General features: G+C 46.4%; 1 protein-coding gene across 1 annotated transcript; it reads left to right on the plus strand.

Annotated features, from left to right (window-relative positions):
- The first annotated feature begins 39238 nt into the window (after nucleotides 1-39238).
- Nucleotides 39239-57716, plus strand: LOC116967564 (trypsin-like). The gene is made up of 5 exons (XM_033014182.1): nucleotides 39239-39338; nucleotides 41570-41678; nucleotides 56017-56207; nucleotides 56569-56705; nucleotides 57567-57716. Exons 1-5 carry the CDS (start codon nucleotides 39239-39241, stop codon nucleotides 57714-57716), a joined length of 687 nt encoding a protein of 228 aa, XP_032870073.1.
- Nucleotides 57717-72089: the final 14373 nt, after the last annotated feature.

The following is a 72089-nucleotide window of genomic DNA, read 5'->3' on the forward strand; positions in this document are numbered from 1 at the left end:
GTTTAATGCCTTTGCCATTTCCATGTTCCCCACCAACAACTCTCCAGTCTCACCCTCCAATGGACCAACGTTCACCTTAGCCACCCTTTTTCTTTTTATATAGCTATAAAAACTCTTACTATTAGTTTTTATGTTGTTCGCTAAATTCCTTTCATAGTCTATTTTCCCCGTCTTAATTAATCTCTTAGTTATTTTTTGCTGACCTTTAAATGCTTCCCAATCCTCTGCCCTCCCACTATCTCTGGCTACCTTATATGCCCTTGCCTTCAGCCGAATACTATCCTTTATAGTTTTACTGAGCCATGGCTGACTGTTCTTACCCTTACCCCTTTTTTTCTTCATAGGAATAAATTTTTCTTGAAGGTTATACAGTAGATCCTTAAACGTACACCACTGCTCATGTACCGTCTTATTCTTGAGTCTGCTATCCCAGTCAACTTTGATCAGCTCAGTCCTCATACCTTCATAATCCCCCTTATTTAGACTAAGCACCCTAGCCTGAGTTTCAACCTGCTCCCCTTCTATTTGAATATGGAATTCGACCATATTGTGGTCACTTGTTCCCAACGAGTCCCTAACTATGACATTTTTAATTAATCCTGCTTCATTACACAGGACCAGATCCAAGATTGCCTCCCCCCTTGTCGGTTCTGCGACATACTGTTCTAGGAACCCGTCTCTAATACATTCTATCAAATCTTCCTCTAGTCTACCCTGCCCAGTTTGGTTTGCCCAATTAATATGAAAATTTAAGTCCCCCATGATTACAGCAGTTCCCTTTTTACATGCGTCAACTATTTGCAGATTTATGTTCTGACTAACAGCGTCACATCTATTTGGAGGTCTATAAATTACACCCACTAGTGTTTTTTTCCCCTTGTTATTCTCTATCTGTACCCAAGCTGTTTCACTATCCTGATCCTTCAACGCAATATCCTTCCTCTCTATTGCCGTTATTCCCTCCCTTATTAAAAGGGCCACCCTCCTCCCTTTCTTTCCTGTCTATCTTTTCTAATTGTCGAGTACCCCTCTATATTTAACTCCCAGTCCTGATCCCCTTGCAGCCATGTCTCCGTAATGGCCACGATATCATAACTATATATACTTAATTGCACCGTTAATTCATTTATCTTATTTCGAATACTCCGTGCATTTAGATAAAGCACTTTCAGATGATTTTTACTACCCTTCCTTTCCGTTTTTGCCCCTATTACATCTAGAGCTTTATCTTCACACATTCTGGATCCTCCTGTCACATTTTGATTTTCCGCTTCCCCACTGATACCCTGCTCTATTTCCTCTACCCCTGCCGTTATTACCCCCCTTGATACCTCCCCCCCGCTACTTAGTTTAAAGACCTCTCTACTGCCCTAGTTATATGATTTGCCAGGACCCCAGTCCCAGCACCGTTCAGGTGAAGTCCGTCCTTACAGAACAGATCCCCCCTGTCCCAGTACTGGTGCCAGTGGCCCAAGAAACCAAACCCATTTTTCCCACACCAGTCTTTGAGCCACGCATTCAGCTTTTTAATTTTACGTACCCTCGCCGATTTGGCCCGTGGCTCAGGTAGCAATCCGGAGATCAGTACCCTCGAGGTTCTGCTTTTTATTTATTCCCTAACTGCTCAAACTCCTTCAGCAGATCCTCCTTCCTCGTCCTTCCTATGTCATTGGTCCCCACATGGACCACGACCACTGGATCCTCCCCCTCCCTCTGCAAATTTCTCTCCAGCATCGCAGAGATATCCTTAACCCTAGCACCGGGTAGGCAACACAGCCTTCGGGACATGTTCTGCTGGCCGCAGAGAACCTTATCTACCCCCCGAATAATACTATCCCCTATCACAACGGCATTTCTTCTAACTCCCCCCTCTTGAATGGCCCCCTGATCCACGGTGCTGCAGCCAGGTTGCTCATCCCTCCCACAGCCCCTGATCCCGTCCTCACATTGAGTAAGAGCCTCGGTCATGCTCGTCAGGGACAAGGGCTGTGGCTCCTGCCGCATCTCCTCCTGGTTCCCCTTACCTGCCTCGCTTATGGCCACACCTTCCTTTCCTTGCTCACTAACTACTGAATTAGTTAAACTGGTCGGTGTGACCATCCCCTGGCACAAAACATCCAGGTAATACTCCCCCTCCCTGATGTTCCGCAGCGTATGAAGTTGGGTCTCCAGCTCATCAATGCGGAGCTCGAGTTCCGCTAGCCTCAAACACTTACTGCAGCTGTAGGGATCTTCTACATCAATGGTGTCGACACATTCCCACATCTCACAGTATTGGCACATCTCCTGGCCGCCCATTACACTATCAAGCTGCATCAGGCTAAACAGCATCCTTTCCCGGTCTATGACTGACCCCTCGTGGTAATCCTGTATTTCGTGTCTATCTCTACCTTTATAACTACAAATGATTCAGTTGTCCGGGAGAAACAGGATGGAGCGGAGCTTTGGATGTGGTGCCCGCTATTCTAGCTGGGATATTGGCAATAGGGAGATCACATTTTTACAACAAATAACGGAAAGTTAAAACCGGGGCAAAATTATACATCGTTTCGGAATAATTTATTTTCATCGTCTGAGGCAGTTATCAACAACCACCAGAGGGTATTTCACAGCCTTCTTCAACTCCTGTCGAAATTTAGCCTGGGTCACTGCGTAAATAAAGGAATTCGTGCAGAAGCTGAGGGTCGAGAGCATGTTGGCGCTTTCTTGGAGAATGTAACGTGGGTTTCTGAAACTGAAACCGGAGATATAAGAACCGCCTTTAATCCGAACGAGCATAAAATTAATGACATACGTAACCCACAAGAGCAGGAAACTGGTGGAGATGCTGAAAAGTAAAATGATGGATTTTCTCCGGTTCTCCATTTCTTCATCTTTCCCATCCCCACCCTCCTTGTTACCACGAAGTGCGTTGCGGATTCTGTTGGACACATATATGTGTCTGATAGTCAGAACATTGAACAAAAATATCAGAAGGAAAGGAACAGAAGGTGTTAAAATGCGATCCAGCCAATCGTATGCTTTCCAGACAGGTTCAGTGAAGAAGCTTAACTTAATGTCACAAAACCAGGGCACTGCGTCCACTGTATACAATGGTTGGTATGTAAAGTAGAAAGGGGCATTTTTCACACCGCTCAGGACACACACAGCAGCTATCACCACAGTCGCGGTTTTCTTGGTGCAGTAACTATCTTTTAGCTGCCGGCAGCAAATGGCCGCAAATCGATCGAAGGTGAAAGCAACCGTCAGCCACACCGATGAATCCCTGCTTGTATAAATCATGACCGTGCTGAAACTACAGGCGGGAGTGGTGGAGAACGAACTGTTAATAAAGTAGATGCCGGTGATTCGATTCAGTATCACGGCGGAGACGATAACCAGTAGATCCGCCACCGCCATGGCCACGAGGTAATAAGTAACGCACTTGGATAGCCCACACCTCGCTCGCGATAGGATCACAACGGCCGCTATGTTCGCTGTTAAGAGAAACAACGGTAAGGGTAAAGGAGTAACGATAAAAATAATGCTTGATGTAGTAAAATAGTAAGATTAAACGAGAACTTACCAGTTTGAAGTTTGAACTTTATTTTATGACGAGTTATGATGAGCGATTACGTGAATAACAGCCCGCCAGTGCGCATGCGCGTCAATCTTCAAAGCAGCTGTGTGAAATCACAGATAACAGTAATTGAAGCGACATAGTAAGATTAGAGACAGCTAAAACTACCAGATGACCTTTATGATACGAGGGTTGGGAACGGAGGGCACGTAATCGCTCATCGTAACTCCACATAAAATAAAGATCAAACTTCAAACTGGTAAGGTCTCGTTTAATCATACTATTTTACATCGGAGTCACGTGAGTGATTCCGTAAAGATTTCAAAGCTCTGTGATTTCATGCCGTGGAAAAGTCCAACATAACCACAATTGCAGCAATTGACCACAGATGAGGGGAACATTGATAATGCATGCAGACATGACATGGATTTAAAACATGCTGATGCTATTTAATGAACAAATACTAATAATAGTAACCCCTCTCATCCGGGAGGAACTATAAAATATAACCCAAAATAGAGTTGGTAAATACCCCCGGTCTGGCTATGGGTTATTATAAAATGTTTGGAAAGCTCGTTCGTTAGACCATCCTGCAGTCGTTAGGATGTGGTCCAGCGGACCGTACATAACCCTTGCTGCTGATGATGTAGCAGCCCTGGTGAAGTGAGATTAGAAGATAGTATCTACTCCTTCATAAGCCAAACCACGTTTCAACCACCTGAAGATGGACTGAACTCATACCTTCTTATGAGGTTCTCCGTAACTAACAAACACTGCTAGCATCAGAACCTCTAAGGTTCTAGGTGAACTTGACGTATTGTTGTAAATGTGCGGCCACACATAACGGAAGGTCCATGGGGTATGCCATGAGAACTAGCTTGAGACCTGACGCCCCTAAACGTAAAATATTATATTGTTTGCAGGTGTAACCATCCTGTCCAATCGCTATTTATGTAGTGAGTGAACCCGTTGCGCCGTGACCAGCGCCCTGAGGATAACTACCTTATGAAAGCCAGGCCAAAGATAATGATGTAGCTGGAGCCCCCTGATATCCCATCCTTCTGTGTGCTTAGCCGGGGAGAACTTGTGTAAATTATATCCTTTATTAACCGGATATCAGCGTGTGAGACACAACGGAGTGGGTCCCGCTCTCTGCAGCAAATCTTATGAGAAGGCACGTTGGGCTCAGTTATTGGCTTAATACTTAATTTATTTTCAAGGACCCATTTGAAATGAACTCCAAGACGCCAGTAATCCGTGCCGTATTATATGTAACATAGTATTTAAACAAAACGCTTCCCATCTCCAGAAGAGGAAATGTACTGATTTGTTGGTGCCATCTCTGTACTCTGCAGCGTGCACATACATGGCTCGGTCTCACAATCCGAGCCACAGGAGCAGTCTTCTCGGAGTCTGCAAGTCAATGAATTGATTTATCATGCAAGGGCTGTTTTCCCGAGTCACAGGCTGAACCAGCAAAGTTTCATGTGTAGAATAACTATATTAGGTTCTATTACATTCCCAACATAAACGGGAACCATGGCTGCATAGGCCAGTCAGACAGTCCGAAATCCCTGAAGAGGGACCTTGCTGAATTTATTGCAATACCCGACTAATGAGGCAAAATGGAGGACAGACATAAAATACAATTCCTCCCCCGTGTAGCGAGAATGTATCTCTCGCCACAGTGAACCACATATTTTTGCAACCGGTGAATGAGCCTGGGTACAAACATTTCGATATTCGGTGTTTCAGCGAGCCATAATATCATAAATTCCTTTGTGATCCAACATACATTCTGCGTTGTCATTGATTTTACGTGATGATACACCAGTGTCAAATGAGGTTAGGTAAATATGACAGGATACTTTGACTGGGTTGCACCTACGTGACTAACATTTGCCACCACCACAGTGTATCAACTTGGAATTGAACATTCAAATTATGCATATTCGCACAATAACCCTTTAACTCATAGAATGCACATAGTGTCTATAGGTAGTTGATACCAGCAACTGGAGAATTGGTAACTCATGCAAATCCCATCTGCCTCCATGACTAGAGATGGCATTCGTAATTATCCATCTTTGAGCACAAGCATCAGTTTGTAATATACCTGAAGGTTTAGTGACCAAAACCTACTGGAGCAATGCTGAATACTAGTCTTGCACCATTGTGACTTAGGTAGCTTCAGCTGGTAATAGCATCGGGCTGTTAACAATGACATACATGCCACCTGAGAGGTTACTACTTTGCACGTTGTAAGTTCTGATAATGCAAAGACCCAATTTGCACAGCTGAAACACAGCTGCTATATTGCCAATTACACTTGATGAATAGAAGGCTGTTTCATAACAACAAGGTTGTTACCGGCTTATTTGTTTCCAATCTCTTGCCCCAGGGCGGAGTCACGGACAAATTGATAATTAAAGATAAATCCCAATAATCAATAACGCTAGTTGGTATCAACTTAAATTTAATTGGATGGATGAGGAATCTCAATTTCTCAACTATAGTTTGCGGCTGACACAGTTGATTTGAGCAAAATACAGCGTTTAAAATATCATCCAGATAAGCCAGAACAAGTGATTTTTGAGCTTTTGGCAGTCCAAGCACGGGTTTAGTAATTTGGTAAATAACCTGGGAGCTGAAATTAGCCCATTTTGCAACCCTTTAACTGTTATCATTGCCCCTTCCGGATACATTTCAAATGTGTCCAGTGATCTATGAGGATGGAAATCAGCTGTTTAACAGTAACGAAGTTCCAAATTCTGAAAAGTCTATGTCGCACATGCGAGTTAAATTAAAGTTGACCCGACATGCTCCATCGTTCACAATGAACAGACCACGCCTGTCATAATTTCGTGCCTACCTCGAACGACAACTCTGACCATATTCCCGAGCCTGTCTCGAACGGTAATTCTGGCCGTAATACTGAGCCTGCCTCGAAAGACAACGCTGGCCATAATAATGGGCCTGCCTTGAAAGACAACTCCGGCCATAATTCTGAGCCTGCCTCGAAAGGCAACTCTGGCCATATTTCCGAGCTTTTCTCGGAAGGCAATCCTGGACGTAATACTGAGACTGCCTCGAAACACAGCTCTGGCCCCAATTCCAAGCCAAGCTTGGAATCCTTGTATACTGTGCCAAATAAACCAATCACATGTTATCATTTAGTTTATAAACGGATCTGAATCTCATGTTATCATTGTCCTTTGTACAAAAAACAAGTGTAAATATTACCGACTTGTAAATGGTCCAGATACCCCATGTTTCGGAAGAACTAGACCCACCTACCTCCATGGTTACCGGTGGTCTTATGGTAAGCCCAAAGGCCCCTGATGTGGATTCTATTTCCGTCCTTGTTTGGAGAGTAGGACTGGTAGGATGCGTGGATTCCATATTTCCTGAGACCGGCTTGGGCCTTGGCCTGAAATACCTCTACCCTGCTTTCAAGATGCCACCAGCTTCAGTGAACTGCTTACTGCCGATGAGGCGTGGGGTGTGTCGTCGCCGAAACGATGAAGCTTTGTTTGTCGTTGATACCTTGATTAGGCCGACAGCTTTTGTTTCCTCATCCAGGTGTAACCGTTGGATACGTCTTACGTGAAGAGAAGATTCGGCGACTGGTTTCATTTCCCGGATTCATGCCTCCAATGTCACCCGTGATAGCGCTGTTCACTGCCGGCGCTTGTAGCGTGAGGGGAACTCTGGCCCCTTCCGGGTTTGGAGTCAACTTTTCCGGCAGTAACCCCTTCGTTTGCGAGTATTTCCTTGGAGCCATATGCATGGCTGATCATCCAACTCAGTATCCTGTAACTACCTTCTGTCCATACCCCCTGATCCCTTTAGCCACAAGGGCCACATCTAACTCCCTCTTAAATATAGCTAATGAACTGGCCTCAACTACCTTCTGTGGCAGAAAATTCCAGAGGTTCACGACTCTCTGTGTGAAAAGGTTTTCCAATCATCTCCTTTCTAAATCGCTTAACCCTTATTCTTAAACTGTGGCCCCTGGTTCTGGAATCCCCAACATCGGGAACATGTTTCCTGCCTCTAGCGTGTCCAAACCCTTAATAATCTATATGTTATAAGATTCCCTCTCATTCATCTAAATTCCAGAGTATTCAAGCCCAGCCGCTACATTCTATCAACATGCAACAGTCCCGCCTTCTCGGGAATTCACCTCGTGAATCGACGCTGCATTCCCTCAATAGAATGGATGTCCTTCCTCAAATTTGGAGACCAAAGCTGCACACAAGCCCTGTACAATGGCAACATGACCTAACCTGTCCAATTCACCCTGAATCCTCATAGCATGCTCCTCACAGTTCACACTGCCATCCAGCTTTGTGTCATCTGCAAATTTGCTAATGTTACTTTTTATCCCTTCATCTAAATCATTAAGATATATTGTAAATAGCTGCGGTCCCAGCACCGAGCCTTGCGGTACCCCACTGGTCACTGCCTGCCATTCTGAAATGGACCCACTAATCGCTACTCTTTGTTTCCTGTCTGTCAACCAATTGTCTTTCCATGTGAGTATCCTACCCCCATACCATGTACTCTAATTTTGCACACTAATTTCCCATGTGGGACCATATCAAAGGCTTTCTGAAAGTCCAGGCACACCACATCCACTGCCTCTCCCTCATCCATTTTCCTAGTTACATCCTGAAAAATTCCAGGAATGTAATAAAGCTTGATTTCCGCTTCGTAAATGCACGCTGACACGTATCGATCCTGTTACTGCTATCCTAAAACACCGCTAATTCATCTTTTATAATTGACTCCAGCATCTTCCCCACCACCGTTATCAGGCTAATAGGTCTATAATTCCCCGATTTTTCTCTCCCGCCTTTAATAAATGTGGGATTATATTCGCTACCCTCCAACCCACAGGTACTGATACTTAATCTATAGAACATTGGAAAATATCACCAATGCGTCCACGATTTTCTAGAACGACTTCCTTAAGTTCCCTGCGATGCAGACCGCCACGCCCTGGGGATTTATCAGCGTTAACAGTTCCATTAGTCCACCCAACACAATTTCCTGCCTAATGTGAATTTCCTTCTGTTACTCCGTCACCCTAGATCCTCTGGACACTAGTGCATCCGGGAGATTGTTTGTGGAGCGAAGACGGATCCAAAGTACTTGTTCAACTCGTCTGCCATTTCCTTGTTCCCCATAATAATTTCACCTGATTCAGTCTTCAAGGGTCTCGTCGTGGTGTCTCTGTGACAATCTGATGGAGGAGGTGGGATTCACTGGTCTGCGCCTTTCGAGAGAGGGCCAGCGTGGCTGCTTCTCGTCTGCGGTTGGCTGGGGCGATGCCAGCGAGGACAGGCAGTTGGTTTACTCGGGTGGCTCGTATGGATACGGAGACAGTCTGCAGGGCGCTGTTGAGGGCAGCATCCAGCTTCTTGGCGTGAAGGCTACGGCAACACGACCTAACGGCGCAGTACTCGGCGGCTGAGAACACCAGGGCCACTGTGGACATGCGCAGTGTCTTCGTTGTGGCTCCCCATGTGGTGCCGGCTGGGCAGCGTATCAGTGCGGCACGGGCGCTTGTGTTTGCACCTCCCAGGTGTTGTTAGAATGACAACGTTCTGTCGAGCTTCACACCGACGTACGTGGGGGCGGGCTGGAACCACCATGACGTTCATCTCGCGGGTCGGTTCCCTGTTGTTGAGGTGGAACATTGAAGATGTTGTCTTACCCATGCTGAGCTTGAGGAGCCAGTTCCTCAGTTATGAAGCCAGGATGGTCATGTCTTCAGAGAGGCCCTCTTCTGTTGCTTCCCAGAATGGCTTACTGAGTAGGATTGCCAGGACATCAGCATAGCCATACTTCTTTGACTGGGTTGCAGGCAGGTCATGGATGTAGATGTTGAACAGCATTGATGCCAGCACTTTGCCCTGTGAGACGCCGTTGTTAAGTTTCCTCACCCTGCTGCATTGCCCGTTGATGGTGTGTAGCCTGAAGCTGCGGTTGCTCAGCATCTCCATGATGACGCTCACCATGACCTGGTCCGCAGTTGACCTACCGCTTCGGAAGCCACCCTGTTCTTTCGGCAGCTGGGGGTCGATCACTGGATTGAGACGTGTGTGGAGGAGACGTTCCAGGAACGTGTATGGAACATATAGCAGTGAGATGGGTCGGTATCCCTGGGGATCTTCGCTGGGCTTGTTTGGCTTCGGCAGAGCGATCAACTTGGCACGGCGGCTGGTCTTTGGCTGCTTCAGGCAGCGGTAACACGTCACGGCAACCCTTTGCCACGCAAGCCCAAGAGCTGCTCTGCACAACACCGGCTGACGCTTCTAAGGCCTCTTGGTTCAAGACTGGGTGGAGAGACCAGTGGAAGTCAGCGGAACCATCTAGTCTACAATATTACATCAATGACCTCATGGACGTCCCTGGCCAAGACCTGCCCCGAAAGCAGTAAACAACCCTCAACCGCTTGAGGACAGGCATCGGACGCTATGGAGTTGCGATGAAGAGGTGGGGCCTCGTGGACAGTGAGCGCCTCCTGCGAGTGTGGGGACCCAACACAGACAGTGGAACACACCGTCACCAATTGCCCTAAACACCGGTCTCCGAATGGTGAACGAGGTCAGATTGACCTGCACGATGACAGGTTGGCCTGGCTCGCCTCAACGGAGCTGCAGGTCTAAAAGACATATGACAGAAGAAGTAGTCTTCGAAACTAGCATTCCAAATTTACTAAATCTAATAACACAATTTGGTCAATTTTCGGGATATAGAAGTAATTTGAATAAAAGTGAAATCATGCCAATAACGGAACTTAATTTACACCCACTACAACAATCCCCTTTTAAAATAATATATCAGTCGTACATTATTAATATTATCAATTGTGGATTGGTTCTGCTTCTAGTTTGTTTTTTTATTTGGAAGTAAGACGGAAAGAGGAAAAAAAACACAAATGTCAAGATAAAAAAAAGAATGGTATGATTTACTAAATACACATCTTTGGAGATAGGTTCGTGGATTATAAAGTATAACTTTTAATCTAATCCTGAGTTCAAGCTTCAGTTAGGTTCCCGTGCTGAACCGATCCACACATTCAAATAGTCAATGAATGGAGACTGTGAGGAAAGAGTTAACAGACATGGTTGATTGAGACTAGGGATAGAAATATAACTTAGAAAGAAATAAGATGTCAGCAGAAGCCAGACTGCTAGTAGAATAGAAAGTAACGATATAAAGAACAGAGAGAAATTCTAGATAAAAAGTAGCAACAGAAATACTTCAGTAGAAGTTTGGGTGGACGTTCCACGACGTTCTCGTGGGAATCTGGGTTTAATGTTATGATTGGAAGAAGCTCAATGGGTGTGAAAAATAGTGAAAAGAAATGTATAAAGATAGAAGACGTCCCGATCCTCGGTGTGCCTCTAGGGGACATCAGTGGAGAGGCACCTATTCTGCAGAATATGAAATTAATAAAAACACTTCTTTGTCTGAATTTGTCTCCAGAGCATTTGTGATTTTTGAATCTCACAACTTGGGGGCTCGTTTCCGAGATCCAATACTCTGGACAGCTGACGGGAGTAGACGGACGAAGGGAAGGTGCACCCTGCTGAGTTCAGCGGTCTCAGACTCCTTGCTTGCTGCCAGCTGTTTAAGCAGTAGTATCCGGACCACACAGAGACTCGACAAAGAAGTGGGAGTAGTTGGAAATCGCGAAAAATCAATCGAGCAATTCCAGTGCATGGAACCCAGGTAGGAAAATGACTATTAAGTACTTCCTGGGCTATTGAGAATGATGAACACGGTACGATGAATTCGGTATTAAGAATATAAGACCTTGTGGTTAGCGCCCTGAAGGATTCAGGGGGCTGCAAGGCAAACCCAGAAGGGAGGGGAAAAGGCTGTGGGCCAAATCCCCGCATTCTGCCCAATAGTCCGTTGGGGCAAATGCTGGACCCTGGAGGGCAGGAAATACCCAGGGGTTGGAAAAGCCAACAATGATAAGGTATAGTCAGTTGGGGAAATGCAGAACTGCATATGGACAGGAGATACCCACAGAAAATGTAGAGCCGGAGGGTCCAAAATACCCAAGGGAAAGAGAAGACAGGGGCCGGGGTGGACGAAGTTCACCCGGCCAACAGGACGGGGAGTCAAAGCGCAGAAGGGGAAGATAAGAAGTTCGGTAGAAATTAGACCCCTGAGGGAGGTACCTAGGAGAGGACCCTGAGGGAGAAGGGAGTTTGCCTCCTTGAAGATTCATTAGGTCTGACGAGAACAGTTAGATCAATTCCTGAGAGACAGGAAAATTCCTGAGACAGGACGAAAAGGGAGTTACTCCCGAAAGTAGCAGATAAGACGGCAGAGGCCGCGAAAGGGGGATGTTTGTAACAAATGGTTGAAATGAGCAAGTTGTAAAATTGAACACAGACGCCCCGCGGCGGAGGTGGGAATTCCCACTGTGTTTGGGCCGTAGGGGATTGCGAACAAGCTGCAAAAATGAACTCTTTGTATCCTGGTAACCTGAAAAAGAGAAGTTGTAAAAATCGTTTCTTGATGTTCTTTTAGATTTCTTGTCAGTAAAGTTAACTGGAAATAAGTTAATGGATGAAACATGACCAGCTTTTATGTTGTTTTATGGTAGACATACAAGTTGAGAAACACAGAGAGAGAGAGAGAGAGAGAGAGAGAGAGAGAGAGAGAGAGAGAGAGAGAGAGAGAGAGAGAGAGAGATAGAGAGAGAGAGAGAGAGAGAGAGAGAGAGAGAGAGAGAGAGAGAGAGAGAGAGAGAGAGAGAGAGACAGACACAGAGACAGAGAGAGAGAGATTTTATTTATTTAGCGAATGCAAAGTCCTTTAGCCAAGCACTTGCCTCTTGATCTGCTGTATGAAGGGTGACAAGTCCTCCTTTGAATCTTTGTTGAAGGCATGCTTCAATGATGTGTTGTAAGGGAGTGCCACAAGCACACCGTGGGGTTGGGCTGCTGCCCCATTTGTGAAGGCTGGCCAAGCAGGGGCCATGTCCAGTCCTGAATCTATTCAGCGTCGAGAGAGAGAGAGAGAGAGAGAGAGAGAGAGAGAGAGAGAGAGAGAGAGAGAGAGAGAGCGAGGATAGATAGACAAGAGAGAGGAGAGAGGAGATAGAGAGGAGAGGAGATAGAGAGAGAGAGAGAGAGAGAAGCGAGATTAGAGCTAGATATATGCTAGAGACTAGCGAGATCAAGACGAGATAGTAAGATATAGAGTCGCTCTCGCGCGCTCGAGAGAGAGAGAGAGAGACAGACACAGACACAGACACAGACACAGACAGAAAGAGAAAGGGAAAAGATGCCTTCTGGAGCTGTCCGCTGGCAACAGAGAGTAGAGACTTATTCGCCTTTGAGTGGGAAACCTAAAAACCGGGCGAAAGCAACAATTCCGGTGGGCGGTGCTCCCTCAAGGTTTTACAGAATCACCAAATTTATTCGGCCAAATTTTAGAGCAGGTATTGGAGGATTTCCCAGGACACGGGGAAACGCAACTATTACAGTATGTGGATTACCTCCTTTTGTCAGGAGAGAGAGAAGAGGAAGTAAGGGACGCCACAATAAGCCTGTTAAACTTCTTGGGAAGGAATGGGTTAAGAATGTCCCGCAACAAGCTTCAATTTGTGAAACGAGAGGTAAAATATCTGGGACATCTGATAAGTGGAGGAAAGCGACGAATAAACCCCGAAAGGATAGCTGGGATCACGGGAGTACCACTACCAAAGAATAAGAAAGAGAGCTGAAAATGCCTGGGATTGATAGGATACTGTCGACTGTGGATAGATGATTGCTCCAGACAAGTAAAATTTCTGTATGATAAATTGGGAGAAGAAAAAGACAAAGTTCAGTGGACCCCAGAACAGGAGTTGGAATTTGAGAAATTAAAGAACAGTTTGATTACTGCTCCCGTGTTGGCTCTGCCCTCAGTAGAACAATCTTTACACCTATTTGTAAATTCAGACAGGGGGTGGCACTAGGGGTACTCACACAGAAAAGAGGGGGAAATCGACAGCCAGTGGCCTTCCTCTCGAAAATATTAGATCCAGTCTCCAGGGGATGGCCGGGATGCATACATGCGGCAGCAGCTACCGCAATATTGGTGGAAGAGAGTAGGAAATTAACCTTTGGAGGCACTCTGGTTGTTTCTACACCACACACAGTAAGAACCATACTCACTCAGAAATCCAACAGATGGTTAACAGATTCTAGACTTTTGAAGTATGAGGCCATCCTGATGGAAAAAGACGATTTGATGATAATTACGGATAAGAACCTTAACCCGTCCCAATTCCTGTATCCAGCAGAGAAACAGGGTGACAAGGAAGAGGGCCCAGTACACTGCTGTAGTGAAATAATAGATTTACAGGTAAAAAGTAGAGAAGACTTAGAAGAGCAACCTCTGGTTGAGGGCAGCTGGTGGTTTATAGATGGATCCTCCAGGTGCATAGATGGAAAAAGACATAGTGGATACGGTATAGTGAACGGGGAAACTATGGAGGAAATTGAAAGCGGCAGGCTGCCTGGTAGTTGGTCAGCTCAATCTTGTGAATTATATGCATTAATGAGAGCTTTAGAATTATTGGAGGGGAAGGAAGGAACAGTATATACCGATTCAAAATACGCTTTTGGAGTAGTACACACCTTTGGGAAGATCTGGAAAGAGCGAGGAATGATAACAACTCGAGGTAAAGAATTAGCGCATGAGCAATTGGTAGGACAGACACTGGAAGCCTTGCAAAAACCAGAACGAATGGCCATAGCACATGTGGCAGGGCATCAGAAGGGTAACACCCTGGAGGCCAGAGGAAATAGGGCAGTGGATGAGGTTGTAAAAAGAGTAGCCACAGAACAGATGGTAGAAATGAAGTCACTAATACCTTTAAGGGAACCAGAGGAAAAGATACCTATCTTTAGTGAGAAAGTACAGGAAAACATGAAAGAAATGGGGGCTCAGCGTACTTCAAATGGGAAATGGTGGACACCAAATGGAAAGCAGCTATTGAACAAAGAAATAATGAGGGAGGTATTAGGGAGATTACATGGACAAAGCCATTGGGGAACACAAGCCCTCTGTGACACCCTCCTCAGAACCTACGCTTGCTATGGGATGTTTACCATGGCCAAACAAGTCATAAGGGGCTGTGTAATATGTCAGCGAATAAATAAGAAAATCATGAGAGCAGTCCCAGGAGGAGGACAACCATTAGCAGTTAGGCCCTTCCAAAGAATACAGATAGATTTTACCGAGCTGCCCCGGGTACGAACATGGAAGTACCTGTTAGTGGTAGTGGACCATTTCACCAGATGGGTAGAGGCATTCCCCACGGCAACTGCCACCTCACAGGCGGTAGCCAAGATATTATTAGAACAAATTATACCCAGATATGGGATTGTGGAAACAATAGACTCAGATAGAGGGACCCATTTTGCCTCCAAAAACACATGAAATGATATGTGAAGCACTGGGAATAGAATGGAAATTGCATACACCATGGCGTCCCCAGAGCTCAGGAAAGGTGGAAAGAATGAATGGCACCTTAAAGACTCAAATTACCAAGTTGATAGAGGAAACGAGACTCCCCTGGACTAAGTGCCTCCCGATAGCTCTGTTGAGAATCCGAACGGCACCTCGAAAAGACATAGGGATATCACCATATGAAATGTTATTCGGGCTCCCATACTTAGGGAAGATAGAAGGAGTCCCAACAATACAAGGGAACGATGTGTTCCTGAGGAACTATTTACTGGCAGTGTCCCAATCTCTTGCAGAACTAAAAATTAAATGATTGCTGGCCCAGAGCCCACCACTGGACTTCCCGCTTCACTCAGTCAAGGCTGGAGACTGGGTATTAATAAAAACGTGGAAAGAAGAAAAGCTGCAACCTAAGTGGACTGGTCCAAGTGGACTGGACCCTACCTGGTGTTACTAATCACCGAGACAGCAGTACGAACAAAAGAGAAAGGGTGGACACACGCAAGTCGAGTTAAGGGTCCTGTGAAGGCCCCACCAGACGATATCAGCCCGTGGACTGTGCGCAAAGGAGAGGAACCATTGACTTTAATATTTACCAAGAACCCGCAGGAAAAATGAAGATTTCGTGTTGGTGGGTCGTGTGTTGGGTGGTACCCAACTTGTAAGTAATGTAACATGCATTAAAATCACAATATCACATAATAGAAGGTCCACCACCATCCCATTTGATGTATGTAAAGGAAAATGGTGGTGCGGCTATAGAATGTATGTATGCACCCATCCATGTAAAGATTGGCACGTGGTGTTTACTTCATCAAAATATGGGTGGCATCGGACCACCTATCAAACTGATAGGTGGAGAGTATTAGATTAGATTAAACTTTATTAATCCCCTTATTCAGGGGAAATTCTGATGTCCTGAACCCGAACGAGAAATTGCCAGGACGCGTATATGTGAGCATACAGAGTGTCCAAATACAGGAAAGTGGTAGGTATTGGATATGTGCAGATACAACAGGGAAGGACGCATGTCTGAAGTTTGAGATAGAAGTAAAGTGAGATGGGAAGATGGGAAGGTACGAGGATAGGGAGAAGTGTTCAAGATAGATGGCAGTCAGAATAGGGATCCCGGGGCAACACCAGCACCACCAGTAGTCAGCAATGTCACCAGGGAAAATGAGTCTAAGGATCTGAAGATAATGATAGTAGCAGGAGAAACAGGATTAAGGCAGTTATATAAGAAAGGAATACCAACAGGGGGAAAAGGAGCCAACACCTGGCTTGCAACGAAGTATGCAACGAACCAATTGTTACGCCTGCGCTGGAGCTAGGCCTCAGCTGGTCCCTATACCATTTCCCCTGAATTGGGATAGAACACCTAGGGCTATGACATGTATATTACAGCTATTCACGAATCCGCTCTTACCAAAGAATGTGATATGCCAGAGTTATCATTACCTATTTCCGGCCAGCAACAACAATACGAAGGGCCGAAGGGAAGACCCTCGACCTCCTCCATTTACCATTCATTTTGGGGAGGAGGGGTTTGAGTGCTATACAAGAAATAACCCAGAGGGACAGGACATGGGGGAGGTGCTCAACTGCAATAAGACGTATAACATAACGGCTGAGGAACAGGGGCCACTGTTCAATAGCTCCTGGCTGAAAAAGCAGATAGTCAGTAGAGCCGATGCCTGGTGGTGGTGTGGGGAGAATACCCTGTGGCCCCGGTTACCAGGGTCATGGACGGGAACCTGTACCCTCATACAACTGAAGATGCCCTTCACCATAGCAGTAGAACATGCTGTAGAACTCGATAAAGGAAGCCGACGACAAAAGAGAAAGGTGAGAGGATCATTCGACACACACATCTATATAGATGTGATAGGGGTGCCAAGAGGGGTACCCGATTAATTTAAAGCCAGAAATCAGATAGCTGCGGGCTTTGAGTCCAAACTCTTCTGGTGGTCCACAGTTAATAAAAACGTGGACTGGATCAACTACTTATACTACAATCAACAACGCTTTATAAATTACACTCGAGATGCAGTTGAAGGATTAGCGGAACAACTGACAGATACCAGCCAAATGGCCTGGCAAAATCGCATGGCCTTGGACATGCTACTGGCTGAGAAGGGAGGGGTGTGTGTAATGTTTGGCGAACAATGTTGCACATTCAGCCCCAACAACACTGCTCCGGATGGGTCAGTGTCAAGAGCCCTAGCAGGTCTCACCTCTCTGTCTATCGAATTGGCTGAGAACTCTGGAGTAGACACCTCCTGGACCGGGTTTCTAGACTCCTGGTTTGGAAAATGGAAGCACATCTTTACATCTGCCCTAACATCAGTAATAGTCATGGTAGGGTTATTGTGTTTGTTCGGATGTTGTATCATTCCCTGCGTACGGGGATTGACACAGCGATGATAGAAACAGCCCTGACGAAGAACAGTCCTGCCACCATAATGGCCTTCAGAACACAGTATGAGCAACGAGAGGAGGATAGGGTGGTGGAGAATCTGCTGCTAGCATTAGAAAAGGAGGTGATAGTGCAAATCAAGGGTGCGTAGCAAAAAGAAAAGGATGGATTGTGAGGAAAGAGTTAACAGACATGGTTGATTTAGACTACGGATAGAAATATAACTTAGAAAGAAATAAGATGTCAGCAGAAGCCAGACTGCTAGTAGAATAGAAAGTAACGATATAAAGAACAGAGAGAAATTCTAGATAAAAAGTAGCAACAGAAATACTTCAGTAGAAGTTTGGGTGGACGTTCCACGACGTTCTCGTGGGAATCTGGGTTTTATGTTATGATTGGAAGAAGCTCAATGGGTGTGAAAATAGTGAAAATAAATGTATAAAGATAGAAGACATCCCGATCCTCGGTGTGCCTCTAGGGGACATCAGTGGAGAGGCACCTATTCTGCATAATATGAAATTAATAAAAACACTTCTTTGTCTGAATTTGTCTCAAGAGCATTTGTGATTTTTGAATCTCACAGAGACCATATTCTAACAAAAAGTTCTGTGGGATTCTCTGCCACAGAAGGTAGTTGAGGCCAGTTCATTGTCTATATTTAAGAGGGAGTTAGATGTGGCCCTTGTGGCTAAACGGATCAGGGGGTATGGAGAGACGGCAGGGATGGGATACTGAGTTGGATGAACAGCCATGGTTATATCGAATGGCTGTGCAGGCTCGAAGGGCCGAATGGCCTACTCCTTCACCTATTTTCTATGTTTCTATGTTTCTATGAAATGTTTATATTATCTGTTTACTTCTAAAAATATATAAAAATAAAGAAGAGGTCTTCAAGGGTCCAACTTTGGTCTTAACTATGTTTTTCGTCTTCACATACCAAAAGAACAATTTCCGATGTCAGATGCTTCCCGCTCTGCCCAATTTGGGCTATAAACAAAATCAGCGGAAATTGAAGGGGAGAGACTCCGGGTCAGTGATATCAGCGAAATGCAAGATATTGAAAAAACGGACAATATATTTTCTTGAATGTGGAAAAGACCATGCTGCGACCATGGAAGGATTATCCCGTTTTATCCTAACTTTAGACATTTGCAGGATATTGAAGTCCTGGAAAAGGTCCTAAATTTCGTCTTTGTATATTTAGATACAATTAACTGGGAGATAGCCAGTTCGTTTCTGGAATCAGTACTTATCTGAAATTGTGACGTATGGTTTCCCTTCCATCACAATGGCTCTCTTATGTGTCGCGCAGCGCACGAGTCTCTTCGATGTCCCGCAGCCCCGCTCTAGCCGCCCCTCCACCTTGTCGCAACAGGGACAGAGTCCCCCTACTATTAATCTTTCACACCATCAGCCACCGTATACAACACATAATCCTCCGATATTTTTCCCACCTGAAAACAGGATCCCACCACTAGCCACATCTTTTCATCTTCACCCTTACTGAATTCAGCAGAGACCGGACCATCCACATCTCCCTGGTTAATTCACCCCTTCCTCCCCAAATCACCGCCATCCAAAGGGACTTTTGCCTGCAACTGCAGAAGGTGCAACAGCTGTCCCTCGACTCCGTCCAAGAATCCCGACATTCCTTTCAGGTGAGACAGAGGCACACATGGACCTCATTGAATCTCATCTACCGGACTACTTTTCCAGTTGTGGATTCCAATATATCGGCGAGATTAAACGCACGCTTGACGTTCGTTTCGCTGAACACGTCTGTTCATTCCGCCAAGGCGATATCTACCGGTTACTGAACACTTTAACTCCACCTCCCATTCCAGCAGCGACCTTTCTATCGTGGGCCTCCCCCACTATCAAGTTGAGGCCCAACGGAAATTGTAGGACCAACACCTCGTATTTCGCTAGAACAGCTTACACCCCCAGCGGTATGAACATGCATTTGTCTAACTACAAGTAACTCTTGCTTTTCCTCTCTCTCCATTCCTCCCCATCCCAGTTATCCGACTAGTTTTTCTGTCCTCCTGATTAAATGTCACTGATAGTATGGCTCCTTCTCGACTTCGCCTCAGCTAACAAAGTATATTTTCTCGATTATCATCCCTTATTAAGGGGTTGGACAGGCTAGATGCATGAAGATAGATCCCGATGTTGGGGAAGTCCAGAACAAGGGGTCACAGTTTAAGGATAAGGGGGGAATCTTTTAGGAACGAGATGAGGAAAACATTTTTCACACATAGAGTGGTGAATCTCTGGAATTATCTGCCACAGATGGTAGTTGAGGCAAGTTCATTGGCTATATTTAAGAGGCAGTTAAATGTGGCCTTTGTGGCTAAAGGGATCAGGGGGTATGGAGATAAGGCAGGTACAGGATACTGAGTTGGATGATCAGCCATGATCATATTGAATGGCGGTGCCGGCTCGAAGGTCCGAATGGCCTACTCCTGCACCTATTTTCTATGTGTCTACGTTTCTATGATCTGTATTTTTATACCTTACCTTTCCATATTTCTATGTATCCCTCTCCCCTAACTCACAGTCTGACGAAGAGTCTCGACCAGAAACGTCATCCATTATTTCTCTCCATATATGCTGCACGACCCGCTGAATGATTCCAGCATTTTGTGTCTGGCTTTAGTGTAAACTGGCATCTGCAGTCCATCCCTGCACAATTGCAAACTGTTTTGTTTTATTTTAAAGCAGGAAAGGGAGTAGAAAATGCCCCTTATCTCACAGAAATGTCACCTCATCTTCTGATCCGGCCACGTACCTCTCAAGCACGGGCACCGCCCCTGCTGCAATAATCGGCCGTCCAGTTTGTATGTACTAACTTGTTTCAATGGCAAAATACAATAGAATGCAATAAATTCACAAACGGGTTGTTTCAGATAATATTTGAATATACAGTGAAGTACAGTAACATCTCACAAAATATTAAATTAACTAAATTACACTTTCTGAAAATACATACCCAAGCAGGTAATGCCACATAGGAGGAATAATACAGCAGAAAACACCCAACTGTAAAACATCACAGCATTGAACATAGTTTTCGATGTAATATGTTCTGCAACTGCCCTGCACCATGAAATGGAATACATGATATCATATTTGTTATAACAAACTATTCTAAAACAGCGGAAGGGAATATTGTACAACATATAATCATTCATGTTAAACTCAAGGTGGAAGGTGAAGCCGCACACTGATATTTACGTCATCCTAATTCATCTACCAAAAGCCTAAACCGTCATCATTGAGCCGTCACAGGCCGGAGAGAGCAACAGCAGAACGTCACTGGGTATCAGCTCCATCACACACAGATCAACAAACACTGGAGGCTTGCAGACTGGATACGCGATTGCAGTGAATGATTAACAGGCTCAGATGTCGGCAATGCAATGAGGTTAAACATTAGGAGTCACAGTTATGGATACACTGACAATTAGGTAAACGATTTTGGACCCGTTCAATCGATTTAAACTTACGTGGAACACCAATAATCGCGAGAAAGGGGTAGTAAACGGCAAACAATAGCCCACTTGCTGGTCCGTGCATTTTCTTCAATGGGAGACCTGTATTCCCCAAACAGCCAGCATGTCGCACTTATAGTCTCCTCGAGAATCCCAGCTGAGTCAATTATCTTCATGTTACCCTCAGTTTGAACGACTACGAATGATGTCATTCAGATTCATGGCATTTATTTTTGTTTTTAACACTCCACTGCAACAGAATACAACTCCTAAATGGGAACAAATATAATACATTTGATAGTCGATAATGTCTGAACATCTCCCTGACAAAATAATATCTAGATGATTCATCCCTGCCCTGTTTGTTGTCCGATGTTACTTTACCAACAACGTTCGAGCATATCGTTACCAACAACATTCAATTTTGCTAAACGTACACTGTGACATTAATGTGACCAAGCAAGATTAATCCAGCCGTGTTCTTTGTAGTGAGTAAATGTTGTCGGAGCATTCAAAATATACCGCTCAGCTTCTGCCTCATCATTGCTGATGTTATTATGGACCTCTTTCTTGTCATTTCCCTTTGATGGTCGCTCTCTTTGTTATACCATCTGGGTTTATCTTTACAAAATACCGTTTCGTAATCGCCTCAATAAATCTGATTCAACAAATGGCTTGCTTGATTAAAGCAGAGCCGACCTTCCACTAAAGTTTAATGTTCCTCGTCCATCAGTCCCACCTGCCTGCGCTTGGTCCATATATTTCTAAAACGTTCCTATTAATTCACCTATCCAAATGTGTTTTCATTATTGTTACAGTACCTGCCTCAACCATCTCATCTGGCAGCTCATCTCGTACATTGTGTGAAAAGGATTGTGTCCCTGATAATTCGTTCCTCTTTTACATTAAGCTTATCTTTTCTGAGTTTTGTTTCCCCCAATGTGGATACAAGACACTGCGCTTTCACCTTCTCTAATTCACTTACAATTGTAGGTAACTTAGCAAGAGCAGCTCTTATTTTTCTGCGCTCCAAGGAAGTAAGACCAATTCTACCCAGGTATTTCCCAATATTTCAGTCCCTCAGGTGTTGGCAAAATATAATTCTTCAATGCTCACCAACATAATTGCTACATTAGGGTGGACCGACCTCAACCATATACTCCAATACGGCCTCACCAACGCCTTGGTGACATGACATACATATTGCCCTGACTGATGAAGGCCAATGCACCGAAACCCTTCATTACCAAACTGTGTACCGGTGGTACCAATTTCAAGGAAATATGTGCCTACGCTCCCAGAAGCCTCAGCGCTACAACATTCCGTAGTGTTCCGCCAAGGTCACTGTGACGTATGATGATGTAATACTCAATGTACATTCAGTCATCCATGTGGGCCTTCCTGAAGGCAAATTCTACATTTATATTTTAATTTTGCATCCATTGTCCCTGCTTAACCCCATTGGCCTTTTCACTTGTTTCCGTTCTCATTAACAATTGATCGAACTTGGTCGAATAAACGAAACATGATAAGCACAACACTGCAACGAGGTAACAGCTTCGTCTGTAACTGGCCACATTCGTCTGGCTTTGTATGTTAAAGAACATTTAGGCACGCATATCTTCACTGAAGGCAAATCAGAACATCGAGCACTGAGACCCGAGCAGTCCACGGAGCATGGAAAAATGGTCGCAGAGTAGAACGCAGGCAGCACGGACAAAGGAACACGGAGTACGGATCACAAAGCACGGAACACAGAGCATGGGGCGTAAAGCACATACATTGGCCTTTGTCGAGCTACCAGTCCAATCGGGAAGTGATGTCCTGTTTCAGAAAAGCATGGCGAATAAACCAAAGATGCATGCCGGTGAAGATGACGTCCGTGGTGGTGGGGAAGTTATCGGATAACATTATTTCTGGATACAAGGTTTAAGGTGAAGGGCAAAAGGTTGAATATGAATCTGAGGGGGAACTCTTTCACACAAAAGGTGAAGGGTGTATGGAACAAGCTACCAGAGGAGGTGGTTGAGGGTGGGACAAGCTAAAAAAACAGTTAACTATGTGCACTGTTGGCTACTAGTGCAACAGGGAGATTGTTTGTGGAGCGAAGACGGATCCAACGGACTTGTTCAACTGGACTGCCATTTCCTTGTTCCCCATAATAATTTCACCTGATTCAGTCTTCAAGTGTCTCGTCGTGGTGTCTCTGTGACAATCAGATGGAGGTGGTGGGATTCACTGGTCTGCGCCTTTCGAGAGAGGGCCAGCGTAGCTGCTTCTCGTCTGATGTTGGCTAGAGCGACGCCAGCGAGGACAGGCAGTTGGTTTACTGTGGTGGCTCGTTTGCATCCGAAGACGGTCCGCACGGCGCTATTGATGGCAGCATCTAGCTTCCTGGCGTGAGGGCTACGGCACCAGACCGGGGCGCAGTACTCGGCGGCAGAGAACACCAGGGCCACTGTGGACATGCGTAGTGTATTCGGCGTGGCTCCCGATGTGGTGCAGGCTAGGCGGCGGATCAGTGCGGCACGGGCGCTTGTCTTTATCTTGGCACCTTCCATGTGTTGTTTGAATGACAACGTTCTGTCGAGCTTCACACCGAGGAACGTGGGGACGGGCTGGGACCGTAACCGGGCATTATTCACCATGACGTTCATCTCGCGAGCCGCTTCTCTGTTGTTGAGGTGGAACATCGAAAGTGTTGTCTTACACATGCTGAGCTTGAGGCGCCAGTTCCTCAGGTATGAAGACAGGATGTTCATGTCTTCAGAGAGGCCCTCTTCTGCTGCTTCCCAGGATGGCTTACTGAGTAGGATGGCCAGGTCATCAGCCATACTTCTTTGACTGGGTTGCAGGCAGGTCATGGATGTAGATGTTGAACAGCATTGGTGCCGGCACGGAGCCCTGAGGAACGCCGTTCTTAAGTTTCCTCACCCTGCCGCATTGCCCGTTGCTGGTGTGTAGCCTGAAGCAGCGATTGCTCAGCATCTCCATGATGAAGCTCACCATGTGCTTGTCTGGGATGGTTTCCAGAAGCTTCATGTGTGGTCCACGCAGCCAGACAGTATCATATGCAGCTGTGAGGTCCAAGAAGACAGCGCCAGCCTTCTCCCCTGCCTGGAAGCTGTCCTCTATGTCTTGGCACAGGAGGGTCACCTGGTCCGCCGTTGACCTACCGCTTCGGAAGCCACCCTGTTCTTTAGGCAGCTGGGTGTCGATCACTGAATTGGGACGTGTGTGGAGGAGACGTTCCAATAGCTTGTATGGAACATATAGCATTGAGATGGGTCGGTATCCCTTGGGGTCGTCGCTGGGCTTGTTTGGCTTCGGCAGAGCAATCACCTTGGCACGGCGCCTAGTCTTTGGCTGCTTCAGGCTGCGGAAACACAAGTCACGGCAACCCTTTGCCACGCAAGCCCAAGAGCTGCTGTGCACAGCACCGGCTGACGTTTCTAACGCGGCCTGGGTCGAGACGAGATGGAGAGACCAGTGGAAGTCAGCGGAACTATCTAGTCTACAACATTACATCATTCACCCTATGGACGCCCCTGGTCAGGACCTGCCCCGAAAGCAGTGGACAACCATTAACCGCTTGAGGACAGTCATCGGACGCTATGGAGTTGCGATGAAGAGGTGGGGATTCGTGGACAGCGCCTCCTGCGAGTGTGGGGACCCAACACCGACAGTGGAACTCACCGTCACCAATTGCCCCAAACACCGGCCTCCGAATGGTGAACGAGGTCTGATTGACCTGGACGATGACAGGTTGGCCTGGCTCGCCTCAGCGGAGCTGCAGGTCTAATAGACATATGACAGAAGTAGAAGTCTTCGAAACTAGCATTCCAAATTCACTAAATCTAATACCTCAATTTGGTCAATTTTCGGGATATAGAAGTAATTTGAATAAAAGTGAAATCATGCCAATAACGGAACTTAATTTACACCCACTACAACAATCCCCTTTTAAAATAATATATCAGTCGTACATTATTAATATTATCAATTGTGGATTGGTTCTTCTTCTAGTTTGTTTTTTTGTTAGGAAGTAAGACGGAAAGAGGAAAAAAAAACACAAATGTCAAGATAAAAAAAAGAATGGAATGATTTACTAAAAACACATCTTTGGAGATAGGTTCGTGGATTATAAAGTATAACTTTGAATCTAATCCTGAGTTCAAGCTTCAGTTAGGTCCCCATGCTGAACCGATCCACCCCTTCAAATAGTCAATGAATGGAGACCATATTCTAACAAAAAGCTCTGTGGAATTCTCTGCCACAGAATGTAGTTGAGGCCAGTTCATTGTCTATATTTAAGAGGGAGTTAGATGTGGCCCTTGTGGCTAAAGGGATCAGGGGGTATGGAGAGAAGGCAGGGATGGGATACTGAGTTGGATGAACATCCATGATCATATCGAATGGCTGTGCAGGCTCGAATGGCCGAATGGCCTACTCCTGCACCTATTTTCTATGTTTCTATGAAATGTTTATAATATCTGTTTGCTTCTAATAAAAATATAAAAATAAAGAAGAAGTCTTCAAGGGTCCAACTTTGGTCTTAACTATGTTTTCCGTCTTCACATACCTAAAGAACAATTTCCGATGTCCGATGCTTCCCGCTCTGCCCAATTTGGGCTATAAACAAAATCAGCGGAAATTGAAGGGGAGAGACTCCGGATCAGTGATATCAGCGAAATGCAAGATATTGAAAAGACGGACAATATATGTTCTTGAATGTGGAGAAGACCATGCTGCGACCATGGAAGGATTGTTCCGTTTTATCCCAACTTTATAAATTTGCAGGATATTGAAATCCTGGAAAAGGTCCTAAATTTCGTCTTTGAATATTTAGTTACAATTAACTGGGAGATAGCCAGTTCGTTTCTGGAATCAGTACTTATCTGATATTGTGACGTATGGTTTCCCTTCCATCACATTGGCTCTCTTCTGTGTCGCGCAGCGCACGAGTCTCTTCGAAGTCCCGCAGCCACGCTCTAGCCGCCCTCCACCATGTCGCAACAGGGACAGAGTCACCCTACTCTTCATCTTTCACACCATCAGCCATCGTATACAACACATAATCCTCCGACATTCTTCCCACCTGCAACAGGATCCCACCACTAGCCACATCATATCATCTCCACCCCTACTGAAGTCAGCAGAGACCGGTCCTTCCACATCTCCCTGGTTAATTAATCCCATCCTCCCCAAATCACAGCCACCCAAAGGGACTTTTGCCTGCATCTGCACAAGATGCAACACCTGTCCCAATACCGCCTTCCACGACACCGTCCAAGGATTCCGATATTCCTTTCAGGTGAGGCAGAGGTGCACATGGACCTCCTTGAATCTCATCTACCGGAACACTTTTCCAGTTGTGGATTCAAATATATCGGCGACATTAAACGCACGCTTGCCGTTCGTTTCTCTGAACACGTATGCTCAATCCGCCAAGGCGCTATCTACCGGTTACTGAACCTTTTAACTCCACCTCCGATTCCCGCAGTGACCTTTCTATCTCGTGCCTCCTCCACTATCAACTTGAGGCCCAACGGAAATTGTAGGACCAGCTTACACCCCCAGCGGTATGAACATGCATTTGGCTAACTACAAGTAACTCTTGCTTTTCCTCTCTCTCCATTCCTCCCCATCCCAGTTATCCGACTAGTTTTTCTGTCCTCCTGATTAAATGTCACTGATGGTATGCCTCCTTCTCGACTTCGCCTCAGCTAACAAAGTACATTTCTTGATTAGCATCCCCTATTAAGGGGTTGGACAGGCTAGATGCTGGAAGATTGTTCCGATGTTGGGGAAGTCCAGAACAAGGGGTCACGGTTTAAGGATAAGGGGGAAATCGTTTAGGACCGAAATGAGGTAAACATTTTTCACACAGAGAGTGGTGAATCTCTGGAATTCTCTGCCGCAGAAGGTAGTTGAGGCCAGTTCATTGGCTATATTTAAGAAGGAGATAAGGCAGGTACAGGATACTGAGTTGGAAGATCAGCCATGATCATATTGAAAAGCGGTGCAGGCATGAAGGGCCGAATGGCCTACTCCTGCACTTATTTTCTATGTTTCTATGTTTCTATGATCTGTATATTTATACCTTACCTTTCCATATTTCTATATCTCCTTCTCCCCTGACTCGCAATCTGACGAAGAGTCTCGACCAGAAACGTCATCCATTACTTCTCTCCATATATGCTGCACGACCCGCTGAATGATTCCAGCATTGTGTGTCTGGCTTCAGTGTAAACTAGAATCTGCAGTCCATCCCTGCACAATTGCAAACTGTTTTGTTTTATTTTAAAGCAGGAAAGGGAGTATAAAATGCCCCTTATCTCACAGAAATGTCACCTCATCTTCTGATCCGGCCACGTACCTCTCAAGCACGGGCACCGCCCCTGCTGCAATAATCGGCCGTCCAGTTTTTATGTACTAACTTGTTGCAATGGCAAAATACAATAGAATGCAATAAATGCACAAAAAGAGTTGTTCCAGATAATGTTTAAATATACATTGAAGTACAGTAACATCTCACAAAACATTAAATTAACTAAATTACACTCTCAGAAAATACATACCCAAGCAGTTAATGCCAAATAGGAGGAATAATACAGCAGAAAACACCCAACTGGAGAACGTCACAGCATTGGACATAGTTTTCGATGTAATATATTCTGCAACTGCCCTGCACCATAAAATGGAAATTAATATCCACCCAAAGCCATTTATTGTACCTGCGGAATGATGTACCCGATTGCACCTCATCCTTTTACGGTAATAGTTCAGAATGATAATGGATGTATGATATCATATTTGTTATAACAAACCATTCTTAATCAGCGGGTGTGAATATTGTAGGACAAATAATCACTCATGTTAAACTTAAGTTGGAAGTTGGGGTCGCACACTGACATTCACGGCATCCTAATTCATCTACCAAAAGCCTAAACCGTCATAATTGTGCCGTCACAGGCCGGAGAGAGCAACAGCAGAATGTCACCGGGTATTAGCTACATCACACACAGATCAACAAACACTGGACGCTTGCAGACTGGATACGCGATTGCAGTGGATGACTAACAGGTCAGATGTCGGCAATGCAATGAAGTTAAACATTAGGAGTCACAGCTATGGATACACTGACATTTAGGTAAATGCTTTTGGATCCGTTCAACCGAAGTTAAACTTACGTGGAACACCAATAATTGCGAGAAAAGGGTAGTAAATGGCAAACAATCGCCCACTTGCTGGTCCGTGCATTTTCTTCAATGGGAGACCTGTATTCCCCAAACAGCCAGCATGTCGCACTTATATTCTCCTCTGGACTCCCAGGTGAGTAAATTATCTTCATGTTACCCACAGTTTGAACGACTGCGAATGATGCCATTCAGATTCATGGCATTGTTGGGTTTTTTAACACTCCACTGCAACAGAATACAGGTCCCAAATGGGAACAAATATAATAAATTTGATACTCGATCATGTCTGAACATCTCCCTGATAAATAATATCTAGATGTTTCATCCCTGCCCTGTTTGTTGTCCGATGTTACTTTACCACCAAAGTTCGAGCATATCGTTACCAACAACATTCAATTTTGCTAAACGTACACCGTGACATTAATGTGACCAAGCAAGATTAATCCAGCCATGTTCTTTGTGGTGAGTAAATAGTGTTGGATCATTCAAAATATACCGCTCAGCTTCTGCCTCATCATTGCTGATGTTATTATGGGCCTCTTTCTTGTCATTTCTCTTTGATGGTCGCTCTCTTTGTTATACCATCCGGGTTTATCTTTACAAAATACCGTTTCGTAATCGCCTCAATAAATCGGATTCAACAAATGGCTTGCTTGATTAAAGCAGAGCCGACCTTCCATTAAAGTTTAATGTTTCTCGTCCACCAGTCCCACCTGTCAGCGTTTGGTCCATATATTTCTAAAACGTTCCTATTAATTCACCTATCCAAATGTGTTTTCATTATTTTTACAGTAGCTGCCTCAACCATCTCATCTGGCAGCTCGTCTCGTACACCCACAACGCATTTTGTTTCCCTGATAATTCGTTCCTCTTTTACATTAAGCTTATCTTTTCTGTTTTTTGCTCCCCCCCCCCCCCCCCCCCCCCCCCCCCAATGTGGACACAAGACACTGCGCTTTCACCTTCTCTAATTCTCTTACAATTGTAGGTACCTTTGCAAGAGCAGCTCTTATTGTTCTGCGCTCCAAGGAAGTAAGTCCAAGTCTACCCAAGTATTTCCCAATATTCCAGTCCCTCAGGTCTTGGCAACATGTAATTCTTCAATGCTCACCAACATAATTGCTACATTAGGGTGGACCGACCTCAACCATATACTCCAATACGGCCTTACCAACGCGTTGTACAATGGTGCCATGACATACGCATTGCCCTGACTGATGAAGGCCAATGCACCGAAAGCCTTCATTACTAAACTGTGTACCGGTGGTACCAATTTCAAGGAAATATGTGCCTATGCTCCCAGAAGCCTCAGCGCTACAACATTCCGTAGTGTTGCGCCAAGGTCACGATGACGTATGATGATGTAATGCTCAATGTACATTCAGTCATCCATGTGGGCCTTCCTGAAGGCAAATTCTATATTTATATTTTAATTTTGCATCCATTGTCCCTGCTTAATCCCATTGACATTTTCACTTATTCCCGTTCTCATTAACAATTGATGTAATGACGCCACTTGGTCGAATAAACGAAACATGATAAGCAGAACTCTGCAACGAGGTAAGAGCTTCGTCTGGAACTGCCCACATTTGTCTGGCTTTGTATGTTAAAGAAATGTAGGCACGCATATCTTTACTGAAGGCAAATCAGAACATCGAGCACTGAGACCCGAGCACAGCACGCAGTCCACGGAGCATGGAAAATGGGCGCAGAGTAGAACGCAGGCAGCACGGAAAAATGAACCCAGAGTACGGATCACAAAGCACGGAACACAGAGCATGGGGCGTAAAGCACATACATTGTCCTTTGTCGAGCTACCAGTCCAATCGGGAAGTGATGTCCTGTTTAAGAAAAGCATGGCGAATAGTCCAAAGATGCATGCCGGTGAAGATGACGTCCGTGGTGATGGGGAAGTTATCGGATAAGATTATTTCTGGATTCAAGGTTTAAGGTGAAGGGCAAAAGGTTGAATATGAATCTGAGGGGCAACTCTTTCACACAAAGGGTGAAGGGTGTATGGAACAAGCTACCAGAGGAGGTGGTTGAGGGTGGGACAAGCTAAATGTTTAAGAAATAGTTAAAAATGTACACGGATATAACAGGTTTGTTGGGATATGGGCCAGACGCGGGGACTTGGGAAAAGGGTAGTTTGGACGTGTTAGCCTGTTTGGTTAGGCCGAAGGACCCTTTTTCACGCTGTATCACCCTATCACTCTTTGCCTATGGATATCATCTACTCGCATTCAGAAAAGGGTGGATTTTATTAGGGTTATCTCACAAATGGTTCATTGATTGAGAAAATGCGATGATGCTGGGTGGACTCAAAGAACTGCAAATGCAGGGTAACTTGCGTTGCCTGCAAAGTATTGGAGTAACTCAGAGGGTCAGGCTGCACATGTGGAGGCCATAGACATCTGACATTGTCCCAATCGGCGCCTCTTCCCGTTTGTTGGCATGGTTAACACTTTCTATTTCTGGTATCACGAATCGACTCGACGTTCAAGGGGAGGTGAGATTCCTGCGGAGTTTGCACTTGTCTGCGGTGCGAATCTCGGTGACAATTGGGTGATGTCTATTTTCGCAGTGACCGTATATGCATTGACCTTCAAAAGAACTGTCGTTGCGAAGAGTACAGGAACTGTGAACTGAATGATAATGTACAACTATAGATTATAATTTCATCACATATATTAGTGTTTGTACAGACATTTAATGTATATTTTGGGTTATATTTTGGTTTAACCGAAATGAATATAGTAAGTTGAAGCCCTTCATGTAAGTCAAGCAGGCAGGAAAATAAATAAACTGGCAGAAATTATTTCCAGAAGAGATCTTGTGTAATATATAATATGGTGTTATGGAATATGGCTTGTTTGGGCACAACCCACCTGCAACGGGAATATGGTGTACTGCATTCTGGAAATAATAAGAACCTTGCGCAACGTTCTAACATGTTAAATCCAAGCACAAATTACTGGGGAACATGATATGCACAGACGTTAACATACCGACGGTAACTTTTCAGACGACATGGAGATGATCGTGGAGGTACAGAGTAAAGGAGGCAGGAGTGTTACTCAAATGTGAGGGATAGTTTCACCGCGGTACTCAGAAATGATATATACATACACCCATACCATCATAGAGTTATGCAGCTTAGAAACAGGTATTTTGGCCCATATTATCCATGCCGCCCAACATATCCCATCCACAATAGTCTCACTTCGCCGCGTTTGTCCCATAACCAACCAAACCTGTCCTGTTCAGAGGACATAGTTTAAGGTGAAGGGGAAACTATTTAATAGGATTCTGAGGAGTACACAAGGGATGACGCTTTTATGGAAGAAGCTGTCAGTGGAGGTAGTTGAGGTTGGGGATATCCCAAAGTTTAAGAAACAGTTAGTTAAGTACATGGATTAGGCAGGTTTGGAGGGATATGAACCAAATGCCGACAGGTAGATGTGTGTAGCTGGCGGGTGTTGGCCGGTGTGTGCACGCTGTTTCAATCTATGACTCTATTTGTCCAAACTTTGTAAACACAAAGAGTAGGAATGAACGTGTCTTTTCATAATTGCAGGCAGTGACTAGTGGAGTGCTGCGAGGCTCGGTGCTAAATTTACAGCTATGTACAATAGAAACATAGAAACATAGAAACATAGAAAATAGGTGCAGGAGGAGGCCATTCTGCCCTTCGAGCTACCACCGCCATTCATTGCGATCAAGGCTGACCGTACGCAATCAATAACCCTTGCCTGCTTCTCACCATATTCCTTGATTCCACTAGCCCCTGGAGTTCTGTCTAACTCTCTTCAATCCATCCAGTGATTTGGCCTCCACTGACCTCTGTGGCGGGGCAATCCACAAACTCGGAACTCTCTGGGTGAAAAAGCACAATATACATTAATGATTGAGATGAAGGAATTCAAAGTAACATTAGCAAATTTGCAGATGACAAAAGGCTGGGTGGCAGTATGAACTGTGAGGAAGATGCTATGAGGATGGACGGTGGATTGGACAGGTTGGATGAGTGGGCAGATGCATGACGGATACAATTAATGTGGATAAATGTGAGGTTGTCCACTTTGGTGGCAAGAACAGGACGGCAGATTATTATCTGAATGGTGTCAAGTTAAGAAAATGGGAAGTACAACAATATCTGGGTGTCCCTGTTCATCAATCACTGAACTTAAGCATGTAGGTACAGCAGGCAGTGCAGAAAGCGAATGGCATGTTGGCCTTCATAACAAGAGAAGTTGAGTACTGGAGCAAAGACGTCCTTCTGCATGTATGCGGGGCCCTAGTGAGACCACACCTGGAGTATCGTGTGCAGTTTTAGTCTCCAACTTTGAGGAAGGGCATTCTTGCTATTGAGAGAGTGCAGCGTAGGTTCCCAAGTTTAATTCCGGGTATGGCGGACTGTCATATGCTGAGAGAATGGAGCGGCTCGGCTTGTATACTCTGGAATTTAGAAGGATGAGAGGGATTCCTGTTGAGACATTCAATATTATTATGGGGTTGGACACACCAGTGGCAGGAAACATGTTCCCGATGTAGGGGAAGTTCAGAACCAGGGGCCACAGTTTAAGAATAAGGGGTAAGCCATTAGAACGGAGATGAGGAATACTTTTTCACACAGACAGTTGCGAGTCTGTTGAAGTCTCTGCCTCAGAGGGCGATGGAGGCCGCTTCTCTGGATGCTTTCATGAGAGAGCCGGATAGGGCTCTCAAAGATAGCGGAGTCAGAGGATATGGGGAGAAGGCAGGGACGGGGTACTGATTGGGGATGATCAGCCGTGATCACATTGAATGGCAGTGCTGGCTCGAAGGGCCGAATGGCCCACTCCTACACCTATTGTCTATTATCTAAACGTTGCGATATTACCGGCCTGAAATACTTCCTCCGGCATCTCGTTCCAGACACTCACCACCACCTGTGTAATAAAGGCCCTGCTAAATCTTTCCCCCCCACCTTATACCCTTTTCCTCTCGGTCTCCACTCCCATAATCAGCGCAACAGACTGTGCAATTATCTGAGCTATTACTCTCATGATTCTGTACAGTTCTAGAAGATAGCCCCTCGTCCTCCTACGCTCTCAGAAGATAGCCCTCGACCTCCTGCTCAACCTCTACCATTTGCTGAGGCCAACATCCACGATAGTCTTCTCTGCACTCTTTTCCGCTTGATAAGATCATTCCTAAAACATAGTGACCAAAACTAATCATAATATTTTACATGTGACCTCACCAACGTCTATAGAAACAATATGGTGTAAGCACCAAAATAAGAAAGCAGCAATCACTCGACCGGAATGACCTTATAGACGACCTCATAGCCCACCGTAGTGGATCAGGTATGTAGACAGATTACGGAAGAATGAGAGCACCACAGAGTTGACTTCACTTCATCAATATGAACTCTGACTTGCTCAGAGCGAGAGGAATAGACAAGGCGGAATTTGTTATGTGTTTCCAAGAGGCTTTGCGTTAATATAATATTAAATCTTGGATTGGGAAGAGAGCCAGGTCAGGTAACTGGTGTAATCTGGAAGAGCATTTTAGAGACAGCGATCGCAAGTCTATCTCTCATCATCTCATATACATATTAAAAGTCTGATCTTGTCCGTGTGTATATGTGTATTTGTATGAATGGTTGTCTTTACATCTTCACAAAAACACTACACGGTAACGATAACATTTGCACATATTCCGATTGACATTTTTGCCGTCGAGGTCGAGAACAGCTTCACTGAACATTTTATGCTTCGTTTCTCGACTGATTCTCGACTCATTACTGACTAAAGTCTAAAAAAGTCAAAATACTTTGAAATGTAAACGACCACCTTCAACTGATGACGTCACAATCGCTCGGCGAGCAGTGATCAGCCTCACTGAAGATGCCATCCTATATTTGACACGTTATTCGCGATTAAGGCTTTAAAAAACACCAAGTTTCACAAGATGTTCACATATTCTGATTCACATTCCCCTCTAGGCAGAGAAAAAAATAAAAAATAAAAAGACTGAATTTAAAACGACCAGCATCAACTGATAACGTCACAACAGTTCGGTTAGCAGTGATCAGCCATTGAAGAACAGCTTCAACTAATGACGTTACAATGGGTCGGCGAGCATTGATCAGTAGGACCATACCTCCAATGTGGGCAACTGGTAGGGAACGCGTGTGTTGGGGGAGCAGACCCAACGAGCCTGCATCTGATCTAGTATATATTAAACTCTCCCCTTTGTTCTCAACATTCCACATCTCGGTGTGTATGCAGGGTTGTGTTGGCTTTATTTTAATCTCCTTAATTTGTATCTTCTCACAAAATGCTTGGCCACAGTCTTCCCATTTTCACACATGCTTCTCACATTTTCCCCTGGACGGGATAAACATTTACCCGTCGCATTCTCACCTATATTTCCGACGTTTTTACGTTTTATTAAAAACAGATAACTGATTTTCAGTGAGACTCTTGCAGCACTTTCCATTGATGATGTCACAGTGCCATCTCACACATGTCTTAGCTCAATAGATCTCATTTACATATAACATCACAATTTGACAGGGGTGGGAGATTGCAAATGTCACGTGCTTCCACGAATGCAATCAACCTGACCACAATCAAATAAGATCAAATAGAACAAGTTGGCATCCCTCACCCTTTCGTCCCCTCCCCTATCTACCTCTCCCTCTCTACCCCTATCTCTACACCCTCCCTCTCTACCCCCTGCAGCTCAACCCCGTCCGCCTCCCTCTCTATCCCGCTCTATACCCCTCCCTATCTGTAAAGAGCTTCAATAACGCACTGTTGTCTTTACTACATTTATTAGTAATACACAAACAATACTGCACTAGCTGTACGTGGTCCGTCACAGGAGCTAAAGGGTGATCAAGGGGTGGGGAGGTTACATTTATACTTGTGATATAGGGAGTGGTTAGTAGTGGTGAGGTCACTATGTTAAAGGCACATGCACATGTCATCTACATCCTTTCCCTTGGAAACAAGCAATACAGTAGTGACAGAGCGACCACGTCTCATGCGCTACGAGCAGGTAGGCAAACAGTTAAACAAACAGAGGAGCATACAGCTAAGCAAATTCACCATAACGGACAGGCGGCTTAACCAGTCGGCCGGACCGGGTACGCAGCTCGCCATCTCCTCCCTCTGCAGGAAGAGCAGGAGCCGGAGCGGTGGATGGAACCGGGGAACCCGGAGGAGAAAGAGCCGGCGGAGGCAGAGGAGGGGACGTAGGGGCAGCAGCGGGTGGACGGGCAGGCGAGCCAGGGGAAGCAGGCGGCGAGTGAGGCTGAAAGAGCTGGGAAGGCAGGGACCGCGGCATGCGCGGGGCGGCAGGCAGCGTTGCGGACAGGGGAGGGGAGAAAGGGATGGCAGGCGGCGGAGGAGGCTCGTTGACAAGCCGCAGATGTTGGCGGGTCCGCCGATAAATGGTGCCGTCGTGGTCGACCAGGTAGGAGCGTGGCGAGCCTGCCTCACCGACAACGGTGGCAAGCTTTGAGGGACCGGAGGGGGACTGCATCCGGACGACTTGGCCGGGGAACAGACGTGGAAGGGGGCGGCAGGACTGGTCGTGGGAGCGCTTCTGCACTTCGTGCTTGTGTGCAATGCGCTCCTGGACAGCAGCTGGCTGGAGGGCAGAGGGCACGAGGGACCGCTGGGTCACAGGGAGTGGAGGTCTCGTAGTGCGAGACATCAGCCACTGGGCTGGCGAGCCCAGTGCAGTGTCGCGGGAGCTGTTACGGAGATTGAGAAGGGCCAAGTAAAAATCGGATTCGGACAGTCTGCAATGTTCCAGCAAGTCCTTGGCACTGCGGACAGCGCGCTCCGCCAGGCCGTTACTCTGCGGGTACTCTGGACTGCTGGTGTAATGACGGAAGTTCCAGCTGGCAGCGAAACCCCAGAACTCGGCACTGGTGAACTGGCTGCCGTTGTCAGATTGGAGGGTCGCCGGGGAGCCGAAGGTTGCGAAGTGGCGGCGCAGCTTCCCAATGACGGCCGAAGAGGAGAGGGAGTGCAGCTGGTCGACCTCGAACCAGCTGGAATAAGAGTCAACGAGGACCAGAAAGTGCTTGCCACGCCACTCGAAAATGTCGGTGGCGAGGGCCATCCAGGGAAGTTCAGGGGCAGGCTGTTGCAGAAGTGGCTGGCGTTGCGGACGGGGAGCGAGGCTGTTGCAGGTAGCGCAGGCGGAGACCCTGTCCCGGATGTCTTGGGCCATGCCGGGCCAGTAGAATTGACTCTGGGCGTGTGACAGAGTGGCTTCGGCCCCAGGATGACCGCGGTGGGCGGACTGGAAATAGTGGGCGTGCAGCGCAGCGGGCACAACCACCTTGTGTCCCTTCACCACCACGCCGTCGTGCAGGACAAGCTCGTCACGGACCAGGAAGTAGGGTTCAGCACCGGCAGGCAAGGATGAACGACGGTCTGGCCAGCCCTACCGGATGACGTCGGCAAGCTGCTGCAGGGCAGGATCCAGGGCAGTGTGCTGGACCAGGGATTGCATCTGCTGTGAAGGCACAATGTTAATGTTAAGCACCATCAGGTCGGACGACTCGTATGGGTGTTGGGCAGTGGACAGCAGCGGTGCGCGGGACAGCGTATCGGCCACAAACATGTCCTTGCCCTTGCGGTACACAATTTGAAAGGTGAAGCGCTGGAGCTGCAGCATCATACGCTGCAGGCGGGATGAGGCGGCGTGTCTCGGCTTATTCAGGATGGTGACCAGCGGCTGGTGGTCGGTCTCGATAACGAAGTTGTTACCTAGGATGTAATCCTTGAACTTCGAGCAGGCAAACACCACGGCAAGGAGCTCCTTCTCGATCTGAGCGTAACGCTGCTCAGCAGGGGTCATGGTGCGGGAAGCGTAGGAGACAGGTAGCTGCAGCTTGTCGTAGAGCTGCAGGCAGGCGGCACCGAGGCCGAACTTCGAGGCATCGCATGTGAGGACGATGGGGCGCTTCAGGTCGAAACATTTGAGAGTGGGGGCGCGGACCAACTGGGACTTCAGGGCTTCGAAAGCCGACTGATGGTGCGGGAACCAACCCCAGGCGGCGTCCTTCTTGGTTAGTTCCCTCAAAGGCGCACTCAGCTCGCTGAGGTCGGGGATGAACTTCCCCAGGTAGTTGACCATGCCCAGGAAACGCTGCAGGCTGGGCACGTCGGTGGGCGAGGACATACCGGAGACGGCAGCCGTTTTCTGCGGGTCAGGCTTCAGACCCGAGGCAGTGAAAACGTGACCCACGTACGTGACCTCCGGGACGCGGAAACGGCACTTCTTGGGATGAGCTTGAGGTTTATATCACGGGCCCGGTCCAGGACTTGACGGAGGTGGAGGTCATGCTCGGCTACGTCCTTCCCGTAGACCAGGATGTCGTCCACGATGATGGCACACGGCAGACCGGCAAACAGCTGCTCCATGGTCCGCTGGAACACCTCGCTGGCGGAGTTGATCCCGAATGGCATGCGGAGGAAGCGGAACCGTCCGAAAGGCGTGCTGAAGGTGGTCAGGTAGGAGGATCGCTCGTCCAGCGGTATCTGCCAGAACGAGCTTTTGGCATCGAGGACCGAAAAGACAGTGGCCGGACCGACCTGTGCAGCGACGTCCTCTACAGTTCGCATAGGGTAGTGCGGGCGTTTGATCGCCAGGTTCAGGTCCTTGGGGTTGATGCAAATGCGAATTTCACTTTTGTCCTTTTTCGCGGCAACGACCATGGTGGAGACCCACCGGGTGGGATCGCTCACCTCTTTGAGGATGCCCCAGGTGACCATGTCACACAGCGTTGATTCCACCTTGTCATTCATGGCGAAGGAGACGCGGTGCGGCGGGCGGATCACAGGTTCGACATCGGGGTCGACAGCAATTTTGTAACAGCTGGGCAGCTTGCCCAGCTTATCGTCGAAACGGTCGGGGTATTCGCGCAGGGGGTCCATGAGGGTCCGCACCTGGCGGATATCACGGTGAAAGGATACCAGGCCGAGGTCTTGACACACCTGGGCACCCAGCAAGGTAACTTTGTCAGAGTCTAGCAGGTAGAAAGTGAGGCCTGCAGGATCTTGCAGTGCAGGGTTGCCTTTCCCACGGGAACGAGAACTCCTCCCCCGTAGGCATGTAGGCGGGAGTTGTCAACAGTCACTTTTTCATCGGTTCTAATCTTTTTGAAAAGGCTTATTGACATTACATTTGTTACTGCCCCCGTGTCTAGTTTCGCGGAGAAGGTCGAACCATTAACAGTAACTCTGACCGAAGGGTCCGCTATCAGGGCATGTGCATCTAAGAGTGCAAAAATGCTGGCCTCCCCCTGTGAGGAACTGGTATCAGACAAAGGGAGTTCGTCAGGCTGGTGCTGGGAACCAAACTCGCTATTAGCCTGAGCAATGTTGTTTAACATTCTCCGTGGAGCGGGTACTGGCTTGCCCTTGGAGCGGCAAGCTGCAGAGAAATGGTTTAACTTCCTGCAAAAATTACATGTCTTTCCCAAAGCTGGGCACACATTGCACTGGTGGGAGGAAAAATTGCAGTTGGGGCAACGCCGTGGGCTGCCGACCCCGGGGGCAGGGGAAACCTGTTGCCGTGGCGGGCCAGTGTACCGCCGGCGGGCAGCAGCACTGGCAAAGTTAATGTCATGACCGGCAGGCGACGTTGCCGAGGCGACAGCCTCAGCCATGCGGGCGGCGTGCAGAGCATCGTCTAAAGACAGGTCGGGCTTCCGCAGAAGTTCAGCCCTAAGCTTGTAATCTAGAAGGCCATATACAAGGATGTCCCGGGTCACCTGGTCGGGTGTGAGAGCGTCCAGGCGACAACGTCTGGCCATGTGTCGCAACGCGGCGATGTAGTTGTCAATGGACTCGTCAATGATCTGACGCCGATTGAACAATTTGAACCGCTCTAAAATACAGTTGGTGGGGATGTCGCACATCGCGGTGAACTTAGCCATAAGACATACCGGGTCTCGTGCATCTTCACCTGCACCATATACAAACGACTCGGATCGTTCCAGGGCAACGGGGCAGGCTAGGTTGAGGAGGAGAGACGCCCGCATCTCAGCGGTGGCTGCAGGATGGGCAATCGTCACGTAGTGCTGAAAGTCGCGTCTAAAGACATCCCAACGGTGGGCAATGTCCGAGTCGAAGCCAAGCGCATCGGGTTTGCGGCACGAGGTAGCCATGGCACGAGAGATAGAAAAGGGATAGGTAACTGGGTCAAAAGAAAATAAAACCAGGAAAACAGGAGGCGCAGAGCCACGATTGTGACACCATGTAAAGAGCTTCAATAACGCACTGTTGTCTTTACTACATTTATTAGTAATACACAAACAATACTGCACTAGCTGTACGTGGTCCGTCACAGGAGCTAGAGGGAGATCAAGGGGTGGGGAGGTTACATTTATACTTGTGATATAGGGAGTGGTTAGTAGTGGTGAGGTCACTATGTTAAAGGCACATGCACATATCATCTACACTAACCACCCCTCACCTTCCACCCCATCCCCCTTTACACCCTCAATCTCCTCTCTCTCCCTCTCAATCCCTTCCCTCTCTGCCCACCTTCTTCTCTATCTCCACTCCCTATTTCCCCCCTCCCTCTCTCGGGACAGTTGAGTATTGGGAACTATGGGTGAGTGGTGGAGTATTGCGTTCGGGTACCAGCCCTCCCCTGTGACGCCGCGCCCCCTACCACTAAACTTCGACTACCTCCCTCTCCCTCTCTATCCCCTCCCTCTCCCTCTACCCCCCTCTATACCCCTCTCACCCTCTCACTCACTAACCACTCCCCCTCCCTCCTTATCACCTCCCTGTCCAACCGCGCCTGCGCAGTTGGAGGCGATGCGTGAGTGGATAGGTCGGGGATGGTGGAAAATAATGAATGAACGAATACGTTTATTGGCCAAGTATTCACATACAAATAATTTGCCTTGGTGCTCTGCCCACAAGTGACATCATGACATACAGTGACAGTTAAGAATGATACATAAAACAGTAAACATTAATAATATAACATTATTGATTGAACATGTGAATTAAATAAATACCAGAGCAAAAGGAGGCTACAGATTTTTATTTATTGAGTAGAGCTAATACTCGTGGAAAATACTGTTTTATATCTGGCTGTGGCAGCGTTGACAGTCCGGAGTCGCCTTTCAGAGGGAAGTGATTCAATGAGATTGTGACCAGGGTGGGAAGGGTCGGAGATGATCTTACCCGCTCGCTTCATGGCCCTTGTAGTGTACAGTTCGTCAGTGGAGGGAAGGTTACAGCCAATAACCTTCCCAGCTGATCGAACGATTCGCTGCCGCCTCCGGGTATCGTGCTTGGTGGCTGAGCCAAACCGGACCATGATGGAGAAGGTGAGGACAGACTCCACGATGGCCGAGTAGTATTGGACCTTCAATGCCTGTGGCAGATTGTGCTTCCTCAGATGCCACATGAAGTACATCCTCTGCTGTGTCTTTTTGACGAAAAGCAAATTAATATTAATATAATATCAATGGGGGGGGGAGGGGGCGTAGTGTTTGTGTGTCAGATGGTGCGGATTCCTGAATTCCGAGACTCCTCTTATTTTTTCTTTCTCTTCTTTGTCCCCCTGTGTCTCCGTGTCCTCTCTATCTTCCCACATCTGTATTCTCGTTTATCTCTTCCCCGCATCACCTACCATTTCCCAGACGGAATAGCTAAGAGACAGCGGAAGAGAGAGGGCAGGGAAGGAAAAGGAGGAGAGAAGAGAGAGAGAAGAAAGAGGAGAAGAGGAGAGAGACAGAGAGAGAGAGGAGGGGAGAGAGACAGAGAGAGAGGAAGAGAGCGCGGAGAGAGAGAGCGAAGAGACGAGAGAGCAGAGAGGAGCGAGCAGCAGAGACAAGCGAGAAGAGCAGAAGCCGAACGCGCGAGAGCAAGAGGAGAGCGAGAGGAGCAGCGCGGGACGCGTCAAGAGAGCAGAGCAGAGAGCGAGACAGAGTAAAGAGTATATCTGCGGGCGAGTTCGATATAGAGAGAGATCTCGCTCTCCTCTATCTCTAGAGCTAACCCCCCACCACCCCCCCCCCCCCACCACCTCTCTCCTCTCGCACTCTCTGCTATCTCTGTCCGCTGCGCATCAACAAGCTTCCTATGTTTCACTAACTTTAAATCAGATATATTGGGCACTCACGGCGCTCTTAATCTGCTCTTGACTTTGTTTTGGTCAGACAATATTACGGTTTGTACAGGTACTCAAAAATTGAAGCGATGAACGCAATGATTCGATGTCACTGCCTTGACAAAAGGCGCCCGACTACACGCACGGCAATTACCGTATACTCTGAACTCCAATAACAATAGAAAACTGCCGGATTATACAGAAGAGGAGAACAACGGATTTCCTTTAGTTTCTCCATTATCGGGTCATTATACTCCAGTATTACGGCCGCGGAGCCCTCTGCGGACTCGACCGGACATTAAACTGTGTCTGGCAGTCAATGAATTGAGCAACAGCTACAACAAGAACGGGAACCACGCCATTAAGCAGTACGTCAGCAGCTCAAATGAAGCCCATGACGTTAAATACCGTCCCATTGCAAAATACCAGGGCACACATATTAAACAGCTAAATACGCTTACAATCCCCATAATAACTGTCGCCGTTCTCTCGGTGCAATACTTTGCTTTCACATTCTGATAGCAAATGGCCAAGAATCGATCCAATGTAAACGCGACCGTGAGCCAGACAGAGATTAGCGTGGCTGCAAAGGCTAGGACCAGGTTAGTGGCGCAGACAGGCGTGAAGTTGAAGAAGGAACTTGGAAAACACACAAGGATAACTGTTCTCAATAAGACGTCGGTAATGACTTGTGAAATGGCTTGTGGAATAATGGGACTGGACAGAACTACACGCGCTGTTAAATAGAAACATAGAAAATAGGTGCAGGAATAGGTCATTCGGCCCTTCGAGCCTGCACCGCCATTCAATATGATCATGGCTGATCATTCAACACAGTATCATTTACCTGCCTTCTCTCCGTACCCTCTGATCCCTTTAGCCACAAGGGCCACATCTAACTCCATCTTAAATATAGAGATTCGCCACTCTCTGTGTGAAAAATGTTTTTTCTCGTCTCAGTCCTAAAAGATTTCCCCCTTATCCTAAAAACTGTGACACCTTATTCTGGACTTCCCCAACATCGTGAACAATCTTCCTGCATCTAGCCTGTCCAATCCCTTAAGAATTGTGTACGTTTCTATAAAATCCCCCCTCAATCTTCTAAATTCTAGCGAGTACAAGCCGAGTCTATCCAGTCTTTCTTCATGTGAAAGTCCTGACATCCCAAGAATCAGTCTGGTGAATGGACAAGATACATTTGTAATTGGGTTGAGGGGCAAGAGGGATTAATGTCAAAGTGCAGAAGGTAGGAGGGAAAATGGACCGTCAATGCGCATACAAAGGGGTTCGGGTTGTGTGTAGTTGGGATGAGACTGGTAGTGATGAATCTGCAGCTTCTGTTATGTAAGGTGAGGGGAAGTTTGTCTAGATAATGTAAAGGTGCAGCGCGGACTGGGCAGTGTGTTTGTGCAGCGGAATTTAGACAAGGAGGAGTAAGAAGAGATCAGGGCAAGGCGAAGGTGCAGTGGGTATTGCGCAGGGTGAAGCTGTGGCGGAGAGTGATCCGGATAAAAGCGCGGTGGAGATTGAGCAGGGTGATGTCGAAATGAGAACTAGGCAGGGTAAAGATACACTGGGGACGGGACAGAGTGAAGGCGCAGTGTGATACTGGCAAGCCGATTGAATTTGCAAGTTGGCATGTTGAATCTGCAGTAGAAACGATACCTTGAGAAGGTGGAACGGGTTGCCACCATGCCGATAGTAAGTTCATAAGTTCCTAAGTGATAGGAGCAGAATTAGTCAACTGTGCAATCAATCGCGGCAGATCTATCTCTCCCTATTCACAATCTCCTGCTTGCTCCCTATAACTCCTGACACCCGTTCAAAGCAAGAATCCAGAGGATCCGATGGGTTGTACGAATTACTGATTGAAGTGTGTTGGGCGGTGTTAGGGCGTTGAGTGCTAGTTTCGTGTTACTTTGGTGGTTGCCTCGATTCGTGAATACATTGTCTGGCAAGTGTAGTGTGATTTCCATAGACAGATTCTGCTCGATCGCTGATTGATGGGGCGGAGAGAAGAAGAGGTGAGAATCGAACATATCACTCTGCGGGGAACGGCGATGTTATTATAACCGTGAATCAAACGAATGCATCTCACCGTTAATTGAAGGTGAAGACCATCTGCGGCTTTTACCAGTGGTGCAAGGCAGAGTGAAGGCGCATTGTGATTCTGGCAAGCCGGGACAGTGGTGGCCGGATGGTAACATTACCTTTGGAAAAAGAGTTATCCACTGTACACCGATTAATTCACGCTTCAATCTTAACGCATGGACTGGCTCGAGTAGCATATGATTTTCAGGCAGCAAGCTTACCTGGACATTTATTTGAATGCATTCTGTTGATGAGTAGTGTACCATTCTGGAGTTTGCGATATTAGTGAATATCATCTTAAATAGGATCACCTTGATGAAAATAACAATGCCAACCGGATCCTAGGATAAATATGTAGGTCCGCCTGATCTCCCGGTTGCCAAACACGTTAATTTTCTTCTCCTTCCCATTCCCTCCCTGAGCTTTCTGTCCTCCATTGTCAGAGAGAGACCAAACGCAAATTGGACGAACAGCATCTCATATTTCGCTTGGGAAGCTCACAACCCAGTGGGATGAATATTATTTTTTCTAGCTCCATTAACCCCGACATTCTCTTTCTCTCCACCCCTCCCCAACCAAAGTTGCACCAACCTCTCGTTTTCACCCAACAAACAGATAACAATGGCAAGTTTCCTTCATCATCGTTACTTTTTTTGCATATTTTTCAGTAATTGTTGTATATCTCTCTACATCATCCCCTTTATCGCCCTTTTTCTTTCCCCATGAGATTTAGTCTAAATAAGGGTCTCGACCCGAAACATCACCCACTCCTTCTCTCCAGAGATGCGAACCGTCCCGCTGAGGTACTCCAGTTTTTTGTGTCTATCTACAGAAAACAAACTACACATTTCTTGAAGCAGAGCTCCGGCAACCAAATAACCAGTGGAATGTATTTCCCGAATACGTAACGTTCAACAGTGCCCACATATAAACATCTGAACAGAGATGAGAGGCTAGCACGTGGCTGAAAACACACATACAGCCATGTTCCGAAGGTCAGTTTTGTGGTCTAATCTAAATTTCCTGAAAGGGAAGGAATGTCCTTGTACAGCAAGCTAATTACGAGTCAGTGTTGAGACAGGTGGGGAATCCTGGACCTCAATTCCTGTCTTAATTTAGTTGTTAGTCCGCAGACTATAGCTGCACCGTGCTATGCTGCTCTCCTCGCACTGCCTGATCGTTCCGCATAAAATCGAAATATCACTGCCGACCTGGCACCAGCATTCGTTCACACATTCACAATCGCTATTAAAAACGTTACCTGAGATCATAGTTTACATTATGACACGGAGACAACTCGAATGCAACGTTAGGATCGAGAAAATATTGTATCACAGTATGAAGAGAGGATGCAGCAAAACAATCAGTGTCTCAACTGCAGTGATGGAGGAAGTCTGTGTAGGAAGGAACCGCAAATAATGTTTTAAGCCGAAGATAGACGCAACTGGAGAAACTCAGCATTTCAGACAGCATCTCTGCGTAAAATGAACTGGTGACGTTACGGATCGAACCGTTTCTTCAGATTGAGAGTCGGGGGAAAGTGAAACGATAAATATAGACAATGACATAGAGAGAAAAAGTACAAATTAAAGAGGGACACGCAAAAATGTAACGAAGGTAAAGCAAACATCTAATTGCGAGCTGTTTTTTAGGTGAAAACGAGTACAGCCAATTACTCAACACGATGATTTTGAAGCCGGTACGAGGTGTGTGGAGGAGGGATGGAGAGATACAGAGGTTACTTGAAATGAGATCAATCTATATTCATCCCACTGTGTTGTTAGCTGAGGAACCCAGCGAGGGAGCAGCATCTCAGGAGGGAATGGACGGGTGATGTTTCGGATCACAACCTCCATTCCATCCCCAGATACTGCCTGAGCCGCCGAGTTCCTCCAGGACCTTGTGCTTTGCACAAGGTTGAGAATCTGCAGTTTCTGGGGTTAACATAAGTGCGGCAGACAGCAAACGCCGGCATCACTAGAGTCAACAAAATGAAGACCATGAGTAGAAGTGAATGGCAACTCACCGGGAACACCAATCGCTGCCAGAACGGGATAGTAAATGGCCATTATTTGACCCAATATCCAACTTCCCATATTTCGCAAAAGTGACGATTCCACGCTTGATGAGTCACAGCAGCCCAGTGCCAAACTAGTGAGGAGATGTCCACACTTCTCTTAATATAGAGGATCATTATCTGACTGGTATCCACCTTTCCTAATCGGATACCAGATCCCAGCTCCGAGCCTTGCGGTACCACACTAGTCACTGCCTGCCATTGTGAAAGGGACCCGTTAATCCTCCTCTTTGTTTCCTGTGTGCCAACCAAATTTCCATTCATGCCAGCACTCTTCCCCAATACCATGTGCCCTAATTTCCTATGTGGGATCTTATCAAATGCTTTCTGAATGTCCAGGTACACTACATCCACTGGCTCTCTCTTATCCATTTTCTTAGTACTTCCTCAATAAATTCCAGAAGCTTAGTCAAGCATGATTTCCCCTTCGTAAATCCATGCTGACTCGGATCGAGCCTGTTACTGCTATCCACATGTGCGGCTATTTCATCTTCTATAATTGACTCCAGCATGTTCCCCACCACCGATGTCAGTCTAATTATTCTATAATTCCCTGTTATCTCTCTCCCGCTTTTCTTTAAAAAAGTGGGATAACATTAGCTTCCCTCCAATCCACACGAACTGACCCTGAATCTATTGAAACGTTGGAAAATGTTCACCAATGCGTCCACGATTTCTAGAGTCACTTCCTTAAGTACCATGGAATTTAGGGATTTATCAGCCTTTAGTCCCATCAATCTACCCAGCACCATTTCCTGCCTAATGTCGATTTACGTCAGTTCATCCGTCACTCCTGATCCTCTGGCGAGTTGTATATCCGGAAGATTGTTTGTGTCCTCCTTAGTGAAGACGGATCCAAAGTACCTGTTCAACCCATCTGCCATTTCCTTGTTCCCCATAATAAATTCACCCTTTTCAGTTTTCAAGGGTCCAAATTGGTCAACTATTTTTTTCCTCAGAAGGCCAATTCACTCTATATATTTAAGAGAGAGTTAGATATATTTCTGAGGGATGACGGAATCAAGGGAGAAAGCCGGAACGGGGCACTCAGTTTCGATGATCAGGGATTATCATATTGATTGGAGGTGCTGTGATGAAGGGTCGAAAGACCTACTCCTGCAACTATTTTCTAGTTTTTAAGAGGAGGATTCATGGAGGGCGCAGATGAGTTAATGTTGGAATATCAGGTCTGTATCCAGTACTAGACAGCGGCACCTATGAGCAGTGCCGTGAATGTAACACGATGACTTCTAGATTCTTGATGCTATGGTCAATAGCGTTTTATTGTCAGACGTCCCAGTTAGAACAATGAGAAAACTACTTGCAGCAGCACAACATAATATGTGAACATAGTCCACGGTAAACAATATAATAAAGGAGATAGCGATAGTACTATTTCAGTGTGTGTAAAAAACACATCCATATAACCATATAACAATTACAGCACGGAAACAGGCCATCTCGACCTTTCTAGTCCGTGCCGAACACATAATCTCCCCTAGTCCCATATACCTGCGCTCAGACCATAACCCTCCATTCCTTTCCCGTCCATATAACTATCCAATTTATTTTTAAATGATAAAAACGAACCTGCCTCCACCACCTTCACTGGAAGCTCATTCCACACAGCTACCACTCTCTGAGTAAAGAAGTTCCCCCTCATGTTACCCCTAAACTTCAGTCCCTTAATTCTCAAGTCATGTCCCCTTGTTTGAATCTTCCCTACTCTCAGTGGGAAAAGCTTTTCCACGTCAACTCTGTCTATCCCTCTCATCATTTTAAAAACCTCTATCAAGTCCCCCCTTAACCTTCTGCGCTCCAAAGAATAAAGCCCTAACTTGTTCAACCTTTCTCTGTAACTTAGTTGCTGAAACCCAGGCAACATTCTAGTAAATCTCCTCTGTACTCTCTCTATTTTGTTGACATCCTTCCTATAATTAGGCGACCAAAATTGTACACCATACTCCAGAATTGGCCTCACCAATGGGACGACAGATGGCACAATGGGCTAAGTGTTCGGCTGGCAACCGGAAGGTAGCTGGTTCGAATCCCGCTTGGAGTGCATACTGTCGTTGTGTCCTTGGGCAAGACACTTCACCCATCTTTGCCTGTGTATGTCCTTGGGCAAGACACTTCACCCACCTTTGCCTGTGTGTGTGGATGTAATTATGTGAAGCACTTTGGGGTCAATGCAAGTTGACTAAAAATGTGCTATATAAATAAAGAAATTAAATTTAATTTAATTTAATTTAATTTGTACAATTTTAACATTACATCCCAACTTCTATACTCAATGCTCTGATTTATAAAGGCCAGCACACCAAAAGATTTATTTACCACCCTATCTACATGAGATTCCACTTTCAGGGAACTGTGCACAGTTATTCCCAGATCCCTCTGTTCACCTACATTCTTCAATTCCCTACCATTTACCATGTACGTCCTATTTTGATTTGTCCTGCCAAGATGTAGCACCTCACACTTATCAACATCCTCCCAAATACACATGTATATATATATATATCACGATATCTTTTTACACACACACACGTGTGTGGTTGTGTGTGTGCGTCCGTGTTTGTATGTGTGTTTGTGTGTGTGTGCGTGTGTGTGTGTGTGTGTGTGTGTGTGTGTGTGTGTGTGTGTGTGTGTGTGTGTGTGTGTGTGTGTGTGTGTGGGGTGTGTGTGTGGGGTGTGTGTGTGTGTGTGTGTGTGTGTGTGGGTGTGTGTGTTTGTGCGTGTGTGTGTGTGTGCGTTTGTGTGATTAGGTGTGTGTGCGTGCGTGTGTGTGTACTTTTGTGTATGTGTGTGTGCGTGCGTGTGTGTGTGTGTGTGTACTTTTGTGTATGTGTGTGTAAATATTAAGCATACTCATGATAACCCATACTTCGATCATTTCCTCATCAATCTGAAGTCCGAAGAATGGGTCTTGTTCTGAAACGTCTCCCAATCCTTGTCTACAGAAATGCTGCCTCTCCCGCTGATTTACTCCAGCATTTTGCGTATACCTATCAAAGATATAATTGATGGGTAGACGTGTCTATATTACTAAATCTCTGATCTTGACCGCTTTTGGCCGACTGTGCTGCGAATTCCGAGGGTACGCCGCCACCTACGGCCGTCATTTTTTGGCCACCTCGCTCAGAGCCCCCCCTCCGCCGTATGAGGTGCGTAAGTGGCGGCGTTCCCTCGGAAATCGGAGCACAGTCGGCCAAAAGCGGTCAAGATCAGAGATTTAGTAATATAGATACGTCTACCCATCAAATATATCTATCATATGCTGGAGTAAATCAGCGGGAGAAGCAGCATTTCTGTAGACAAGGATTGGGTGACGTTTCAGAACAAGACCCATTCTTCGGACTTCAGACTGATGAGGAAATGATCGAAGTATGGGTATTCATGGGTATGCCTAATATTTACACACACATACACAAAAGTACACAAACACACACACACACACAGACACACACACACACACAAGTACACATACACGCACAGACACACACACACACACACACACACACACTAACAAACACACACACACTAACAAACACACACACACTAACAAACACACACACACTAACAAACACACACACACACACACACACACACACACACACACACACACACACAAATCAAACAATAATAGTGGAATGATAAAAAAAATGATAGTCTCTGTCGTTCTGAGTTTATTTGAGGAGGTAGTTTTTTATAGCCGAATGACTGTCGGGAGTAAGCTGTTCCTGACGCTGGATGTTACCGTTTTTTGAAATTGCTTCTCGATGGCAGATGTGAAATGATTGTATGACCAGGGTGGTGTGGGTCTAATATGATTCTGGCTGCCTTTTTGAAGCAATTTCTCAGGTAAATCGCTTCGATAGTAGGGAGGTCAGAGCCGGTGGTATGAATGCAGAAACCAGGAGAGCGCGACCTACTAATGCACGATGTACTTCACTAATTATCAATTTACAGAATAAGTTCGGAGACTCACTTGCACTCTCCATTGCCGGCACAAACTCGTGCATTCGGTCTCACAAACATTTTTGGGCGACTGGACTTGATGGCCGAGAATGTCCACATGCCTCTACTCCGTCCAAGGATCCGATGGCGCTTTGGATGGCGCTTGCTTGATTTAATGGCCGATAAATAGACTATACAGCTGACAAAACACCGGCGCGTCAGCCCAGTGTCGGAACCAATACTAAAGAGTTACGCACATTGCACTAGAGCTCACATTGTCACATTGAATGATAAAGGGGGTCGGCGAACCGATTAAACGCACTTCATACACACAAAGCCGAGACTCGCCCACGAGGGCATCTTTCTAAACAACTTATGGCCAGTTCTCACGGTGCGACCTGAAGCAAGATGTCACCCGAGTGAAGTGGTCGTGGTCCAGGACGAGTTCCGCACGATAAAGATTTCCCACGATAAAGAGTTCACACGGTACTCGGCATTTCTGTTATTTGTGCGACTGACTTGTCCGTTTCCCGAGCTTTCGCGTTAAATCTTGAATGAACATCGTGAACTACACGTGACACAAATGATGTAACTTTTTTTTTCACACGCTATATATATCCTCCCTTGGTTGAATTGGCTCATTTGGAGACATGTTTTACTGTGTATGTGGGAGACACAGATGGACTGAGCACAGTACCTCGGTCTTACTGTGTGTGGGAGAGGGGGAGAAAGAGACGTACACTCACAGAGGCAGCGTCTCTCAGCCTGTGTAAGAGGGAGGGAGAGAGAGAGAGAGGCACACACAAGGTGGATGTGAAATCTCACCTGCCTGTTTCAGTGACAGACACCGGCCGCCAGTAAATGAAGACACCCCCATCTGTCTCCCCCTCCTCTCCCTCGACTCCCCCACCTTTCCCTCCCAACTCCAGTCCCGTCCCGACCCCCTGGGAAACTGAATTGAGCAACAATATAGATATAGAAACTGAAACAATATAGAAACTGAATCGCGCAACATGGCAAACACATCTCTGACACGCTTTACCCCCTTTCTTTGAGATTTTCTGGGAGCCATCTCTGCAAGTGTTCCTGTTAAAAAGATTATCCAACAATGACAATTAGGTGGGACGTCCTCGAAGGACACATGTTCCCTTGTCGATATTGAGACCACCTTTTTTACTCACCTTCTGTACCCTCTGTCCAGTTTCCGGATTTATCGTTCGCAGGAGTTCCCACGCGCTATAATCTCTAACATCTGAAGTTAGGTAATGTCTAAAGGAACTGCAGACGCTGGTTAATGCTGGTTAATACGCACAGAAGGACACAAAATGTTGGTGTAACTCAGCAGGTAAGTCAGATATGGGAAGAAAAACATAAAAAGCTGGGGTAAGTCAGCGGGTCAGGCAGCATCTCTGGAGAAAAAGAATAGGTGGCGATTCGAATCGGAACCCTTCTTCAGACAGCCTAATCGGAATTGAGTCTGAAGATGTGTCTCGTCCCGAAACATCAGCTATTTTTCTCCAGAGATGCTGCTTGACTCGCTGAGTTACTCCAGCTTTTTGTGTCTGTCTTTGGTTTAAACCAGCATGTGCAGTTCACTCCTTACACGGGTCTCTGTACAACATTGATTGGTAGCGTTCCGGACCCTGCTTCGGAAAGGCATCGATAGCTAGTCGGCGAGGACTCCGACCTGTATCTCTCAAAGAAGTACATGTGAAAAATTTCTCACGGACCATAAAAATGCGGGACCTTTCAGTAAAGTCCCTTTTAAAGTCCCTTTTAAAGATTATAGTTATTTTCTTGAATCTCATTAACATAACTCATGAATAAGTTGATGTCCATATGCGGATGCAAACCTTTATTTTTATTTATTTTTTAAATTCAATCCCACAGAAGACAATATTTACTCACCTTCTGTCCCCTCTGTCCAGCTTCCGGGTTCACCGTTAGCAGGAGTTCCCACGGTACCCGCAAGAGTTATTACGGATATCGCACTGGCCACTACGCCCATATAATGTTGCAATACTCAACCACAAGTGTACAAGTCACTCTTGGAGAAATTCAAACGTTCTTGAATTTTCTCCCGAGTGACCAAGATACACGATTACCTGCCGTTAGCGCTACGGTGGTCCACGATGGTCCACGAATGCCGTACTGTTACCGCACGAGGTTCCCACGATGTTAAACTCCGGTCAACTCTTGCGTCAAGTCGCCCCGTGAAAAGGCCGCTTTAGACGAACACAAAATGCTGCAGTAACTTAGGGGGACAGGCAGCATCTCTGGAGAGGAATGGGTAACATTTCGTGTCGAGGCCATTCTCCAGATTGAGTTCAAGCGGAGAGAGGGTACATGGATAAGGAATTATATAGATAAGGATGTGTAAGGTATGAAAACAGGACAAAGGGAATGGAGATCAAGGATAATATAGACTAGATCATTGTTAGTTGGTAGAAGTTGACAACAAAGCGAACAGAGATAAAATGTATTCGGACAGTAAGACTAGTCGGAAGGGGAGTAAATGGAGAGACAGGGAAAGCAAGGGTTACTTGAATTTAGACGAGTCAATGTTCATACCGCAGGGGTGAAGCTACCCAAGTGAAATATGAGGTGCTGTTCCTTCAACTTGCGTGGACCTCACTCTGACAATGGAGGGGGCCCAACACAGAAAGGTCAGTGTGGAAATGTGAGATGGAGTTAAAGGGTTTAGCAAACCAGGAGATCAGACTGGTTGAGGCGGACTCAGATGAGTTGTTCAGCGATAAGATTGTCGAATCTGCGCTTGGCCTCGCCGATATATATGATTCCACACTTGGAACAGCGGATACAGGAGATAAAGAATAAAGTATAAAGTATCCTTTATTGTCTTTCAAACTTTTAGTTTGAACGAAATTACGTACCTTGCAGTCATGACTGAGAATAAAATAACAGAACACACAATGAACACAGTTTAACATCCACCACAGTGACTCCACCAGGCATCTCCTCACGGTGATGGAGAGCAAAAGTCTTAAAGTCCTTGTCTCTTCCTTCCTTGTTCTCCCTCTGCGTTGAGACGATCCAGGCTTTCGAAAGAGCTACCTTAAATTTAGTTGTATCTGGTTGGTTAACTGTGGTATGGTGAAGATTATCCCATGCTTTGATTGTGCGGGGGAAGAACGAATGGCTCTACATATCTAGCTTGGTAGCTGGAATCTCAAATTGGATGGAATGCCCTCATCCGCTCCTAATTGGTTTGGGGTTGGTGTAGGTTTAGTAACCTTTGTCGAGCTGACCATTTAACATTTTGTAAAAACAGGCCAAACGGTGAGCTTCGCGTGTGTCTTGGAGAGGGTTCCACCCAGACCGGTGAATTCAGAAGTTTGGTAACACTCGCTTCTCTTTCATGGTGAGCGGTGAGAAATAAATGATCTAAAACGGGTAGTCCACGATGTGGCTTTATTTTCATCAGAAGATTCTCGGCACGAAACGATACCCATGCCTTCCCCCCAGAGGTGCTACCTTTCCCTCTGTGTTACTGCAGCATTCTGTATCTATCGTTAAGGACGGTCTGAGTGCACTGCGTGGGCAGGGGAACGTCGACGACATTGCGTTTCATGGCGTCGAGTTGGGACATCATCTCCGCGTCGATGAACTGTTACGACCCTCCGCAGCCAAGATATCATATTCGCCAAGGCGAACCGGTATTCTACGACGTACAGACCGTAAAACCAGATCACCCCTCAACCTTCTGCAGTCCCAGCCTGCTTAACCTCTCGTTTGACCTCGAAGGTAGACAACAATGCTGGAGAAACTCAGCGGGTGAGGCAGCATCTATGTAGCAAAGCAATTGCTGGCGTTTCGGGTCGAGACCCTTCTTCAGACCCGTAACGTCACCTATCTCCTTCGCTCCATAGATGCTACCTCACGCGCTGAGTTTCTCCAACATTTTTGTCTACCTTCGATTTCTCCAGCATCTGTAGTTCTTTCTTAAACATCTCCCTAAATCTCCCATACTCTAGTCTTGGAAACATCTTCGCTGGGGCGAAGGAGCTGTTTCTGCGCTGTCGCGGGGATCGAGGGGGGCGAAAGAAAGTGATGGGGAGGGGAGAAAGAAGGAGAGATTGGGGTGAGGGGGTGTAGGGGCCGGAGAAGAGGGGGTTATAGAGACGGTGAGAGGGGGTTTAGGGGCCAGAGAAGAGGGGGTTATAGAGACGAGGAGAGGGGGTGTTGGGGCCGGAGGGGAGGGGAGTGGATTACAGTGACGGGGAGAGGGGGTGTAGGGGCCGGAGGGGAGAGGATTACAATGACGGGGAGAGGGGGTGTAGATCCCTGTGCTTCCGCGTGGTAACCGTGAGCTGCGGACAACACGCAGCGCGAGTTTATCAGGGCGCCGCCGCACTTACGGTGGCCGACGTTGGGGCACACGGTCCAGGGTGCGGCTTGTTTACGGCACATGTAACATCCCCCCTCTGGTCATCGCCTGTTGGCGCCGCGACTGTTGGGGTGGGAGTGGGGGAGGGTGGAGGAGGGGGGAGAGAGGGGCGGGGGCAGAGAGCGAGAAGAGAGGTAGAAGAGGGGGAAGAAGGTGGGGATAGAGGAGGGGGATATGGGAGGGAGAGAGAGAGAGGAGGGTAGAGAATGGAGATAGGAAGATACAGGGTCAGAGAGATGAGGAAAGGGAGAAGGGGGGAGAGAAGGGAGAGAGAGGAGGGGGAGTGGAGCAGGGGGAGACAGGAGGGGTAGCGAGAGGAGGGCAGAAAGAGAAAGCACGGAGAGGAGGAGGGGGTAGAGGAGGGTGGGAGAGAAGAAGGGTGGGAGTCAGGGGGAGACAGATGAGGGGGAGAGAGAGAGAAGTGGGGGAGAGAGAAGGGGAGATGGTAGGTAGTTTGGGCCCGGGGGCAGTAAACTTACCGGTGAGTCCGAGGAAGACGAAGAGCAGAACGATATTCATGGTGTGTGGGGTCTAGGCGCGGATGCCTTTGGCGAGCGGCCGCACCTGTGCTGTTCCAAGCCCGTGTACCGCTGGGCGAGGTTGGGGAGGGAGGGAGGGAGGGAGAGGGTCGGACGGACGGGAAATGGGAGGAGGGAAAAGGGGAGGCGGGAGCGTGAGGGGATGGGGCGAGGGAGAGAGGGAATATAGGGAGGAAAGGAGGGAAGGAGAGAGGGAAGGATCAGCGAGAGGGGTTGGCAGAGGGGGGAGGGATGGAAAGAGAGGGGGAGTGGAAGGGGAGGGGAGGGGGGAGGGGATGGGTTTGCAGAGAAAAGGATTAACTGACATTCAAACTAATGTAAAACTAATTTAAACTAAACTCAAAATATAAATTAAACACTTCAGCTAAAACTATCAGAACACCTTCGCTCAGTCCACATGGACCAACCTGATCTACCGGTTGCCAAACAATTGTCACCTCGACCACAGCTAACATTGGCCTGGTTCCCATATCATCATTAGTTGAGTGCTGGAGTAACTCAGCGGATCAGGCAGCATCTCTGTGGAGAACGTGGACGGGTACATGTTCTGGAGTAACTCAGCGGATCAGGCAGCATCTCTCGAGAGAAGGACTGAGTGACGTTACGGCTCGAGACCTATCTTCAGACCGAGATTCAGGGGGGAAATGAAACGTGAGATATAGATGGTGATGTGGTGAGATATAGAACAAATGAATTAAAGATATGCAAAAAAATAACGATGATGTGGGAAACAGGCCAATGTTAGCTGTGGTCGAGGTGACGTGTTTGGCAACCGGTCGATCAGGTTGGTACAGCTGGACTGAGCGAAAGTGTTCTGATAGCTTTAGCTTAACTGTTGAGTTTAGAGTTTGAATTTAGTTTAAATAACTTTAATTTGGTTTTAATTTTAGTAACTTTTTTTTATTTGTAATGGGAGGGGGAGTTAAAGTGCTGTGCAACCGGGAGATCAGGTAGGCCCAGGAAGACTGAGCGGAGGTATTCTGATAATTTTAGTTTAAGGTTTGAGTTTGGAGTTTAGGTTAAGTTTAAATTAATTTTCCTTTAGTTGTGTTTTTGTTAAGTTTTGTCTCTGTAACCCCCTCCCTACCCTCCCTGTCCCTCCTCTCCGTCCCTCCCTCCACCTCCTTCCCCCTCCCCTCCCCCCATCTACAGCTTCCCACGACCTCGCCCCTCACCTCTCCCCATCCACAGCTTCCCTCGACCTCGCCCCTCACCTCCCCCCTCTCCCTCCCTCCCCTCCCTCCCTTCCTCTCCCCATTCCCCGCTCGCTTCTCTCTCCCTCTTTGCCACCTCCCTCCCTCCGTACCTCTCAATTTATTTCTCCCTCCACCATATGTGCAGCGGCGCCCTGATAAACCGCGCTGGGTGGTGTCCGCAGCCAGTGTCACGACTTGTAAGTGCAGCGGTCCTTTACCCTCTCCCCGTCCCTGTTAACCTTTTCTCTCCGGCCACTACACCCCCCTCTCCTCGTCGCTGTGACCCCCTCCCCTCCAGCCCCTGCACCCCCCTCTCCCCGTCTCTGTACCAGCTCTCCTCCGGCCCCTACACCCCGTCTCCCCGTCTCTGTAAACCCATCCCCTCCGGTCGCGGTTGGTTTTAAGTCGCGGTCTGGTTTCACGGTCTGTTCGTAGGAGAATAGAGGTTCTACTGGTCGAGAATGATACCAAGACTACGGAGGGGTCGGAACAGTTCATCGTTGCGGAGATGGTGCTCAGACATCCCAAATACGACTACTACACAATGGACAACGACATCATGTTGATCAAACTGTCCCAACCTGCCGCCATAAACAGCTATGCGGACGCCGTTTCCCTGCAGACCGGCGAGATGTGTCTCATCTCCGGCTGAGGGGGGGGGGGGGGCGTAACAGGGACCCGGTTGAGACTCTGGGACTGGTGATGGGGGGGGGGAGGGGGGATAGGGGACGGAAGACGGAGAGAGAGAATGGGAGGGGTGTGTTTGTGAAGGATCAACAGCGACACACATAGTGAAAGATCAATCTTTAAACCATTAGCAATCTTGAACATTTAAACTGCCAGTCATTCACTTCCAGCTCGGCGTGGATTGTGAGAGCCGCCTAAACTTGTTAGTGTAAAGGGCCTGTTCCACGGGTGTAGGGGCCGGAAGGGAGGGGGGTTACAGAAACGTGGAGAGGGTTTCATCTCTCACCTTTAACCCACAAGCGTTTCGCGGCGACCAGCTTCAGTGTTTGGACGCCCCGGTTATGAGTGAAGTGGACTGTCATGGCTCCTACCCAGGAATGATCACTGACAACATGATGTGTGTCGGCTACAAGGGGAGAGGCCGCGACTCCTGCCAGGTACAGACCCCCTCTCTCCACGTCGCTGTAACATCCTCCCCTCCCCGTCACTGTAACCCCCTCCTCTACGGCCCCTACATCCCCTCCTTCCGTCTCCGTTACACCCTCCCGTCCTACCCCGACACCCCCACTCCCCCTCTGTGTAACCCTCTCCCGTCCGGCCCTTACACACCACGACCCCACCCCCATCGACTCTGTAACCCCCTCCCCTCCGGCCCCTACACTCCTCTCCCTGTCTCTGTAACCCCTCCCTTCCGGCTCCTACACCCGCTCTCCCCGCCTCTGTAACTCCCTCCCTTTCCCATCCTTTCTCCCCTCTCGTTCACCCGACAGCGCGGAAACAAATCCTTAGGCCCACCAAAGATGTTGCCAGGACCAGAGAGTGTGAGCTATAAGGAGAGCTTAAGTTGGATGGGACTCTATTCCGTGGAGCGCAGGAGAATGAGGGGTGACCTTATAGAGGTGATAAAATCATTTGAGGAATAGATCGGGGAGAGATCACGGGAGTCTCTTGCCCAGAGTAGGGGAATCGAGGACCAGAGGACATTAGTTCAAGGTGCAGGGGGGAAGATTTAATAGGAACCTGAGGGGCAACGTTTCCACACAGGTGAGTGTATGGAACGAGCTGCCGGATGAGGTCGTTGAGGCAGCGACCATTCCAACGTTTAAGAGATATTTAGACAGGTGCCTTGACAGGGCCGGTTTGGAGGGCTATGCGCCAAACGCGGCCAGGTGGGACTAGTGTAGCCCGGTGTGGGAAAGCATGTATCCCGGTGTGGGAAAGTTGGGCCGAAGGGCCTTTTTCCACGCTGTATCCCTCTATGACTAATTAACCTCCTCTCACGTCTGCTCTTGTGACAGACTGATCCTGGCGGACCAGTGGTGTGTAACGGAGTGCTCCAGGGAATAGAATCGGGGGGCACGTGTGTGAGGTCGTTTGAGCATCCCGGCTTCTACACTCGCGTCTGTCATTACGTCTACTGGATCCACAGCACCATCGCTGCGAACTGAGCCGTGTCCATGGAGGCCGCGCCCTTTAGCCCACCTCCGTTCAATGGACCATCATTGAAGATCATCACGAGATAATCACGTTTACGCCTATTTCTTTCACATTACCGACAATTTCCCCAGGAGCAAACGATGGAAACCCACGCGGTGACAAGGAGAACGAGCAGTTCCCAACTCCGGGAAATTGCCTGTCCATCCCCCTCCCACTACGCTTCACCGCCCTGGGCGCTGTCCCACTAACTCCTTAATATAAAGGTATTTGCCCTCATTGCCAGGATCCTCTCTAGTCGTCAATGGATTGGCCCGTACCAGCTGGGACATATTGACCCTCATATCCCTTGGGATTTTAGCTTTAACCAACACACGTGGGTCTTCGGGGTCGAGTTGGTGAATTTTAATCGTTTCCGCTAACTGCCCCCTCAATTCTGAATGTCTACGAGTAACTCACTTTGAGGGTAGCGATCACATAATGCTCTACTTCTCCCCTGGGGCGAAGGTGGCATCAATGATGCTAATCAGTGTCATGTGAGGCCGGACGGGGTCGTCAGTATTCGGTGGTTCCCATTGTTTGAGCTCAATCGGTGGTATGTCTGCAAACATGGCTGTCCTAAATTCTCCTATATACTGGGGTGTTTCCGCATGTGAACTTCTCGCGTCTGCACCTCCCTGCATGGGCGTAAATCCCGGGGGGGGGGGGGGCGGGGGGACACGTCCCCTCCATGTTTCGGAGAGGTGGGGGCAACCCACCTCCCCCCCCCCCCCCCCCCCCCCCCCCCCCGCATGTTTTGTAATCCGGATTTTGAAATTCGGTGAAAAAAACTATTAAAAATCGGGACTGATGATCGAGGGCGCAGATTGGACGAGAGAGACGTGGGGCTGCAGGCAATGGGGGGGCGGTACATGATGATTCAGGGCGATGATTGGGGGAGGGAGGTGTCGGTCAAAGGTGGGAGTAGTGGATGGGACTGAGGATACAGTACGGTGATTGGTGGAGAGAGGCGTAGGTCAGATGCGGAAGTAGGGGAATGAGACTGAGGATAGTCGGGGGGTGAGACTGAGGTGATTGGAGGTGGGAGACGTCCTGGTAGAGCAAAGATCATAGAGCGGAGCTTGAATAGGCCCGTTCGCGGGGCCTTTCATCGACCGGAGCGGCGCGGCGCGGCTTAAATTCGGCCGCCGGATCTGCCACCACCTCGCGGTAAAATTGCTGCTTCCCGATGTTGAAGCCCCCGCCGGAGGATGGAAGTCCCCCGGCCGGTTTTAAGCCGCGCCCGGTGATGACAGGCCCCGCGATCGGGTCGATTGAAGCCCCACGATTCGGAGGGGATGAAGCTGCATTGGTCGACAATAGACAATAGACAATAGGTGCAGGAGCAGGACATTTGGCCTTTCGAGCCAGCATCGCCATTCAATGTGATCATGGCTGGTCATCCACAATCTGTAGCCCGTTCCTGCCTTCACCCCATATCCCCTGACTCCGCTATTTTAAGAGCCCTATCTAGCTCTCTCTTGGAAGCATTCAGAGAACCTGCCTCCACCGCCCTCTGATGCAAAAAATTCCACACTCACCACTCTGTGAGAAAAAGTGTTTCCTCGTCACCGTTCTAAATGGCTCACTCCTTATTCTTAAACTGTAACCCCTGTGATGTCATCTGTTGAAGCTGGTGGTTTTGATTTCAAAGACTTTTGACTTTTTTGGACTTTTAATCAGTAATGAGTCGAGAATAGGTCGAGAAATAAAGCATGAAATGTTCATATAAACCCGACCTCGATGGGAAAAATGTCAATCTGAATATGTAAAAATGTAATCGTTACCACGTAGTGTTTATGCGAAGATGCAAAGAGAGCCACATATAGACGCACATATACCCACACATTTACACACACATATACACACGAACAAGATGAGAGTTTTAATAAGTATATGATAAGGAAGATGAGTATGTTATATTTTGATTAACCCTGGAGCTCACATACTGGGAGCATGTTGCGGAAATGGCCAAAATAGAATGTAGTTAAAATAGCTAAAGCTGAAACATTCTGCTGAGAAACAGGCTTTGGTATCAGTAGGGCGGGGGGGGGGGGGGCGGTAGTCTTAGTAGTTCTCCCTAGGTTCTTATTTGTTTGAATTTTGCATTACACCAGCTTTTGGTCACTGTGTTTAGAAGGCAAGTCACCCAAAAGTTAACAAATGGCGCCTTTTACGAGGGGGGTCCATTTGGCGAGCACCCATAAATTGGACATTTGAGATATTTACATGTTAGATAGAGGGGAGGGAGATTTCTAAACGAAAGGAAACGCAAGATTAAAGTTAACTTTGGGGAGACATTGTTTAATGATGATGTATTTTAACTCCACAAGTAACCATTGTGTCATGAGGGTGTAAACATCATACAGTCACTGTAAGATTTGGAGGAGCTTGAGCATGCTCACGCAGTTTCCCCATGTATGTCGCAGAGGCCTTTATCAAACCGACTTATCCAATGGACTCACCATTAATCTATGAGCTGTTTTATTTTGTGGCTGTGCCCGAGTATAGTCATATACAGGGCATGAGTAAAGTATAATATTCCCTACTACATTTGCTTCTTTTCCCTGATTCAAAACTCTATAATCATTGGTTTCTCGAAGTTAAACATTAAACTCATTTCTCAAAATGCCTCTGTTCTCTCAAATACGCTAGTTATTTGATGGACTATAGTATAATTACAATCAAAGAAATTGCTCGTTTCGTATTCCTTTTTTCTACCATTCGTGGCCAATCTCACTGAAATATTAAACAGGATATGATTGTAATAAGGTGGATGAGTTGAATGTGCAGATAGATATTAATGACTATGATATAGTTGGGATCACGGAGACATGGCTCCAAGGTGACCAAGGCTGGGAGCTGAACATCCAGGGATATTCAATATTCAGGAGGGATAGATAGAAAGGGAAATGAGGTGGGGTAGAGTTGCTGGTTAGAGAGTAGATTAACGCAATAGAAAGGAAGGACATTAGCTTGGAGGATGTGGAATCGATATGGGTAGAGCTGCGAAACACCAAGGGGCAGAAAACGCTAGTGGGAGTTGTATATAGGCCACCTAACAGTAGTAGTGGAGTTGGGGATGGCATCAAACAGGAAATTAGAAATGCGTGCAACAAAGGTAAAACAGTTATAATGGGTGACTTCAATCTACATATAGATTGGGTGAATCAAATTGGCAAGGGTGCTGAGGAAGAGGATTTATTATAATGTATGCGGGATGGTTTTCTAACCCAACACGTAGAGGAACCAACGAGAGAGCAGGCTATTCTAGATTTGGTATTGAGTAATGAGGAAAGGTTAGTTAGCAGTCTTGTGCGTGGCCCCTTGGGCAAGAGTGACCATAATATGGTTGAGTTCTTCATTAGGATGGAGAGTGATATTGTTAAGTAACTTTGAGGGTATGAGACGTGAATTGGCCAAGATAGACTGGCGATTGATTCTTAATGGGTTGACGGTGAATATCCAATAGAAAGCATTTAAAGACTGCATGGATGAATTACAACAATTGTTCATCCCTGTTTGGCAAAAAAAAAAAATCAGGGAAGGTAGTGCATTCGTGGATAAGAAGGGAAATCCGTGATAGTATCAAAACAAAAGATGAAGCGTACAAATTAGCCAGAAAAGGCGGCCTACCAGAGGACTGGGGGAAAGTCAGAGTCCAGCAGAGGAGGACAAAGGGCTTAATTAGGAAAGGGAAAATAGATTATGAAAGAAAACTGGCAGGGAACATAAAAACTGACTGTAAAAGCTTTTATAGATATGTGAAGAGAAAAAGATTAGTTAAAACAAATGTAGGTCCCTTGCAGTCAGAAACAGGCGAATTGATCATGGGGAACAAGGACATGGCAGACCAATTGAATACCTACTTTGGTTCTGTCTTCACTAAGGAAGACATAAATAATCTGCCGGAAATCGCAGGGTACCGGGGGTCAAATGAGATGGAGGAACTGAGTGAAATCCAGGTTAGCCGGGAAGTGGTGTTAGGTAAATAGAATGGATTAAAGGCCGATAAATTCCCTGGGCCAGATAGGCTGCATCCCAGAGTACCTAAGGAAGTAGCCCCAGAAATAGTGGATGCATTAGTGATAATTTTTTTTAACACTTTAGATGCTGGAGTAGTTCCTGAGGATTGGAGGTTAGCTAATGTAACCCCACTTTTTTAAAAAGCGAGGGTGAGATAAAACGGGGAATTACAGACCAGTTAGTCTAACGTCGGTAGTGGGGAAACTGCTAGAATCAGTTATTAAAGATGGGATAGCAGCACATTTGGAAAGTGGAGAAATCATTGGACTAAGTCAGCATGGATTTATGAAAGGTAAATCATGTCTGACGAATCTTATAGATTTTTTCGAGGATGTAACTAGTAGAGTGGATAGGGGAGAACCAGTGGATGTGTTATATCTGGACTTTCAGAAGGCTTTCGACAAGGTCCCACATAAGAGATTCGTTTACAAACTTAAAGCACACGGTGTTGGTGGTTCAGTATTGATGTGGATAGAGAACTGGATGGCAGACAGGAAGCAAAGAGTAGGAGTAAACGGGTCATTTTCACAATGGCAGGCAGTGACTAGTGGGGTACCGCAAGGCTCAGTGCTGGGACCCCAGCTATTTTCGATATATATTAATGATTTGGACGAGGGAATTGAATGCAACATCTCCAAGTTTGCGGATGACACGAAGCTGGGGGGGCAGTGTTAGCTGTGAGGAGGATGCTCGGAGGCTGCAATGTGACTTGGATAGGCTGGGTGAGTGGGAAAATGCATGGCAGATGCAGCTTAATGTGGATAAATGTGAGGTTATCCACTTTGGTGGCAAAAACAGGAAAGTAGACTATTATGGTGGCCGATTAGGAAAAGGGGGATGCAACGAGACCTGGGTGTCATGGTACACCAGTCATTAAAAGTAGGCATGCATGTGCAGCAGGCAGTGAAGAAGGCGAATTGTATGTCAGCATTCATAGCAAAGGGATTTGAGTATAGGAGCAGGGAGTTTCTACTGCAGTTGTATAGGGTCTTGGTGAGACCACACCTGGAGTATTGCGTACAGTTTTGGTCTCCTAATCTGAGGAAATACATTATTGCCATAGGGGGAGTACAGAGAACGTTCACAAGGATGATTCCTGGGATGTCAGGACTTTCATATGAAGAAAGATTGGATAGGCTCGGCTTGTACTCGCTAGAATTTAGAAGATTGCGGGGGATCTTATAGAAACTTACAACATTCTTAAGGGGTTGGACAGGCTAGATGCAGGAAGATTGTTCCCGATGTTGGGGAAGTCCAGAACAACGGGTCACAGTTCAAGAATAAGGGGGAAATCCTTTAGGACCGAGATGAGGAAAACATTTTTCACACAGAGAGTGGTAAATCTCTGGAATTTTCTGCCACGGAATGTAGTTGAGGCCAGTTAATTGACTATATTTAAGAGGGGGTTAGATGTGGCCCTTGTGGCTAAAGGGATCAGGGGGTATGGAGAGAAGGCAGGTACAGGATACTGAGTTGGATGATCAGCCATGATCATATTGAATGGCGGTGCAGGCTCGAAGGGCCGAATGGCCTACTGCACAATTTTCTCTGTTTCTATGATTGGAGATTCCATCCAATGAGCCTATATGCGCATAAAGTTTAAACAAGGAGGAAATTATCGCTTGACTAGGAGTGTATACGCTTCCGCATTGACAAGGGAAATACTAGCAATAATAGGGAAAGCTAAATAGGAGATTGAAGATAAATTGCAACAATTTAGAATTAGTGGAAGATTTCATTATCCCCAATAGTGATTGAGTTCCTGATGCTATAAACGATATGGACGGGATAGAATTAGTCAAATGTGTTCCAGATAGCTTCCTTCGCCATGATATAGAGCGCCCAATACTGGACCGCGCCTTTGCAAATGAGGTGAAGCACGTACCTGAAGAAAAAGTTGATCGAGATTACTCTAAACCTTTCACATCCATGTATCTCTCCAAATTACGCTTCAACTGTGTTATACCACCTGCCTCAACCACCTTCTCTAGTATCTCATTTTATATAATCAGCACCCTATACGTGTTCCGCTTCCCCCCCCGCATTCCAAAGTCATGCTGTTTTAAATGTTAATTGGCCTTTGTAAATCGTTCCCAATGAGTGGGGAGTGAGTGAAGACGTGTTATCACTGACAACTTGTTTGAACGGGTGATCGTCGACGGCGTGGACTCGATGGGTCGTAGAACCTCATTCCATGCTGTATTCTCAAATCCAATTTCAACCCTAACCGCAATGCATATCCTCTTTAGTTTAATTCAGTTTAGTTTAGTTTACTTTAATTTAATTAATTTAGTTTAGTTAATTTAGTTTAGTTTAGTTTCATTTAGTTTAGTTTAGTTCTGCTTATATTAGTTTAGATGTACTTAGTTTAGCTTAGCTTAGTGTAGCCTAGCTTTGTTTAGTTTAGTTTAATTTAATCTAGTTTAGTTGAGAGATACAGCATGGAAACAGGCCCATCTGCTCGTTGTCCATGCCGACCAAAAATCACCAGGAAACCAGTTCTCTCCAGCACACTGGGGACAATTTTCAGAAGCTAATTAACCTAAAGAGGCTGCAGTCTGTGTCACGTGGGAGGAAACGGGAGCACCCAGCGAAAACGCGATTAGTATATATCATTTTTCTTTAAATATCTATGTACGGGATGAAATGAAGATACTGTAGTGCGTGTAGAGTTGCCACAATACTTCCAATTCAGATTAAACCATGGACTTTATTTGTCAGTTAAATACAATACTAAACTTTTGAATATTTAACACAAAATTATTCATAGAACTTACGGAAATTAATTAACGAATGCAATTGGTTGAATGGATATTTTACTATTGCCTTCACCTGCTCCCTGGATTTATTTTGTGTCACAGCATAAATGAACGTGGTTGTGCAGCAGCTCAACAAGTGAAACACATTAGCACTTTCCATCAATTTAAACCTGGGGTCACTGTAGCCATTAATTGTATTACCAACTTGAAACCTTTCTACAAAGAACTGGATAACATATGGCATCCACAGCAGGATGCAACACCCCGAGATGGCAAAAAGGAGGATAATGGACTTCCTGCGGTTTTCAATTTACGGGTCTCTCTGTTTCTCACCCGTGGAGCAAGAACGGATCTCTTCCGCGCTCGACTGACCACCAGTATGTACCGGACGGTCAGTGCATTGAACACGAGGACAAGAATGAAGGGGAGACGAGGGGTTAAGATGCGATCAACCCAATTACAAATTTTCCACAAAAGGAAAGAATACCGGATATCCCTCCGCTTGCAATATCAAGGGACATTGTCAATGATATGGATGGGTTCGTGCAGGATGCACCAGGGAGCATTGATCAGACAGCCCAACGCACAGACGGTTGAAACAACAATGCCCGCGGTTCTGTGGGTGCAATATGTTGCTCTGAGCTTCTGGCAACAGATGGCTACAAATCGATCAAATGTGAACGTGACTGTCAGACATTCCGAACTGTCTCTCGCTGTATAAATCAACGCAATGCTGAAGGTACATATGGGAGTTATGGCGAGGAAGCTACCCAGAAAATAAATAGCCGGTATCCGGTTTAACATCACCGCAGTGAGAATGACCAATAGATCCGTCACCGCCATAGACAGGAGATACCGACTGATACATTTGGACAGGCCGCAGTTTCCTCGGGACAGGATCACAATCGCCACGAAATTAACTGCAAGAGAAACACGAAGGGTTAGCATCAAAACATATCCACAGCGGAAGCCCTGAAATAGCCAGAAATACAATTAAAAAAACAAAGAGCATTATAATAGAGGAGCAACCCCATTCGCCCTGAATATTTGTACCCAACCTTATGCCAAGACACAATAATCTTATTTGGGTGCACGTGATCCATTGCGATCAATTCGCTGCAAGGGTCTTGGTGAGACCACACCTGGCATATTGCGCACAGTGTTGGTCTCCTAATCGGAGGAAGGACATTCTTGCCGTAGAGGGAGTACAAAGGAGGTTCACCAGACTGATTCCTGGGATGTCAGGACTTTCATATGAAGAAAGACTGGAGAGACTCGGCTTGTACTCGCTAGAATTTAGAAGGTTGAGGGGGATCTTATAGAAACTTACAAAATTCTTGAGGGATTGGACATGCTAGATGCAGGAAGATTGTTCCCGATGTTGGGGAAATCCAGGACAAGGGGTGACAGTTTAAGGGTAAGGGGGAAATCTTTTAGGACTGAGAAGAGAAAATAATTTTTCGCACAGAGAGTGGCGAATCTCTGGAATTATCTGCCACAGAAGGTAGTTGAGGCCACAGTCCATTGGCTATATTTAAGAGGGAGTTAGATGTGGCCCTTGTGGCTAAAGGGATCAGGGGGTATGGAGAGAAGGCAGGTACAGGATACTGAGTTGGATGATCAGCCATGATCATATTGAATGGCGGTGCAGGCTCGAAGGGCCGAATGGCCTACTCCTGCACCTATTGTCTATGTCTAAACTATACTAAACCTCACTTGCCATTATATGCACGGGTTAGCTTTAGATTCATATGATCGGACAATTATGGTTCTGGCGGTGGCCTCTTAATAATGTAATACAACTCGAAACGGGCAACGCAGATTTGACGGAGGATAGAAAGATTAAATTATTGATATAAATTAGGCTAACACTCAGCATTTCAGACGGGAATAGATCGAGTCGGTGCATACTGTCTCGTGCCAGAGTAGCTGAATCGAGGACCAGATGACACAGATTTAATGTGAAGGGGAAACGTTCTGAGGGGAACTTTTTCACAGACGTGGTGGTGGGTGCAAGGAACAAGCTGCCAGAGGAGGTAGTTAAGGCTGGGACTATCCCAAAGTCTAAGAAACAGTTATGCTGGTAAATAGACAGGATTGGAAGGATATGGACCAAACACCGGCAGGTGGGACTAGTGTAGGTGGGATATGTTGGCCGGTGTGGGCAAGTTGCGCAGAAGGACATGTTTCCAAACTGCTGCACTCCATGACTGTATGACTCGACGAGACAGTATCAATGGCAAAATCCGCTGGGTTAACGGTTAAGGCGAGCAACTGCCATTAGGGCATCCATTGTGGTTATGTCAGGAGCAAAATGTCATGCTTGCTTCTTCACTGATGTTGCCTGACCTGAAGCAGCGCTGACATTTTATATCATTGGTTACAATGCCAGCACGCCTGGTGTGAGTAGCCTCTGTATTCAAGGGCGCAGAAGATTAACTAGTCTGTATATTAAGCAACGGGAGAGAGTGAAATTAACATTTGCTCTGGCGGTAGAGTCTAGACCGGTGCAGAAGTCTTTTAAAACTGTCACATTACCCCTCGGTATATTTAAGGTTATCTCCCTCGTCGCCACACACCTTCTTCTGTAGTTGTATAGGGTTCTGGTGAGACCAATTCTGGAGTATTGTGTTCAGTTTTAGTCTCCTAATTTGAGGAAGGACATCTTTGTGATTGAGGCAGTGCAGCGTACGTTCACGAGATTAATCCCTGGGATGGCGGGACTGTCATATGAGAAAAGATTGGAAAGATTAGGTTTGTATTCACTGGAGTTTGGAAGGATGAGGGAGATCTTATAGAAACATATAAAATTATAAAAAAAGACTGGACATGCTAAATTGCAGGAAATATATTCCCAGTGTTGGGTTTGTCCAGAACCAGGGGCCACACAGTCCTAGAATAAAGAGGAGGTCATTTAAGACAGAGGTGAGAAAAAACGTTTTCACCCAGAGAGTTGTGAATTCTTAAAGGGTTGGACAGGCTAGATGCAGGAAGATTGTTCCCGATATTGGGGAAGTCCAGAACAAGGGGTCACAGTTTAAGGATAAGGACCGAGATGCGAAAAAACATTTTTCACACAGAGAGTGGTGAATCTGTGGAATTCTCTGCCACAGAAGGTAAGGCTATCGCTACGACACCATGCCGCCCCGCGTTACGCGTGATGTTAATGAATGAATATCACAGTGATAAATATAGCTTAAAGAAGACGGAGAAAATCTTAAGAATAGAATAGACGTAGCTAAATAATTTATTAATTATCGAAAGTCTGCCATAAATTGTTAAGATTGTTCTGCGTCTACTCCATCCTGTGTTAACATGTCTTGGGTCTTGGGTCTCAGGGTCTTGAAGTATTACGTACAGTTTTGATCTCCTAATCTGAGGAAACACATTCTTGCCCTAGAGGGAGTACAGAGAATGTTCACCAGACTGATTTCTGGGATGTCAGGACTTTCATATGAAGAAAGAATGGATAGACTCGGCTTGTACTCGCTAGAATTTAGAAGATTGAGGGGGGATCTTATAGAAATTTACAAAATTAAGGGGTTGGACAGGCTAGATGCAAGAAGATTGTACCCGATGTTGAGGAAGTCCCGAACAAGGGGTCACAGTTTAAGGATAAGGGGGAAGTCTTTTAGGACCGAAATGAGAAAAACATTTTTAACACAGAGAGTGGTGAATCTCTGGTATTCTCTGCCACCGAAAATAGTTGAGGCCAGTTCATTGGCTATATTTAAGAGGGAGTTAAATGTGGCCCATGTGGCTAAAGGGATCAGGGGGTATGGAGAGAAGGCAGGTACGGGATACTGAGTTGGATGATCAGCCATGATCATATTGAATGGCGGTGCAGACTCGAAGGGCCGAATGGCCAACTTCTGCACCTAATTTCTATGTTTCTATGTTTCTATGTCAAAATTATAACGGCAAAAATAATTAATTTCTGATTGAAGCCATTTTCATGAGTTGGTGTTGCTGCTATTATGAATATTTCCCTCTTTCGTTCATATTATCTGAAGATTCTTTGGTTCAATGGTAAAGCGTTTCAATCGAAAAATAATCAGAATTATATTTTCTGATGTGAGCTTTATTGATAGCTCACAGCAGGGAAACAGTTTGCGAATTAAAATAACTGCACTATCTCGTCTCATGAACCCGTCCGATTCTGACTGTCATTGCTCATTTTGGTGCTGCAACGCGTTTTAATAATGTTCATTTGATATAACGCGGTTGTGAAACGGGTGAGGAGAATATCACTGAAATGTCACGGTGGAAATAGAGAAGCGTGGAAAACGCAAATTGGAGCAACAGTATCTCATATTCCGCTTGGGCAGCTTACAACCCAGTGGTGTGGATACTGATTTATCTTACTTCAACATTCCCCCTTGTCCCATTCCTCTCCTACACTACTCGCACCAGTTTTAGTTCTCAGCTTGCAAGAAGCTGCACTAAAATGAGCCTGCACCGTCATTCAAAGTGATCATGGCTGATCATCCAACTCAGTATGCCGTACCTGCCTTCTCTCCATAACCCTAATCTCGTTAGCCACAAGGACCACATCTAACTCATTCTTAAATATAGCCAATTAACTGGCCTCAACTAACTTCTGTGGCAAAGAATTTCACAGATTCACCTCCCTCTGTGTGAAAAATGTTTTTCTCATCTCGGTCCTGAAAGACTTCCCCCTTATCTTTAAACTATGACCCCTTGTTCTGGAATTTCCCAACATCGGGAACAATCTTCCTGCATCTAGCCTGTAAAACACACCTTTCATTAATTCGTTCCATCATCCCTCCTCGTCACAGTCTATATATCTCATTTCCCTTTCTGCTGACTCCAGTCCGAAGAAGGGACTCGACCGGAAACGTCACACATTCATTCTCTCCGGCGATGCTGCCTGTCCTGCTGAGTTACTCCAGCATTTTGTCTGTCTTCACGCAAACGTATTGTTTGAACGAAAACAATCTACGCTTCCAATGCAAACTCCCAGTAGTACACAGATCCGTTCGTCTAATAATAACACAACTTTCATTTTCTCGCCGAATTGCAATTGCAATTGGCAAGCAAGTGTTGATATTGACACTTGTGCTGCGACGTTCTCTTTTAAAAGATAACATACAGCTTTTAGTATTTTACCTTGCAGGAGCGAAAATATATTAATATTTTAAAATACACGAATTTTAATACCATGCGAAAATAAATGATATTGCGCGTCTGCAACTATCTACCCCTTACCTCCATGTTTCAATGAGAGATATAACGTAGGAACAGACTCTTCATCCCAGCGAGTCCGCGTTGACCAACAATATCCGCTCACTAACACCATCCTACCCACACTAGGGACAATTTACAATTTTACCAATCCAATTACCCCATATACCTGTTACCTGTACTCTGTGGAGTGTTGGAAGTAACAGAATCTGCCACAAAAATCGCTCGCAGGTCATGGGGAGAAAGTACAAACACTGTACTGACAGCACTCGTAGAAGGATCACACCGGGTGTTTGGCGCTGTAAGGCAGCAACTCTACCGTTCCGCCATTTACATTTCTTCATTCCATTAATATAACCATCGTGTTATTGCAGAATTGACTTTCGTAGTTGGAGTTTAACGTATTTGCATATTCATTCACATCGCAATAAAATGATTACGATCATTGATATTTTCAATTGAAGTAATCACAACAGATTTTAATAAACATGGAAACACATAAAATATGTGCAGGAGGAGGCCTTTCGGCCCTCGGAGCCAGCACCGCCATTCATTGTGATCATGGCTGATCATCCCCTATCAATGACCCGTGCCGGCCTTCTCTCAATGTGCCTTGACTACACTAGCCCTTTAGAGCTCTATCTAATTATCTCTTAAATCCATCCAGTGATTTGGCCTCCAATACCCGATGTGGCAGGGAATTCCATTAATTCACAACTCTCTGGGTGAAAAAGTTTTTTCTCACCTCGGTCTTAAATGACCTCCTCTTTATTCTAGAACTGCGTGGCCCCTGGTTCTGCACTCGCCCAACATTGGGAACATATTTCCTGCATCTAGCTTGTCCAGTACTGTTATAATTTTATATGATTCTATAAGTTCCCCCTCATCCTTCTAAACTCCAGTGAATACAAGCCTAGTCGTTTCAATCTTTCCTCATATGACAGTCCCGCCATCCCAGGGGCCAATCTCGTGAACCTACGCTGCACTGCCTCAATCACAATGATGTCCTTCCTCTAATTAGGAGACCAAAACTGAACACAATACGCCGTAATTGGTCTCACCAGAGCCCTATACAACTGCAGAAGAAGGTGTGTGGCGACGAGGGAGATAACCTTAAATATACCGAGCGGTAATGTGACAGTTTTAAAAGACCTGCTCCTGTCTAGACTCTCCCGCCAGAGCAAATGTTAATTTATCTCTCTCCCATTGCTTAATATACAGCCTAGTTAATATTCTGCACCCTTGAATACAGAGGCTACTCACAACAGGCGTGCTGGCATTTTAACCAATTATATAAAATATCAGCGCTGCTTCAGGTCAGGCAACATCCCCCATCAATCTTCTAAATTCTAGCGAGTACAAGACGAGTCTATCCAGTCTTTCTTCATTTGAAAGGCTTGACATCCCAGGAATCAGTCTGGTGAACCCTCTCTGTACTCCCTCTATGGCAAGAATGTCTTTCCTCAGATTAGGAGACCAAAACTGTACGCAATACTCCAGGAGTGGTCTCACCAAGACCCTGAGACCCAAGACCCAAGACATGTTAACACAGGATGGAGTAGAAGCAGAACAATTTATGGCAGACTCCCGTGAAATAATAAATCATTAACTAGGTCTATTCTATTCTTAAGGTTTTCTCCTTCATCATTAAGCTATATTTATCACTGTGATATTCGTTCATTAATGTCACGTGTAACGCGGGGCGGCACGTTGTCGTGGCGATAGAGTTAATGTCTTACAGCGCCGAGTCCCGGGTTCGGTGCAACTTTCGGGTGCTGTATCTATGGAGTTTGTACGTTCTCCCCGTGACCTGCGTGTTTTTGGTCCGGGAGCTTCGCTCTCCTCCCACGCTCCAAACGCGTCCAGTTTTGTACGTGAATTGGCTTGGCGAAATTGTAAATTGTGCCCAGTGTATGTAAGATAGTGTTAGTGTGCGGGGACCGCTGGTCGGTGCGGACTGGATGTGCCGAAGGGCCTGTTTTCGCGCTCAACTAAACTAAACGAAATACGGGGAAAAGCTCTTTTTTTCGTCTTGTGCAATAAAGTACGGTAATATCATGCATTAATACAACCAAACGATTCACGAGGACCACAGGTAAAGCTACGAAAGGGCATCTCGTGGACCAACGATAAAAATGGATTGCAGCAAAAATATTTTCAACATTGTACCACGATAGTTTCAGAGCAAGTGTCCAATGTCCACAATGAGTTAGGTTGGGGACATTGGACTACATTTTATCATGGGATGACTATTCAGTAGCGAGATAAGAGCAGGGCCAGGCGTTTTTTTTGTGTTTGATGGTCTGCCCTTTCAAGTATTTCCACCTTCTGGTGTATAGGGCTCTGGTGAGACCACAT

Source organism: Amblyraja radiata, chromosome 40 (genome assembly GCF_010909765.2).
Source record: "Amblyraja radiata isolate CabotCenter1 chromosome 40, sAmbRad1.1.pri, whole genome shotgun sequence".
Lineage (NCBI taxonomy): Eukaryota > Metazoa > Chordata > Chondrichthyes > Rajiformes > Rajidae > Amblyraja > Amblyraja radiata.

Coding starts and splice junctions, on each gene's coding strand:
- LOC116967564 (XM_033014182.1), top strand. CDS start 39,239: ATGGGCAATCGTCACGTAGTGCTGAAAGTCGCGTCTAAAGACATCCCA. Junction 41,679..56,016: donor GGGAACCACGCCATTAAGCA/GTACGTCAGCAG, acceptor GTCTGTTCGTAG/GAGAATAGAGGTTCTACTGG. Junction 56,706..57,566: donor GAGGCCGCGACTCCTGCCAG/GTACAGACCCCC, acceptor CTCTTGTGACAG/ACTGATCCTGGCGGACCAGT.